A 72,089-nucleotide genomic window follows, 5' to 3' on the forward strand; every position below is an offset into this window, starting at 1 on the left:
ACCAGAACCCTTTTGTTTACCTTTCATGACTTATGGCTGTTGTTGAACGCCAAAAAGTTTGTGTATGCGACTTCCTATGGTGTAACCACGAACTCCCGGGTTCAATTTGGCGATCCAGCTAGTAGTGGTACTAAACGTTGGGGATTCAGTAGGCATCAACCTCTTGGGGATACCAATATCTGTACAAAATTTCATGGCTACCGATCCAAAAGTGGAGAAATCAAGGTCTGGATCAAAAGGGTTGCACTTCAAGTCCAGAGTAAAATGGCAAATATGCCAGACGTGTGGTGGAGTACATCACATTCTGCCCACTTTACACTGCCTGACTGATTGGTTGACCATACTAGCATTTTTTTCGCCCTAACATGATAACAATTACAGTAAATGTATCACGTAACCAAAACTGGGAATGCAGTATGCTGACATGTCTGATTTTGTTTGCCACCTGTTTATACTGACTTTTTCCATTTTGCACCGTATCTGATTACCTGTTTTTACACCGGAACCCTTTTGTTTACCTTCCAAACTGCCTGCATGCACAAGTGACTTTGCAGATGTGGCTATAAACAACTATATAAGTAAGCAGGGAGCACTGACCGGACAGCGCGATCTCAGCTAAAGCAACATTTGCAAACGGGGAAGAAATAATAAGAATTTGGTCTCGTGTTTCCCTCAAACCAAATCATCAGCCCGTTTAGTTTCGAGGTAAGATGGAAGAAGTGAGGCCTGATTGTAGCTTTGGCTTGTTTAGTTCCATGTAGACCCAGAAACTTTGGCTCTGCACTGCAGCGTCCACCTTCCAGCATTTCTTTATTAAACAAAACAGACACTGTACGTCTTAAAAACGACTTACCTAAGCGCTACTTAATTATTCCACTGTACCACAGCATGGGAAAGAAGTCAGCTTTTATAAGACAAAAGCATTGCAAAGCTGCATTGGTCAATGTTTTTTATAGAGAGAATCCACAAATCCCACGCGCCCTCTCAGATTCACCGAGCATCTTCCCACACCGATACTTCTTTAAGCAACAACATAAAGAGACAAATATTTTTCCTTAGAAGTTGCTTGAGGTCAAGTTGACCAAAAATCCATTAACGTGAGTTTGATAAATTTGACCCTTCTCTTAATTGCCATTTAAAATAAAATCAACATGCACACGCTGATTAAAATGAATGAATGAATTTTCAGAAACCCTGTTAAAAGCTACTTAAACCACTGGTTCCCCAATATGGAGGTTGATTCTTCCCCAAGGGGTTGCCAAAGTAAACTGAAGGGTTGGAAGAAGACTAACGGGATAATAATAATATGTTTCTGCAACCTATCCGTGGAAAATTTTGCTTCCTTTTCTTGAAATTATGCAAATGCAAGGAGGAAAACTATAAAATTGTAGATCACTGATAAGGAGCTGCAGACAGATATTGATTTATTGTCATGGTCACGAGCCAAAACGGTTTCAAGCCGCTGACTTAAATCACACATCTTGGATTTTAAGCTGGAGTCAGACAGTAACAAACCTGTCGACCTCATCTCTTTGCTTCACACTTGCTTTATTACTTCGAGGTCTGCCTCAGAAAGATGATACAGGCTGAGTATTGTATGCGTTATGTTGAGGTCTTTCTCCAGAACTTTGCCCCAGGACGGAAAGATGGATTTCAAATAGCTGCTGATGGACTGAACGGCGAAGATTGAACCCGTAACCTCCTGGTTCACAGACGCAGTCCTAACAATGCCGTAAGTCCTCATTTCCATTTCCAGCACCGGCAAATAGGTAAGGTGAGAAAAGGGGCTTTGCCAGCAACATAATTTAAATCCCCTCCAGGCAATAGCTCAGTTCAGCGAGTTCAGCTCTGGACCGGCAGCGTGTTTAACAGAAGACGGGTGGGATGTTCTTGTTGCACCTCAGGAGATATTCCCAGATGACTCATGTCCTTCTCTCACCTTCATATATCCAGCAAAATTTTGCTGAGCAGGCGCGCTCTCCTCTCTGCTTCACCCTGCTCATAAACTTTCACAACATCACACCTGGGAGCTGCTCAGTAAAAACCACAGTCCTCTGCTGTTGACCGCTCAACAGCTCCACTGGCACAGTTGTGGGCTGAGTATTTTGCTCAAGGGTAACTCTGACAGCCACTGTTGAGAGAAGGGTGAATTATGCGTTTTCACTTCCTTTACCCACTTTTCCAGGCAGACTCGGGATTTGAAGTGGTCAAACCCCGCAGACACGAGGCCGCGTGTTCACGTGTGTGCATGTTTCCATGCTGCAGTGGGAGCTTCTATCATGCGTTTTGACAGGATCCGCGGCCGATGCCAGTGATTCATCGATTACTTTGGCAGGTGCTGGGATTGCTGGCGCGTGAAAGCGGCGCTAGAGCTCGTTTTCTAGAAACAATGCGACTTTTCTTCCAAGAAAGTGAGTTTACATCAAGGAATATTGGGTCTTGTGGTGCATGTCTGCTGAACACATCTCAGATATTCAAGAGACGGGAATTTTTACTGCAGGGTAATGTTTAAATGTGTACTGCAAATCAGTAGTACACATTTAAATGATGAAATGTTGGATTTCTCATTTATGTTTGGATACTTTCTTGGATCGGAATAAATACAGATGATTGGACCATCCCGAAGTTGTTAATTTACTTCTAGGCTCCAACTAATCCCTTTGAGGAGGATTTTCATGACTTATGGCTGTTGTTTAATGCCAAAATGTTTGCGTACACGACTAGTACAGTGTTGTAGGCGTTCCTGCTCCAAGATGTCCATCTCTGGCTCTTCATGCTTCATCACCTCTCCACGTCATGACATCAAAGACGGCAATCTTTTAATTTCTCAGGGTTCAACGTGTTCCGTAGTCCCGTCTTTCAGGTCAGGCAGGAATTAAAACAAACAAAACAAAACAAAAAAAACGCCATATTCGACATTTCAAAACAACCGTGTCAAAAGATAAATGTTGTGTAGTCTGATCCCTGCGTATGCTCGGCTGAGAATGGGAGTCAAAGGGCAAGTGACAGCAGCAGCATGATCACAGGGTTATGTAAGGCAGTATGTTGTACCGTCTTCTCTTGACACAGCTCGTTAGCCCAGTGTGTTTTTCCTATTGTAAAAACATGATATTATTGGCATCCGTTACATTTTTCTCAGATGACTGCTACAACCAATACCCGTCACTTTGACAGCCACTTGGAGGTCCATGTTTCAGTTGGAAAAGAACCAGACCGTAGCAGCATTTATTATGAAAAGACTTTAATAGGGTTCAAAAAATGACAGCGTTGGACACTCCACTGTTCCCATGCCCAGAGATGTAATGAGGACCGCGCAATAAAATGTGGAAGACCTTTGCGGAAATTCTCACTAAAAAAATAAAAGAAAATTTAGCCATGTCTTAATGAACATACACAGATGCAAGACATCCTGTTAATGCCTTGAAAGAATTCTTGCTATGTTAACTCCAACATATTTACAAGGTGGTGGACGTGTGCGGTTTACAGATTAAAAGGAATTCACAGCATATACAGAATTCAGGGAATGTGAATGAGCATACTTGTCTCTTGGACTCCATTTGAAATGGAAAAAAAAGGTTTTAGCGAAATATGTTTTAAGCCTGAGGAGGAGTTTAAAAGACACTTTTTAGCCGTTTTCTGGCAGCTTCATCTCTGAATGAACGCATCAAAGGAGTGAAAGTTCCACCAAGGAGGAGATCGTCTCGATTTTTATTGCCATTGGCGGAATTTGTAGACTAAATAATGGTTGTGTAATGGAATCAGTGCTCCCTTAAACATACGAAATAAATGGTGGTGGTCATGTTCAGTCATTCTGGTAATTATCATTGCCTATTCAAGAAAAAAAACAAACCCTCAAAGCTAAGAAACTATTAACTTTGGAAAGACATCGTCTGCGTTGCATCAATCTTGAATTTAAAACCGCTTGTGTGTGTGCGCGTGTGTCTGGTACTCTTTAACATTTTGATACTGGGCAACCATTGACGAGAAACCAGTATTTTTTTTGAAAGACTTTTGGAAATGGATCTCAATATGACGTGAAGACCAAAAGGCGCCTTACATACATGTCACATGAATAACATCACTGCGGAAGTTTTAATAAGAGCATCTGATAGTAATCATGTGGTAGAGCTCCATACATTGTAGACTCTTTGGGAGATCCTGGCTCTTCAAAGCTGACCCAAGGACAGGCCCTTCCCAGAGCCCCGAGGCTCCTCAAGGACCACGTCGTAAAAAGAAACACTTACTCCCTGACATGACTCAAGTTTGGGAGTATTCACATTTATGACAGTTTGTGTTTTCCCTCAAACGTAATGTGCTGTAATCATCTGAAGCAGGTGATTGTCGACATTTTTGACCCATTTATAGCCTATCGAGCCATTGCTACGCTAGTCTGAATCCTCAAATCTTTCTCTTGAACTTACTTGTGTCTTTTCGGTCACTTTAATGCTCTCCCTTGACGAGTAAGTTGCTTCAGGTGCTCCCAGTCACCTGCTGCAGCATGGGGGAAGGGCCACACCTGAAAGCACAGAGAAATTAAGAGCAAAGGCTGCCTTCAAATGGAGCTGTAACCACTGTGTTAACAGGAAAATTACATACAAACATAAGTAGAAATTTTTGGTATGGCCTGAGCTTTTGAGTTGCCACGAGATTGTTGACATTTTCAGAAATGGCGGAAGTCAATAGTATGCTAATACATATCATTTAATCATTTTAATTTTATTAAAATATTTTTGTTCTTCGTAAATTGTACAATATGTCTCAGGAAAATGTTGAAATTCCCAATGGGATTTTTTTTATTACGTTGTCCTTTTGTTAGCATGCTAATCTGTTAGCCTCAGAAGCTTCCAGGCGACAACGGTTCCCTGTGACTACCTTTAGCCCTAGAGATGTAAAATTATGTCCATAAAGGTTAAAATGTGTGACATGACTCACAAAAATGTGTCTGTGGAGGTGAAATCATGTGGCATTATATCTTTTTTTAACAGAAATGGTTAGAAAATGTGTTAAATAGATTGATAAATGACAAATTACATTGAAGTTGCTAGCTTAGAATAAGACTGGACATTGTTTGGTTTTGTCCAAAGGATAATTAAAGAAAATCCATGTATCGGCACCTCTAAAGCTCCTAAGTTGGTGAAATGTATGTATCAAGTAGTAGAAAACTTTTTGGGAAATACTCTTTAATTTAAAGCTAAAAATGCGTGACATGACTCGGAAAATGTGCCTGAAGAGGTGACGTGACATTGAAGTTGCTAGCTTAGCATAAGACTGGAAATTGTTTGGTTTTGTCCAAAGGATAACATGCTTTACCTCGTGTGCTTAATCTATACAAAATCAGTCAATTTAAAATATGTGTTAGTCTTAATACAAAATTAAGCTAGCTATCAAATATGATGTGCGTATTTGAATTTTTACATTTTTGGTCCTGTAGGCTAGCTCAACATGAACTGTAAAATTGGACTGTACACGACCGTAAAATTAGCATTTAGCGTTATTTGCGTCAGCTTAGCAACTGGATAAAATATGCTAGCAGCTAGCCTAGTTCTGTGAAAATTAAATTAAAGAAAATCCACGTATCAGCACCTCTAAAGCTCCTAAGTTGGTGAAATGTATGTACCAAGTAGTATTCTGTGCTTAAGCAAGTAAAGAAAACTTTTTGGGAAATACTCTTTAATTTATGTAAGGGAAACCATGCTAGCTTTTACACGATAGATAAGCTGCTTGAGTCAGGATTACTTTTCCTCAGTACCTCTGCAAAAATCCAAAACCGAAAAGTCTTTCCCCTTTAAATACAAATCACTTTGTCAATCTGCAGCATGCCTTGTTAAAACTCAAACATGCCTGTAAAACTCAAGAGCAACTATTGCATATGGTGCAAAGGCAAGAGAAAACATTCATCCTTATCCTGATCCTGGCAGGGGAAAAACCGGAATGTTTCCTTCCAAATGTGCTCCGTGCTTGTGCTTGACTGAGATGCCTCCTAGTCTCCGTTCAGTCTCATAAAACCTGACCCCTTAGAAGCTGAACTGGATTCTCATACAATAATCTGAACTGTTGCAAAAAAAAAAAAAAATGTACGTGGCTGTGGCAGATATGAACACTGATGAGCCATCTGATGCATGATCGCTGTTCCGCAGCGATTTCACACGAGCGTAAAAGGGAATCAGTGAGCTGTTGCGGGGACATGATGGGAGTCTTACAGGGCCTGTTCTGCTGCTTTGGCTGGGGAACAGCTGGCAGGTTTCAGAGCCGAGCGCTCGGCGGCCTCTTCCTGACCAACATGTGGATGTTAGGAGAAGCCCAGTGTAGGAGAAGCCCAGTTTCCACCCTTAATAAGCCTGAACTCAGTGCTGTTATCTTAAGGAAACCCTCAGGAGCTGTGAGTCGGTCAAACTGCGGATATGACAGGAGTTAGGGGTGTTTTTCTTAGCAAATGGACTACATCAAGACAGAAACAGCTCACCAACATCACTGATGAGCTTTTAATAATTTCCTAAAGGCCATGTGCACTGGCAATATCATCATATTGAGGACATTTGGAGGCGGCAGGAAAGAAGTTAAGCGTTTAGGAACACTTGGAATTAACACCTGCAGCTCCAGCAGATTAAACAACTGATCTCATTTAACATGTTTTCCTTCTAATAAATAATACGACTCGGTTCTTTTTGAGAACTAAAAAAAAAGTAAGAAGAACACGGAGGAGGTGGAGTGCAAACCAAAACAAGCAGGTTGATTTTTCCATTTGATAAGAGCGCAGTGGGAATTTTCCCCCTTGTTTGAATATTTACAGTCCAGTGGCATCCGCATGTTCAGGGGTCAGGTTTTTCCAAAACGCCAGAGTCTCTGTGTGGGAAGGTCATACCTGGGTGAGATGCCTGTCGCAGACTGTACACAGTTACACGGCGCAGTTCGGCTCGGTGGCATGTTCACGCTTTGGCCGGGGCGTTGCATGAAAGCGATAAAAAGAAGAGGTGTTGTTTCAGTGCTGAGGGGAAGGGAATCTGTATGTACTCCGGGTTGCAGTGCTCAAAGCCAAACCATACAACTCATACAGTGTTGCAAGAGTTCAAATGTTCAGGATTCAGAGAGTTGGCTTTTGGAATTTATAAATTGAATCACAGCGCCGAAAAACTAGAGTTCCAGAGCATGAACAGACACACAGTTGTTGGATGTATTATAATGGCCTTTTGGAGGTATTAAAGGTCTCCAGAGGATGTATCAGCCACAACATTAAAACCACTGACAGGAGAAGTGAATAGCATTGATCATCTTGTGACAATGCAATGTTCTGCTGGGAAACTTTTGGACCAGGCATTCGTCTGGATGTTACTTAGACATGTACAACCCTCCTAGACTAGACCTAGACCTATGCGCAGAGGCCCCTCCCCTCAACCTATAGGACCCAAATGCCCCCCACTAACAACATTCTGTTGCCAGACACCACAGGACACCCTCAGAAGGTCCATGTCCATTCTGATGAATGGACAACACCATAAGCTGCAGAAACAAGGCTCAAAAGCCTTAAAGGGTTTGTCGGATGTATTTAGGAGATCACAGGCCTCGAAAACACCTTCAGTGGACCAGCTTTTAGACTGAATGTCATTCCTTCCAGTGGATGTACCTCCCAGCAATCTGCTTTCAAACTCGGTTTCAAAGCAGAAGGCATATGGTCCTGATTTTTAATTCAATAATTCGGCCGTTGATCGAACCCAGAGGCACCGGATATCAGGATGGACGCCTTAACCGCTTCGCCGTTGATCGGCCGTTTGAACTCGAGCACCAGTGTTTGTATTGCCCTGACAGGTTTTACGCTTTCAGTTTGTTTTCTGTCTGTTTCGTGTTATTGAAATGCAAAACTGCGAGGGAACTCGTGAAAACGACCGTCAGTGGGATTTCCTTGTTCAAATAAAGGTGTCAGATCAAATCAGTTCACAGTGGCCGCAAACACGGCCGGGAACATGCCTTCGATCGGCCCGTTTGGACGGTTGAAGGCATATGTAGTCCATGAACTAAGCCAGGACCCAGACAAGAGACACTTGGCAGGAGTGTTCGCCTTCCCTTCAGCTCGTAACGTGCCATGGTGAAGCAGAAGGCGACAGCGCATACGTAATTTGTCAGGGGGGAATGCGTCATGCATATTTGTGAGTTTGAACACTGTCTGCAGCCATGAGAACCTACTGAGTTTTGATCATGTTTCTTCATTAAAATGTAAATAAACAGTCGGCTGGGCTACTGCTTAGGGCTGCCTTGCGGTGGCCAAAAGGTTGCAACTGCTGTCAACTTACTTCCGACTCATTTTTCTTCTTAATGCTCCTACGATTAAACCGTTGACGCCAACAGAAAATCTCATAAAAAAGAATCAAATGACTTAATATAAAAACACAAAACAAATATAATTAAATCAGCCTTTAACTTTAAACTGAATTCATTTATCAAATAAAACTCGAAGGAAAAAGGGGAGTCCAGGACTTTCTTTGTTCACTGCAAACATTCTGACCCAGAAGGAAAAGCCAAGTTAAAGTTTTTCCACTAATATCAAAAGCGTCACTTTTGTTGTTCACTTTTTGCATAAAAAAAAACCCTAATTGAAATAGAAAAAGGATTTCCGTCATGTTTTATGTCCTTCTTTTTTGGTCTACAACCTTGCAGGGCTGCCACATGCAACATGTGCAAAAATGCAAATAACTAACCGGAATAAAGTGAGATGAATGGGCTTCCCTGTCACATAAATATTACCCAGGGGAACTAAAAACAGGCAGTAGTTTGACAGTAAAATAATGCGGGAGGAAGTAAAGGTGAGAAGTGCAGTGGGTGAACCGATGGTCACATGTGCCTCAAACTCTTCCTGACTTATGTAAAGAGGTTTCATAGGAAGGGGAAGGTTTTGATTTTCGCATTTAACCTTGCTTTTAAGAACATTTTAGCGGCATCCTAACATGGGGTGGCGTTTTGGAGAGCCCAAGGTGCTGCACATTGAACCCGTACAGACTGTATATAAATATGAACAATGTGTCCCCACTCCTTGCATTTTCCTGGGATATGGGCAGCACCACCTTGCGAGTTTGGAGCCTGAGGCTGAGAAACTATAAAGAAACTATCCTTGAAAATGTATTTGATGTGAATTTTAGTGTTTCAGTCCCATCCACTAACATGGAGGGGGTGGAGCTTATGACCTATACTGCAGCCAGCCACCGGGGGAGCTGTACTTAGTTTGGCTTTAGCTTCACTTTAGAGGAGGTGTTCCGTTGGCCATTTTTATACAGCCTATGGTCTGAACCTAGTGAGATGATTCCATCTCTGCGAACCTGGCAGCCGAGTGATCGGGCTTGACGTCAAAGAGATGACTTTTGGGAAAAAAACACCCACATAGCTTTAATGTAACTGATCTGTATTGCTTTAATGTTTTTTTTTTCTCCTTAGGAACAAGTAAGCCATGACAATATAATGTAAATGATAAGCGCAAACAAAATCTGAGACCCTTTGTACATCCATAGTGGCACATTCATACAACATACAAATCCCATCTGTACAAGGGGGTCAAAGAATCACTTCTTCTTTTTTTTTTTTTTTTCCACAAGGTAACTCTTGACTTAAAGCCAACAGGTACAAGCAAATTTTTTATTCAGACATAAAAATTTTCTCTCCAAATGACTCCCAAAAAAATCGCCAGTAGTCGATTTAAGTGCGCTGTACCTCTTTGCTTTCAATAAAGCGCCACCGTACATTCCTAAAACTGTTCAAAATTGCAATGACGTGACGAGGAAACAAGAGTTTTAAAAAATATACATATATATGTCAGGAAATAAATAAGAATAAATAAATCGCTGACTTTCGAGGGGGCCTAGAAGACACCTTTGGCAGTCTGACAAAGCTGCAGCTGTAGGGCTTTAGCATCGCGGTGAGACACGTCGGACTTTATTTACCTCCAGCACTGACACCCATATGAAACTGATGTCACTCCTCTTTTGGTATTGTGAATATAAGTGCTTTGTTTGCACACTTTCCATTGGGGCTCGGCGGGCCTGTTCTCTCTTGAACAGACGCACCAGTAAAAACATTTGCTGCCTTCCGTATAAAGAGCCCCTTGGTTACCGTACAAACCGTGTGTCCTGCTAAAGCCGAGCGAGGTGATCAAACGTGAAACGTAAAAATGAATATGACATGAAAATAAAAACAAAAATAAAAAAATAAAGCAACATGCGGCCACTTAGCACAGATGTACACACGTGTGAATCTTTGGCAAAATTATAGTTGGAACTGTCATGGATGCATACAGCTGTTTTCGTATTGCATTTTTTATAATTTTTTTTTGTTTTGTTTTGTTTTTTTGAGGTTCTGAACTTTTTAACGTGCTTCCCTTTTTTTTTTTTTTTTTCTAAAATCTTCCTTTTACCTTAAAATCTACCGGCTACGATGCGATTCAGCGGCGGGAAAAAACCACAAAAAAAACAAAAACCGCTTTCTCTCCATGCAACAAGTCTATTGCGATCATGCCCGCCTCGTTCCGAGAGAATGCAAAAAAAAAAAATGAAAAAAAGGCCAAAAAACAAACATATACATGTACAAAGTAATGTACACCATATATTCAAACACATTTCAAAATCGTCAGACTTTGAAATCATTAGCCAAAATAAGTATATATTTTTTTTCTCACCCCTTTAGGTAATCTTCTTTATCTAGACTGTACAATATATGTATATATGAGTTAATCATGAGGGACCAAAGCAACAAAAATAAATACTTTTTCGCTATGTCACCTTTCAAAGTAGTATATCTATGTACATTTATATCAATATCAATTTTCCTTAGCTTATTGTGAATGGTTGAGCGTGTGTTCAACAAGCAGGCATTGCGCACAGTGTGGAAACTTCTCGTGTTTTTCTTTTTCTTCCTTTTGCCCTAAAAGGTATCTAAATGCAAATTTGGACAACACTGTGGAACACAAAAAAAAAAAAAAAACTAAACAAAACAAAGACCGAACTGTCCTTGGTACAGTGAAAGGTAACCCTGGCTCAAATGGACCAAAATGAAACAAAAAAAAAAGAAAAGAAAAAGGTAAAAACATAGCATCTCACCATCATGTGACTACTTCAACAATGGGGTGTCTACTTCTTTTTAGGACTCTTGACAAGAGTACAAAAATGTTTGTCTATTTCATGCAGTCTCTGACAAGTCGTACAACCTCGGTGAACTTGTCTAAAGGTTTCTTTTTTTTTTTAGCACACAGCATAGAATGTTTTCAGTGATGTTTGAATGTAGGCTATGAGGGAGGGAGGGTGCATTTTTTTTTTTTTTTTGGAACAACAACATGCATAAAGAACAGTGCATAGGTCCAGGTCATCATTGGGCCAGTCCCTGGTGATATCCAGTGTGTTTCAGTGGCAGCGTCTATCAACAGATCCACTACTGCAAGCAGTTGGCGATGGGCGAGTCTGTGTATGCGAGTCCAAGCCTGAATGAGTTGCGCCATCTTGTGGACAAACAGTCGTCCTCTCTCTCTCTCTCTCTCTATCTATCTATCTTTCTCTTTGCCATGCTATCAAGGCCTTGTTAATTTCTGTAATCCAAGAGTTTTTTTTTTGAGAGGGATCAGGCTTGGACCGGAGGCTGAGGTGATGCAAGTGTGGCTGCACTGACACAAAGTGCGGTGACTTTAGCGTGGCGTTATTTCTTTTTTTCTTATTATTTTTTTAATCTGGTCTGCTATGCGCAGTTTAGATCAGTCGTTGTTTCACTGCAGAGCCCTTTCCAACACACAGCAGACCCAGAAAATGACCACTCTAAAGGATTTCACAATGACTTTTGTGGAAGGTAGAAGAACCAAGCTTTAAAGATCAAGCTAACATGCATAATGTCTTCAGACACTGTTTTGCTAAAAGCCATCAAGGCCAACTTTTTTCCTGAAGACGAGTTCAAGAAGAAACCAGATTTCTTTTCTTTTTTTTTTTTTGTTCAACACTTCATCTTTTGAAAAGAGGAAATTATAATGGCTTAATAGCTACATCATTCTTGCACTTGTATTGCAACTACCTTTGGTAAATCAATCAACGAAAACAACAGAAAACCCTGAAACGTACAAGTCCTTACATGTTCCCCGACTGAACTTAGCATTGTTCCTTTAGTCTATTAGCTAGCAATTCCTCCTAACACAGGTTACCCTGTGAATAAATCTTCTCTCTCTGATGGCCTCCGTGTTTGCCACGTGCACAGCTCCACACCACACTTCCTCTATCTTCACTCTGGATCCACACCTTCAAATAGACGCTACTCCAAAAAAGACCAAGACAAACCAGCAAGGCAGAGAGGAAAAGGGGGAAACGGAAACAAACCGAGAGGAAACAGGAGGAAAAAAAAGGGACACCATCGAGTCCTGGCGAAAAAAGACACCGACGACGAAGGAAAATAGCAAAATGGCCACCGCCATTTGGACGTCGAGGGGCTTCATCGCTTCATCGTCTTGGAGACGAAGCTGACGATGGCGGAGGCCGGCTGGTCTGGGTCCAGCTCGGCGAACAGGTGGCTGACGTTGTCTGTTGTGCTTCCTTGTTTCCTCGCGACGAATCCAAACAGCCTGGTAAGAAGTAAGAAAAATACTCTGCATTTAATCTGGAAAGGCTAGCAACCGCATGTTCTTGCAGCAGCAGCACTTATTCATCAACATTTAAGAATGACAACTTACCTTACAGATCCGCCTCCTTCTTTGCCCCATCTAAGGAAAGAAAGCATTTTTTTTTTTTTAATATTTGAAATGAAATACATAAGAGTATTTTCTGCTGAGATTTTGAAACAAGAAAAAGATTTCTTACTTTCTGTCCTGGGGATCAGTGTCACAGTAGGTTACCGTGTTGATGGGATAATGTCGTCTAAAGAAAATTCTGCAGCGACATAAATAAATAACAAGTTAATTTAGTGTGGCATACATGTCTGTGTATAATATTTACTGCATAGAATTGTTGCCAACAATGCTGCTTTTTGGCATTGGTGTATTTTTTTATTCTACCACCAGGGGGCGTCAAAATCCATTATTGTGCAGAATATACTGTAGTCAGTAGGTGTTACCTGTACTAATCTTCCAAGCATTTTTTGATATTTCAAGTTTGCTTTTGATACAAGGAACAAAAACTGGAGAAACATCGGTTATTAGATTTTTATTTTTAAATCCAAAAAAATAGATAATCGAAAAAAATATCCTTCTGTAGTCTAAAACTAAAAAAAGAGACAATTAATATTAGATTTCATTTTCTTTCTACTAACGTTACAAGTCAAAACAAAACAGACGGACGTATATTTCTTCAGTAAAACCAGACTTTCTTCTGGACATTGCACCGCTCTTACAGGCATGGATCATTGCGGCAGCCCGGGCCATGTTCAGTGCAACATTTTCCGATGTCTCTTGCAAAAAACCTTGTGCTTCTCCATATTCAGAAGACCAACAAGCCAAACTTGACATACCAAAAATGATACAGGTCACTGGTTTACTAATTCACTAATTGCAATTTTGAGATTTGGCACTATTTAGCCTCCATATCTGCCAAAAATGCCCATTACAGTAGGTTAATTTGAAACAAATGTCAGTTGGTAACTGAAGCAAGAAATTATATATTTAATTAGATAATACCTTCATAGCATAATCAATCATACTTATACTAAAAATACTAAAATAATTGTCTTAATTTAAGGAATCAGCTAGAGAATTTAGCATCTTTTGTGTAAATATTTCTGTACTGATAGCCAGCTCTCCAAAAGTCATTTTACAGCTAATTGTGCATGTGCTCACTCACTTCCTCTGACTGTCGGTGAGCGTGATGCCCTGCGTGGACACTTTAAAGTGGACGGTGGTGGCAGCGGGCAGAGGGTTGGTTGCCAGAGTCTGACTAATTGCCTTGGCAATGGCCTGAGGCCCCGTGAGAGACTCCATGTCCACGGAGTTGATGTAGAGAACATTGCACGCTAGAAGTGAACAAAACAGAGCCTTCATTAAATAAGAACAGTCAGCGGGAAAAGAGCGGCGCGCATGCAATTTGGTGTAGGCCAATGGATGTTGCAGTGATAAGGATTTAAAAAGTAATGATTTGTTTTTCATGCACTGCACACTTGAGTACTATAAAAATATCCGGAATTCTCCTGTAGTCACTTGCAAGGCATTTTGCATGCATTTAGTGCAAATAGGAATGATAGCCACTCTATTAAGGCCATTTTTTTAGTGAGAGCAGGTCATATTCGGTTTTAGTGCATGATGCAGTGCAAACCAGTATTTACCATGTGCTTCCTCAGGAACCTTTTGAACTGTAAGGTAAGGGTGAGAGCATGTGAGAAAATGTTTGTGAAGGCAACCTAATACTTAAAATTTATGATAGATCTGTTTAAACTTCATGTAGTCAGTGCTTTATTACTGTTCATGCCTTTAAGGAACTTGCTCTTATTGTCTGTTTCTTCATCTTCCGAGGAAAGAGTTCTTATTTCCTCATGGGGTGGAGCTCAAATAAGCAGACATGGGATTTATGGCTCTTTGAAGGGAGCTGGATCTTGTGGAGCCGTTCCTTTCAAAGAGCTGTTTAAAAGATTGGCTCATGTGGATATTTATTTATTTTTGGGGTAACTTGGGGTAACCTGGGGGTAACTTGCTTTATCTTCTCAGTAAGCACTGTGATAGGGTAGGATTTGGATCAGAATCATTCAAATTCAAACTAATTCCAATACACATTCTCTTGGAGGGATATCTGATTCTATATCTACAGTAAATATTCTAGATGCTTCATTTTATCGTGTGAGAAATTCGGTAAACACCTTTGCGCTGACCGGGAATTGAATGCGGGTGTATGCTCAAAATAAAGTACGACTTGCAACTGCGATTCGTCAATAGAGCTGGTCAAAAGATTCGATTCGTTTGCAAATGTCACAACTCTACAAATAAGTTCATAAGTTAAATTCTAGTCATGCTTACCTGCTCCCTGTTTAAGAAGTTCTACGACTGCATCAGTGGGCGTGGCGAGTTCAAGCGCCTCTTCATTAGGGTCTAACAGATATCAGATATTTATGTCAGAAAACTGTTTTGCAACAAAGATTTCAAGCAACAATTATTCACTTAAATTGCTATTGATATCTACTGTGCTGTAGATGGAAAAAAGTAAGTGCTTGGGGATAAAATATCGGAGGTTGGAGCTGACCTTTGGTGGGGATCATCAGCTTGCAGGGCAGAGCCAGTGGAGTCATTGAGTGTTGGTAGACCAGAGCAGACAGGCAACCTGCAAACAACCTCTGTGTTAAACTGTTCTGATATCAAATGGAATCCTTGCCTAAGAGTCAAACTCACCGAAGTAGGGTTCATTGGGGCAACCCTTCAGACGCACTCCTTTGGCACTTGTCTCAATCAGGAAGTGCCTCACCAGCTCATTAGTCATGTCAGCAACTAGAAAAAGAAAAAAAAGTGTGCCAATCCAAGCAAGATTGTGATAGCTTAAGAATTTTTTAACAGCATGTTAGGAACTTTTACCTTTTTTGTTCTGCTGTACAGTCGGAGGGGGGCAGGCTACCTTCATGGCCAGGCCGTAGGCTCCGCGGAAAGAATGGCTGTCCCTTATGATGAACGCGCCAGGCTCCCTGTCCTTCAACAGGTTGATGGCTGCAAGGAGGAAAAGGAGGATAAGAATGACTGGGAAAGGTGAGGCAGCAATAAATCCTTAGCTGTGGGTTGCTTATAGTATCCCACCTTGCTCTCTGGAGATGTCTGGCTTATACCAGAACTTAGACGTGTCCTGGACAAACTTGACATTCATCTTAATGTCAGGATAACTGTCTGTATGGAGGAAAACAGACATGCCCAGTTATTTTTGTTGAAGATCTCAATTTTGGGCTAAGAAAAACCTTTTTGCATCTCACCATATATGGACTTGGAGATGTCTGGGAGTGTGTGCGTGCCAGACAGGTTTGGCGTGCTCCCACCGCTGACAGGGACCAGGTTCCTGTTGTCCGTCCGCTCCGCATCCCCGCTGGACATGTGTCTCTTCTCAGGCAGCTGCGGGGAGACAGGGAAGGCGGGCGTGGATGGCGGCTGGGTGCTCCCCTGGCGGGAGGCGGCGCCCAGTTCGTCGGGCGTGCTGTGGCCACTCGTCCCCACGCGCCGCCCCATCAGAGGGCTAGGGGGCACACCGGCGCCTGCCGTTTTAGGGTTTCTGCCAATGAGAGGACTGGAGGGGATGCACGGAGGAGGGTGTCGGCCCAGCGAAGGGCTGGCTTGACCCAGGCGTCTTTGGAGGGCAGGGCTTGGTGGTGTGTTGGTGGCCACTGTGCGGTGAAGGGTGTTGGGGCTGCCGGGGACGGTGTGTACGCCCATGATGTTGACCTGTGAGCCTTCTGGGGACACAGGTCTGTGCAGGGCCCCATCTGAAGCACCAACCCTCCTTCTAAAAACAAAAAGCAAGCAGTATTATGTATACATGTGTATGTTTGCTCTTTTTGTATTGCAAAAACATCTAAGTATCTGCCTCTGAAAGGCATTCATGCCGTCTCACCATGCCATTGACTTTTTTGATTTTAAAAAACAAAAAATCAGCTAGAAAAGTAGAATATGGTTACCCACCCATCAGCACTGTAGATGGGACTGCTGGAGGACAGAGGAGCATTGAAGTGTTGTGCCTTTGAGTCGCCAAAACCGCGATTATCTGAGGAACACAGAGCGTCAAGACGCACACAAACACACAGTCATACCCGTTTTAGTGTGTCACACGACAGGACAGATTGGGATGCAGTTATCAGGCCACCAGAAATTATGACAGAAGCAAGAAATGTTTTGATGATCTTAATATAAGACGTATTACAACAAATATTAACTATTAGTGTTAAATCTCAAAAAGGTCAGATGACTTTGCTGGTGTTTGGTGCAGAGACGACACGTTGCCAAAGACCTTACCTTCATCCCCGTCATTAGAATCAGAGTCTGACAGCGAGAAAAGAGGGACAGCAAGGGTAGAAGGATAGGAGGAGATGTGTGGAAGAGGGGGAGGAGGAGACAAGGGAGACACACTTGAGCGCAAAGCAAGAACTGGAGAGGTGTTAGCATTGAATGGAAGGACTTCCAGGAGCAGGGACAGATTTGAGCACTAGGGGGCAGCAGAGGCTAACAATATTACAATCAGCTACAGAGTGACAATGCAGGGACGCTGTGCACTGACAGGGAGAATTACAAATATTCCGAATAAAGCTGAAGATTTCCGATGTTACACTGACCTGATCCACCGTGCTGGTGAGGCTTCAGTCCCAACGCCGACAGGGGGGTCTTGGCCAAACCTGGAGGAGTGCGAGCTGCAGAGAAGAAAAACAAGAGATAGAGAGAAAAAAAAGAGATTTAAAGGGTATGGCAGAACAATGACCACAATGAGATGAACATGTAAGCCATGCAAGGATATACAATGACCGATGCATGTACAGTAGTACGACGTTACATGGAAATGAACTGGATTAATAAAGCTCTTCTTGAAGGTAGTCAATTAGTACTTAAGGGTGTCTGTTTTCGGTTTGTACCTGATACTTGATAGATGTACATATACTACAAATTTGCTCATTTATTGATTAAAGTAAAGAAAAACTAAAAATGCAAGGTCACAAACATAATATCTTAGAAATGAGAAGCCATACTGATGTTAGATATGCCATATATTATCCGCCAATGCTGGCCCGGCATATGGTGATTTGAATTTCATTTTACTATTTTAAAGAACACAACACAGAAAAAGCTTCTCGGGCTAATTTACAAATGGTGTCGTAACATAGTTTGTATAGCAGAGGCTGCTCCAACGCCATTGCTTTACAATATAAACAACACTGCAGCACATGCAGCAGACTACATATCACAGGCTCCCAATGAAATGCACTGTTAGGAGGTTTACGAAAGGTATAGTATATTCAGTATAAATGAAGAATTGGGTAATAACTTGATGTTGGGTGTCTTTTTTTGGGCCCAAAAATTCCAGTATCAGTCGAGCTTCTGGACTAAAGCTCTAATGATCTATTTTTTAGCACTTTTTTGTGGTAATTGAAGTCAAATTACTGGAATTTGACTCTAAACATTATGGTAATGGATTGAGAACGAACCACAACACAAGTATGTAGTCATGAAAGCATGCAGCTAACCAGTTATAATAGAGTCTAGGTTAGACTGTGCCTTGGGTATGAAGATGGGGGTTGTATTAATGTGGCCCGGTGAGGTGGTGGATAATCACCCAGAGAGAGAGTCATTCCCAAAAATGAAATGCCAGCAAATATCTGTATTTAATCTGGTCAATGGCGCGTACTGAAATAGTTTTATTGTTTCCAATTTATTTTCGAGGGCATCCGTCATTTTTGGAATTGAACTCTTCAAGTCTCACCGAAAGAATCCGGATAGAAAGCATGACAGGGATTCAGGCCAAATGGCGACTTAAGGTGGCGCAGAGAGGTTGGTCAAAAAATAAATTTTAAAAAATGACTGTTTGTGCCACAGAACAGCTTCTTACGACATGTGTTTAGGACTGACTGCAGGAGAGCTGCTGCTGAACGGGCCGAACTGTGCTGTATTTGAAGCTAATAGCAATGTCTCAAAGGGCAAGTGATAGATTTGATTGGATATGTACAGTGTGCGGGCTCAACTTTTCCTGAATGTGAGAAAAAAATTGTGAGCCAACAGATAAGAGGCTACAGACAGTACAGCAGTCATGAATAACGCATAAAGATATAGTCCATTGTGCTCCAACATGACTTAGCTATAATCCGCATTTCTATACATTTGATTAAAAAACAATGGAAGATAAACCAAAATAAATAATCATTTTCCTTCTTTAAATGTCTTCTCTAAACTCGTTTTGCATTTGAGGAAAGACGCCTTCCCATCTCGCACCAAAAGATGATTTGCACACACCTCCTCACTGCATTTGCTTCCTTAAGTTTTTCCTTAAGCAAATTATACTCGTTGAGAGCGTTGTGACACCTTGTGATAGCAGGCTTTTGTCGATGAATGTTTAATGTTGGGAGGCTGAAGTAATGGCTCATTGTTTGGATTTTTTTTTTTTACTTATCCACATTAAAATATGTGCCTTACATTAGAAACAGTTTTTTGGGGCTCAGTGAGGGTAAAATGTTTTAGAGATTTTATTAAAATTACAATGCCTTTTTGTGCACAATTCAAATCCCGAACGAAGACAGTTGCCTTATTTATGTGTTATTTTTGCGGGAAGTAGGGTTTTTCTGTACATATGTGCAGTTTTTGCTCAAACTAATACTTCTATACTAAAAGCCTAACTTTGCATGTCTCATTTTGTTTGATCAGATGATACAAAACTGAAAGACAATTAATGAAGGTGTGGTCCAGTGGATGTAAGGGCCCGCCTGATGCAAATACTTTCAGAAAAACAAAAGGTCAAACTCAGACATGTTTATCCTTCAAAAACGCTTCGGATCTTTGCTGTTCAGCAGGCAGAGGTCTTTGACGCAATGATGGATCAAACCTTCACCTTCGTGCTGCTCTTGCTGAGCTCGTCTGGAACCTACGGCAAGTACGTTTACGTTTCAAGGCTTGCGCCGAGGTCTGATGCTCAGATATCCTGTCAGCGGGATTTCACAGAGCTGGCTCCCATCAATAATAAATTCGACATCAACAGAGTTCAGCAGCTCAACATCAAACCAAATCTCTTTATCTGGATAGGACTGGAAAGGAATTCCACAGACATAGACGAGTGGTTGTGGTCAGGAGGTGGGAAGGTGTCCACGTTTTTCTGGGCTAAAACTGAACCCAACAGCCCACAGGAAATCTATGGATTTATGAAGAACTACAAATGGTACGATGCTCATGCACAGCATATTGGCCACTTCTTATGCTACAACGTGATTGTGGTGAGGGAGGCAAAGACTTGGGAAGAAGCCTTGGAGCACTGCAGACTGCACCACCGCGACCTGGCCAGCGTGGCGTCCGAGACGGAGCAGCTTCTGATCCAGAGAGAGTTGGAGAAATACGATAATGCAACACAAGTCTGGACTGGTTTGCATTTCTTTCCTGGGGGCTGGCTGTGGGTGGACAGGCAACCTCTGGAGTACGAGGCCTGGGGTCAAGGGGGGAGGCCAGAGTGTCCGCGAGTCAATCTGGAGTGTGCAACCTTTAGGGTGATGGAAGGGAGTAACAGCAGTGCAAGCATTGGGCTATCACAAGTAAATGCCTATATTGGGTTGAATGGAGGGATTGATGGGAACAGGAGTGTGTGGGAGGCTCACGACTGTGAGGAGAGACTCCCTTTTATTTGCTACTAAGCCACTTTACTGAGTTACTTTACTGAGCTACTTCAGAAATTACTCTGAATTATTTTGGTTAACATTTATTGGTTTATCATATCATTTATTCAGTTTAAACTTTGTGACAATTATTTTAGTCTTTGACGTGTGTTTGCTTGCTTTCTCATTTAATTATTTTCAAAGCTTTGTCAAAATAAAACGCCAACGCCATTGCTTTACAATATAAACCACACTGCAGCACATGCAGCAGACTACATATCACAGGCTCACAATCAAATGCACTGTTAGGAAGTTTACAAAAGGTATAGTATATTCAGTATAAATGAAGAATTGGGTAATAACTTGATGTTGGGTGTCTTTTTTTGGGCCCGAAAATTCCAGTATCAGTCGAGCTTCTGGACTAAAGCTCTAATGATCTATTTTTCAGCTCCTTTTTGTTGTAATTGAAGTCAAATTACTGGAATTTGACTCTAAACATTATGGTAATGGATTGAGAACAAACCACAACACAAGCATGTAGTCATGAAAGCATGCAGCTAACCAGTTATAATAGAGTCTAGGTTAGACTGTGCCTTGGGTATGAAGATGGGGGTTGTATTAATGTGGCCCGGTGAGGTGGTGGATAATCACCCAGAGAGAGAGTCATTCCCAAAAATGAAATGCCAGCAAATATCTGTATTTAATCTGGTCAATGGCGCGTACTGAAATAGTTTTATTGTTTCCAATTTATTTTCGAGGGCATCCGTCATTTTTGGAATTGAACTCTTCAAGTCTCACCGAAAGAACCCTTATAGAAAGCATGACAGGGATTCAGGCCAAATGGCGACTTAAGGTGGGGCAGAGAGGTTGGTCAAAAAATAAATTTTAAAAAATGACTGTTTGTGCCACAGAACAGCTTCTTACGACATGTGTTTAGGACTGACTGCAGGAGAGCTGCTGCTGAACGGGCCGAACTGTGCTGTATTTGAAGCTAATAGCAATGTCTCAAAGGGCGAGTGATAGATTTGATTGGATATGTACAGTGTGCGGGCTCAACTTTTCCTGAATGTGAGAAAAAAATTGTGAGCCAACAGATAAGAGGCTACAGACAGTACAGCAGTCACGAATCAGGCATAAAGATATATTCCATTGTGCTCCAACATGACTTAGCTATAATCCGCATTTCTATACATTTGATTAAAAAACAATGGAAGATAAACCAAAATAAATAATCATTTTCCTTCTTTAAATGTCTTCTCTAAACTCGTTTTGCAGCTAAGGAGCTATGGCGATTTGAGGAAAGACACCTTCCATCTCGCACCAAAAGATGATTTGCACACGCGTGCTCACCGCATTTGCTTACTGCGAAGCAGACCATAACTGAAAATTTTCCTTAAGCAAATTGAGTACTCGTTGAGAGCGCTGTGACACCTTGTGATAGCAGGCTTTTGTCTATGAATGTTTAACGTTGGGAGGCTGAAGTAATGGCGCATTGTTTGGATTTTTTTTTACTTATCCACATTAAAATATGTGCCTTACATTAGAAACAGGTTTTTGGGGCTCAGTGAGGGTAACATGTTTTAGAGATTTTGTTAAAATTATGATGCCTTTTTGTGCACAATTCAAATCCCGAACTAAGACAGTTGCCTTATTTATGTGTTATTTTTGCGGGAAGTCGTGTTTTTCTGTACATATGTGGAGTTTTTGCTCAAACTAATACTTCTGTACTAAAAGCCTAACTTTGCATGTCTCATTTTGTTTGATCAGATGATACAAAACTGAAAGACAATTACTGAAGGTGTGGTCCAGTGGATGTAAGGGCCCGCCTGATGCAAATACTTTCAGAAAAACAAAAGGTCAAACTCAGACATGTTTATCCTTCAAAACGCTTCGGATCTTTGCTGTTCAGCAGGCAGAGGTCTTTGACGCAACGATGGATCAAACCTTCACCTTCGTGCTGCTCTTGCTGAGCTCGTCTGGAACCTACGGCAAGTACGTTTACGTTTCAAGGTTTGCGCCGAGGTCTGATGCTCAGATATCCTGTCAGCGGGATTTCACAGAGCTGGCTCCCATCAATAATAAATTCGACATCAACAGAGTTCGGCAGCTCCGCATCAACTCAAGTCTCTTTACCTGGATAGGACTGGAAAGGAATCCCATAGACATAAACAAGTGGTTGTGGTCAGGAGGTGGGAAGGTGTCCACGTTTTTCTGGGCTAAAACTGAACCCAACAGCCCACAGGAAATCTATGGATTAATGAAGAACTACACGTGGTACGATGCCCCTGCACAGCATAGTGGTCCCTTCTTATGCTACAACGTGATTGTGGTGAGGGAGGCAAAGACTTGGGAAGAAGCCTTGGAGCACTGCAGACTGCACCACCGCGACCTGGCCAGCGTGGCGTCCGAGACGGAGCAGCTTCTGATCCAGAGGGAGTTGGAGAAATATGATAATGCAACACAAGTCTGGACTGGTTTGCATTTCTTCCCTGGGGGCTGGCTGTGGGTGGACAGGCAACCTCTGGAGTACGAGGCCTGGGGTCAAGGGGGGAGGCCAGAGTGTCCGCGAGTCAATCTGGAGTGTGCAACCTTTAGGGTGACGGAAGGGAGTGACAGCAGTGCAAGCATTGGGCTATCACAAGTAAATGCCTATATTGGGTTGAATGGAGGGATTGATAGGAACAGGAGTGTGTGGGAGGCTCACGACTGTGAGGAGAGACTCCCTTTTATTTGCTACTAAGTTACTTTACTGAGTTACTTTACTTTACTGAGCTACTTTTTTTCTGTGGTTCCTTTTAATTATGTTTTTATGACTAATGGTCTAATGTGTTTTCTGTATTATTTGTTTTAATCCTTGTTATCCCCTGTACAGCACTTTGGTCAGTTTATGCTGTGTTTAAATGTGCTTTATAAATTAAATTTACTTACTTACTTACTTACTTACTTTAGAAATTACTCTGAATTTGGTTAACATTTATTGGTTTATTATATAATTTATTCAATTTAAACTTTGTGACAATTATTTTAATCTTTGACGTGTGTTTGCTTGCTTTCTCATTTAATCATTTTCAAAGTTTCGTCAAAATAAAATAAATACATTTAACTGAACTGAATGAAACGCGAGTAGCATTTTATTTTATTCGCACTAATATATCCATGTATAAATGTATATATTGTTTAAACAGGTCTTTCAGATCAATACATTTCAAAGTTTCTAGAGCGCCCCTGTCTGCAGGCAGAGTGAACCTACACATGTTGAAGTAAGGAGTCTGTGGTGACACGGGGAAGCCGGGGGTCGGGGGGGAATTCTCACCACCGCTTCCAAAGGTGGGACTGTTAGAATAACCGTCCGCTTCGTCGTCCTCGAACGCCTCCCGGTAGCTGTGCATGGGACCCTGGGAGGGGAGAGGTCCACAATTAATAAGCGGTGTCTCCTTTATTAAACTGAGTACAACTGCAGGATGACAAAATGTCGTCAAAAGTTCCTTCGTTCAGCAAATAAGTGAAAAATGTACCGAGGTCATACTATGAGGTCATGCTTGATTCATCTGATAATAGCATGTTCTCCATTTGAAAAGGAAATTAGCTTTTTGACTATGCTCCACTTCATACTGTGAAGGATTCAGACAAGATTTGTAATGTAAAGTTAAACTAGTCCTGTTCGAGACAGACAGTGGCTGTTCGAGCTTTTATGTAAATTAGCTGATGATGCAAATGCAGAGTATGTAGGTCTGTAGAGTGTCTCTAGTTGTCAAAGGCTCATGGTTTGACCATAAAAGTAAATAACCGCACCTCTCTTGGTCTTCCTCCCGGGTTGAGCGCCAGATTGTTTGCAAAGTCTGGCGATGAGGCCGAGGTGTTCTCGTGCCCACTCTGGTACTGGCCCTCACTCGTGGTCCGACGCCTGCCCGACTCCTGCGTCACTTCTGGGGTCATCCCTCTGGAGCGAACTCCTGAAACCCCCCAAACATATTCATTGTGTGGAGCAGTCAACCCAGCACACTTTAAAAGCATCAGAAACACCACTAAAGGGAGCACCAATAACTCGGATAGAAAGCTAATAACCTCAGTGCCTTCATCAAGAGAGCCAAACCAAACAGAGAGAGGAGAGTAAGAGAGAGAAAGATGTTTAATGTGCATTTAAGGTGGCTGCAGGGAATAAAAAGCAGTGGATGGATTAGAAATAAGAACTCATGAGAAGTCATGAAGAAAGCAAACCATAAGTGATCTCAAATAAAATGATTGGAAAGCAGAGAAAGATTCTACAAATGCAAGAAAAAAATCATAAAGTGAGAAATTAAAAGCGAGGGAAAGTGGACAAACCAGAGAAGGAATAGGAGCGATGGCGATCAGATTGTTGTGGTGTCATGCTTTCACTGATGCCCCGAATACGAGCGTTGTACTCTGTTCCCGGGGTAGGGGATGTCAGTTGGTGGAAGGGAGGCAGCAGGTGGAGGAGGAGGAAGTGTGGAGAGGAGGGTGAGAGAGGTGCAGAGGAAGAAGCAATGGTGGGAAGAGTTTTCCATACAGCGGAGAGATGGATTGAACAGAAAAAGGAAAAGAAATATCAGAACAGAAATGAATTTAATGAGAGTATTTCATAAAAATGAATGTATGGTCAGCTTGACCTGCGACAACTTAAAAAAAACAAACAAAAAACAATGTTACATCTATGTTCCACAGGGAGGCACCTGGGAGCTTCCAGATCATTTCACATGAAGGTATATCATGAATGCAGACAATGCATGGAAGCTACAGCCTTCGAATGCTTGGCTATTCTTACGGTCAGTCCCTTCTCCACTCTCACCAGCTCTGCCTTATTTCAGCTGCAGGGCTAATTTTACAGACACGGGTCATTCCTCTGGTACGGCACCCCATGATGAATATGTAACGGAAACTGCTGAAAGACACACTGCTCACGTTCTGCTTGGTGCTTAAGAGTCTTCAAGCTGAACCTGAAACATCACTAAGTTCAGACCTGCTGCCAGCTGCATGCATTTTAGATCCATACCCCTTATTTATGCTACATGTGCTATTTTAGAGTCTCCATTTGTATTCCTTAATTTCAGGCAGCTGCTCTAACGCCTCGTGTTCTTGAGCAAAACGGCAAACCACAAAATGCTCCACAAAGCCAGGCTGTACATGACACCTCTACCATGTCTGAATTCCCATTCAAGAACAACTGCAGAGAGTATAGATGATTGACTGTAAATTGACTAAAATATACAAACCGCAAAACCAAAGCAAGCCAAAAGCCGGCATGGCCCTCCAAAGCATGTTAAAAAGTATGTTAAAGCAACCTTCTGCAAGGACATACACTTTCTAATCAGATACACCTTAAATTAAGGTGTATAAGACTCTGGGTCCCTCCTTCATTCATTCACTAACTTCCGTCAATGTCTCAAAGCCTTACCGGCAATACGGTGAGCCACCAGGCCTTCCAAGTTCAGCGTCTCTTCCTCTGCATCTTGTTCCCTGGGCAAAGATGAAGAAGATGTGTCCTTGGGTTGAGGGGTGAAAGCAGGAAGGGGAGAAGAAGATGCACTGTAACCAGGGTATGGAGACCCCTGCAGGTCTGGGGAGGGTGAAACCCAAGTGCCTGGGTACGAGTTCATAGGCTTCTGAGGTGCCTGCTGGTTGAAATTAGATGGTGAATCAGTGGCATAATGGTGGGGTGTTTGCCGTGAGTGGAGGTAGGGCTCGGGGGTGTGTGTCGGGGTAGTGTTTTGGTGTTGGTAGGCGGCGTTAGGCCTCTGGGGAGAATATACCGGAGACTCTATAACTGGGCTCTGGTTGGGCAATGTTGACACTCTCCCAGCTGATTGTAGGGGCTGATGAAAGGTGTTCCCGACTGGGCCAGAGTTGTTGTAGCCGTGGATGGCAGAGTCCCCTTGGTATGAGGGCCTGGCAAGGGTCTGGGAGAAGGGGACTTGGGAGGAATTGAGGCTGTTCTCCCCAGGGGGAGCACTATGGGACTTGGACATGTGGGAGTTGATTGGGTCCAGATCGAGCATTAACATATTTAGTGCCTCAATGGACTGCTCAATGTCCCGCTGTGAGGCTGAGGTGGGAAAGTGGGGCAGGCTATGTGTTGACTGAAGAGGAGGACCAAATGGATCATCTGGGAGGCTATATTGGTGCCAAGTATTGAGACCTCTTTGAACAGCCTCCCGACTACTGGTGCTCCTCTCGGGGGCCCTGGGCATCATTTTAGGGTTGGTCTCAGGGCTGCTGGCGGTTGGGTTCCCAAAGGACTGTGAATGGTACATTCCTCCTCCATTTTGGTAGTTGTTGTATCCCGCCTGAGGCGACGTTGAGTCAGACCTCTCCTGCATCGCTGTAGGAGTTCGTACTCCATGGACAGGCATCTCGTTAAGCTTATCCCCAAGAGCGCTTCTCTCAAGGTATGGCCCGTCGTTCTGGCCACTGACAGGTGTCTGTGATTGATAGTAGAGATCTGCTGGTGTAGCCTGGCCCTCAAGGGATGATATTGTGCCCAAGCTGTCCACACTGTTGCCCTCTTGGCTATTTGGCAACTCGTCGTCGAGAATATCTGTCTCGCGCTCCTCTGTTGAAGGAGCGCCAACGAGCCTGGTGTGACCTCCGTTGACATGCACCTGTGCCGGGACCAGGTGTCTGACTCCTCCCCCTGGACTTGTTGATGTGGACAGGTAGGCTTGCCGTTGAGTTGGTGCCTCAAGCCCACTCAGAAGCTGATCGAGCTCTCTTTTCTCCTGTGGGCTGAGTGGTGGGTGGGTTGCTGTTGGGTTGTTGTGGCTCACAGCACTCTGCACGGACTGGCTGTGCTCATCAGTACGATCAGTCTTGATAGATGCGGTAGAGTTGCCAGAGTCACTGCTCACAGAAAGGGTATGGTCTACAGCTGGGAGGGAGGTGTGGCATGTCACAGGAAGAGTCTGCTCAGTGGTTTGAAGGGGGTGGCTGGCGTGTTGCAATGGGTTCTCTGCATCGGTTAAGGGGTTTTCATGGACTGGGAGACCGTTGATGGTGACAACTCCCTCCAGGGAGTCTTTCTTGCGAACCCGTGCATATAGACTTCCATCAAGTGGACCTTGGGTGTGAACAACATCTGAAAGAGACAAAGATATATATACTACATTATTCAACTACTTCTATGTTTTCCATGCAATTCCAAGTACATACAGAATCAAAACACAGAACAAAATTACATAGAGTTGTCTTTTTTGTTTTATTAAGTGATGATTCAAAAATGAATCACCTTGTCTTTATGCATTAATTGGTTTCATAATTGTTCACTGGCTCCAATCATCAAGTCACTTTGCGTGGGACAGTATCACTCACAACACAAGCACAGTAACCCCGCCTCTGCACCCGACTCTTTTGACCCTGAGGTTCAGCATGCAGCCCAACCACCAGCAACACAACCCCTTCAGCTCTATTAATAGCCAATTTGCAGGTCTAAAGCCCCTGTCACGTTGCGTCAGTGCAGGCCCACGTGGTCTGACGTGAATCAGGGCGGGTCCTGCCCAACACACTGAAACAGCTGGTCTGCCTGGGCCAAATAGAAGAGCAGCAGTGCCAGTTTCAAAGCCCAGAGCTGGACTAGGAGAGGGCGAGCTGTCTTCTTCAGTTTGATTTCTGGCTGCTGAATCATGCCAGCAAAGTCAAAGCGATTGCACACATGATGCACAAAGCTATAAATTAATACTGAAACGTATAATATACGCGTTTAAAAAAGGCGTACCCGCTAATTTTTATTATGTATTCTCTGGCGTATTTAACTTATGGCAACTTGGACAGGGCGAGTTTTCATCAGAATTCAACTAAATTCCTTTGGCCTGGCTACACATCAGATGAAAGGATGGAGAGAAAAAAGTCACCATCTGCTAATGGTATCAGAAATGTGCAAAAACTCATTTGACATTTCATGGACACACATAGCACAGTACAATTTCCAGTAACAGTAGCTATTTCAGTAGCAACGTCAACATTTTTAAAACTACAATATTAAGTTAAAACACGATTCTTGTGGCGCACAAACATATTTACTGTAGGAAATATATGTTAACTACAATTGTAGGTCAGAGCAACATTTCAGAGCAACAAGCTCCATAAAACCCAACAATCACTTGTGCACCAGCTCATTCTGTAGTAACACTGAGAAGAAGGCAATATTGCACCAGCGCTGGCTTCCCATACCTAGTATACATCCACAAAGTGATACACATATACATGACTGTGGCTGGCTCGTATGCGGGCTGTTCCAAATTGAGCGGCCCCTTGGGACAGATGGTGGATCACTCGGACCACAGCTATTTCCAAACCCATGTCAACAACAACTCACAGGCACAGTAGCGACAAGAATGAGGGGACAGACGGGGAAGCCGTAAACACAGTTTGTTCCTGTGGTTGTTTTGAATGTTGAGACAATTATACTCCCAGTGCTTAGAAGTCCGTTTAATTTGGAGTTAATCCAAAACTTGTGTAAATCACTTGAGTTAAAGACAAAATCATAATGAGAAATCCAATATTTCTCAAAATTCCTACATAGTATGAAACTAGAAACATCCTCCTTACCCGTAGGTCACTCTTCTGAATTTTTACTTCCAAAAAAAAAAAAAAAACTTGACAGGATGAAATATTTCCTCTTGTTCACCCAATTAGGTTGAGATCAGAAAGTCACCACATTTAACATCCACAGTCCTTCAGAAGCTTCTCAGTCACTGAACTTTCTGCCTCTGGGCTCCCTCTCTCTCACTCTCCCTGTCCTCTCTGATTCATGTCTTCCCATCACCCACCATGTGCTCCACTGGAGCGAGGTGGGGCTGTACCACCGAAGCTGCCGAAAGGGGTGAGCTGGCACTCTGGGATCCTCTCTGAGTGTTCCCGGCAGCCGGGGAGGGACTCCACCACCGTCACCACCTCCACCCTGCTGCCTGGGAAGGGACGTCGTTTCAGATAAACTTCCGCGCCATCTGTCTGCCCAAGGACTGCAGCACCCCCGCCTGGTGATGTCATCAGAGGGGATCCCTTCACTGTGTGTCACCCTCACTGAGTCCTGAGTATTGGCAGAGTTCTCATTGCACAGCATAAGTCCTTAATAAATGGGATTTCATTACTTTTATGCACCCATGTATGTATTTTGTGAAGACTTTTTAGAGAACTGTAATCTCCATTGATACAGCATGACAGGATGACTTTTAGCAATGCACTGCACAAACTACTCAGCTTTGCCATAGTGACACTTTTTCCAGCTGCTGGTTAACCCCATCCTGTGGTATAATCAGTCCAAATCCAAAGCAACAACCTTTACGTAACAGCGTATTACAGTATTACGAGAATACATCTTGATTTAGTGTCTCACTTGGTCCTTGTTCTTGAGAGATAATGTCTTCATCAGTGGTATAGAAGTGGCCAGAGTTTGGTATAACCTTCATGACTCAGAAAAGGACGTGACAAACGATGAAGCATGTGACAATTTCTTCCGTCACCACACTGAGACCTTTACAGTCATCCCAGGTTTGTGGCATGCGCCAAAACTGGAAGACAAGCCTGCACTTGCAATCATCTTCACACACACATATTCTGTAGCATGAAACTGATGAGGGTTGAAAGAGTTTAACCTGCAACTGTCAAACCATGGGATAAGCGAGGAGTCTGCTAACAGCCGGCCTCCCGGAGTGCCCTTGAGCAAGACGCTAAATTTCTGTCAGCTTCAGATGGCCTATTTCTGTTAATCCTGGATTTCCAGCACTGCAAGCCAAGGGGTGTCATTTCACCTGCCACAGAGTATCTTCTAACCAATAAATCACAAAAAAGAAATTAAGAAAATCCACTAGAACATGTCATTTCCCTCCAACTCCCCAGTTTTTTATGTTTAGCTAAGGCTTGTGAAAGTTGGCAGCCAAAAAGCACCCGCAAAAATGAATTGCTGGGACCTTGACAAAGAAAAGTGTATAAAAAGTGTATTATAAATCTGCTGTTTTGGCAGCCAAGTGTGAATTCTGAGATGTCAGGGCCTCCTTGAATACATTATACAATGGAAAGAATAGTGTAATCAACAGTAAGAGTGTGTTCTTTGACACAAACCAATGTTTCAGTGCATGAATAAAGGAATTACAGCATTGTCCTTCATTTGACTTTGCACTTGACAATGACCAAAAATATATGATGTCCCAGCATGGTGCCGACTGCACAGCAGCATCAGAGTCAGATCTGATCCAGCCTGGTATTAAATCCAAACACCTTGTTTATGAATGACACAAACAAGCAAGCTCGCCTTCTGAATAGAGCAAATAGCTTTCCTCTGGTGTCAATAAATAGTTGCGGCAGACCTCGAATTAGACCGGTTGAGTCACCAACACTTGGCTAACGCAAATAGACAACGTCTCGTTTCCTGCGACGGTAACATGACAATCATTCCACTTCCAAGTGCAAAGCTACGTTTCCCCCACTACTCTTTTAAACATTAAGTAAAATCCAGATTCAAGAAGTGTTTGAACGTAAAGTAAAAAGAAAAAAAACTTTTGTGTCTCGTCAAAGTCACACACACAAACCCACACCTGTGAATGCTTTATATTCTCTCGTGTGACGGGTGCTTTCCTTTCTTGTTAAACTGCCAGAAGCATTGCTCATACAATGTTGCACCCACAGCACCTGCCTTTTGGCTGTGTTCTCTTAAGTGTTCACTCGAGCGCCTCACTGCTACAGCGCAGCCTTGGAGGCAATTAAAAAGCCATTTAAACACCTGTGGCCAATGGTTTGTTATAAATAGACAATGTGCTACAACCACTGTTATCGCTGTATCAAATGGACCAGCTGGGGCGTGGATTATTTGCACAGTTATTACATCTGAGATTAACCGAAAGGGTGATTGAGGCGGCCATTTGTCAACATATACACACAAAGCAGTTAGAGCAAAACTGGTTTATCATTTGATAGAATCAAAAATAATAAATGAATCATTAGTTTATTGGTCTCATTTGATCAAATATACCATGTCAAAGCAATAGACTTTATTTCAGTTCAGTACTTTGTTCTCACTTTACTTACTCACATATTGTATTAAGCTGATTGTCTGTTTCTTGGCTTAGGTCCTTCACTACTAAAATACTTCAAGATGCTTTTGGTGGTGAAGGGATTCCTGAGTGTCCTCATGTAGGGAAACTTGGATTCTATTTGCATATTAATATACTGTTACATACGAGGTAGGGGTAAAGTGCCTGAATTTTTTTTTTATTCCTTTTTTTCCCAGTTTGTTATCCAGGTGCTAACAGCTCAACTGGGCTCTGCCTGTGCAGTCTGGTCATGACATTCATTGGTTCAGCCAATCATTGTTCACATCTCTCATGAGACCTTGTGGATTTAGATTCTTTTTTGGTTGACACCAAAAAAATAAATTTTTATGCAGATGATATTATATTCTATGTCGTTTTCTATTTACATCCAATCTGTAGGTATACAAATCAGGTAGAACCTGGCTAAATATCTTTTAGCCTATGCAACAGATACTGAAAGTTCCTGAAATGATTGCAGAATCATCCACGGCTATATTTAAAAAGGTATTTGGGTGGATTTTTCCTTTGAGCTCTCGTTAAAAGTTTACAGAGGCATTTAAGGTTGGAAATTTTAAGATGGACTTGACACCATTACAGGGAACACGGTGACCCTATAAAAAGGGCCAAACCCATTTTTATAAATGACACCTTTTAGACGCAAGGATAAATGAAACCATGTGGTGGATCTCTCACGCACACAGGGAAAAATAGTGTGCAGTGGTAATTTTATTTAGTAGTAGTTTTTATGAAATGATGTGAGATTTCATGCACATACCGCAAAGAGACACACACATCTACAGTGTGACTAAGGGTTATTCAGAGTTGTAAGGTGGAAGTTAGGGGCTTTGGGTTAGAAGGCGACCACGTGAGGAAAACCAAAAAGAGAAATTAGGCAGGGTGACAAAGATGAAAAGAACAAGCACTGAGCATTTGTTCTCCAAAGGTCATTAAAAATGAAGCAAAACTGGTAAAACACTGTTGAATTTTAGGGCAGGGTAGTGATGGTAAGCAGGCGCATCGTTACACGGAACCATATGAAAAGTGGTCCTTGGAAACTATTAGGAAAACGGGCAGGCACTTTCCAAGAAATACTTGCCGTTCGCATGACAGTTCTTGCCCTATTTACACAAAAAAAATTTGGATTTACAAGACGATCGTGTGGGATCTCACAAATTGGACAAAATCCAACTGCTTTGCGTGCTAATGAGGGAAGTAACTGCAAAAACAATATCTAAAAATGACGCAGATGCAGATTAATCAAAAGACACATTCTTGGTTCAAGAATATCTTTAAAACCATTAATACACTTCTTAATGGGGATTTCCTCGGTCGCTGACTTTTGATTTAACAATGGCGTGACACTTCTATCTTCTACCCAACAGTGTTTTTCCATTTTAACAGGAGTTTTCAGGTCAGGTGTTTGAGTGCACCTGATGCCGCTCGTTCATCAAGGGAAGGAGAGCATAAATATTGGGAGAAAAGCCGGCATCAAGCACTATATCCCCGCATCTGTCTGTTGCCGTCACTTTGTCATTTTGGGCTCTTTATAAATCATTGGCTTCAGTTTGGTACAGCGTCCTAGGTTTTTTTAAGACTTTCATCACGCTGCACGAATTCTTCGTCCAGTTACACACCGACATGCAGAGGCAGGCCCGCACATGCACAAACATCTTCACGCGCACGGGTGATGTCAGCGAGCCATTGAGCCATCTCGTAGCAGGATGTGACATTCACCTTCACAGCTTTCATACCACCGTGACGACGGCCAGTCTGCATGCCAGCGGAGGGTGACTGGGTTTGACTGACAACTCCCTCACTTGTCTTAAAGAGCCTTTTAATCCATGGTGTGGTCTCAAAAGTAGTAGCAGCAGTACTTATTTTTCTGAATCAAGGACAATACTCTAGCTTGAGATCAGCATTTTATTCAAAAAGGTGCAAAAGTATTAGCTGTCACTTAACTTTCAATCTCTTTGCAGCAGAGTGTGAGAGAGAGGGAGACGCCTCATAAGGGATGGTGTGACAGCCCATCAGTGAAAAAGGTGTCATGGTTGGCGTATCAGTGACTGGCACAAGGAAAACTGTCGCGGTTTTATATTTGCCATGTCTGCCACTCGGTCTATCTATCACTGTCCAGCTGTCACAGTTTGAGGTGGCGTGACGTGACTGTATCAGTGTCTGTCTCCGAGATTGCTTTCAGGGTGATGTCATCCATCGGCCTGTCATCTGAGCGACCGTCATAAAAGGCTATCTGTCTGACTGTCTGTCTATTTGTCTGCCAACCACGTCTGATTCATGTCGAGGGAAGGATTGACAGATCAGGCTGCAGATTGGGATTTTTCGCTGGGCTGAAAGCCATGTATGGGCGAAAGAACCGTTGACTGTAGGAAAAATGGATGGCGAGTCTCCTCTTCCTATCATTGGACACGCTGATGCTAGTAACAAGGGGATACGGGCATTGCCATCTTGGTAGTCTGGAGCCAGAGCCTGTGTTGTACTGTCCGGTTGACAATGGCAACTGTCAATCATGATGTAACATCCTGTTTTTATAGCGTCAAATAACTAAAACAAACTTCTTAGAAACTTTTCAGAAAAATGGACACCTTAACATACATCAGCATTATATTAACCACTTAAATTGACAGCAATCGTCCTGGAAAAAGGTGGAGGCGGAGCTTATGACCTATACTGCAGCCAGCCACCAGGGGGAGCTTCACATGGCTGTCATGGCATCCACTATTTTTTTTTACAGTCTATGGACCTAAAAACGTTGGCATGAACCGGAAAGAACGACGACGTATGAAGAAGAAAAAGCCAAATACAGTCGCTGCATATTAAAATGTGGTTCTGCTCCACTGCAAAGCAGTTCAGTTGGTCTTTTCTATTTTCTGGAGCAAAGCTAGAGGGCAAACAACGTAAATCCGAACAAGAGTACGCCTATGATTCCCAAATCTCTCTCCATTTTCACTAATCTGCTTCTCTTAAATGTAGAAGGTTACTTTAATTACTTTCACTCTAGCCATATCTTAGTTTGCTATCAGTTATCAACTTCTGCATGACAACAAGAGGACTGAGAGGATCATTTTAGGTCATAGCTGACTTTCTGTACATCTGTCCACCCATCTGTCTTTCACTTATGAGGATTAGTAGCTGTCATTACAGCGCCTCCAGTCTACCTAGATGTCTGACATGCTCGGGCCTTTGAAAGCTTTACCTTTCAGAGACAGAGAGACGATTCAGCACAAGTGCAAAAGAGGTGCGGATGCAGAACTCTGGCCAGTCAAAAATGTAAAAAAATCTTTCCAAAAAAGTAGAAAGGAAGCTGTGGTAATTAGAGCAATAAGATCCAAACTGGAAAAGCGGAAGTCTGAGTGACAGACAGACACTAGGAAAAGTCATATGGAAACATCTAGGCAGACGGTAGGAGAAAGGAGGCATTAAGAGATGAGGGATGAACTCAGCGGGGTCTCCACTGCTTGGATTTGAACCTGCTGCTGCAGCTCACCATGCTGTCAGCATGAGGACTAACAGGATGCATTATGTGCTCATGCAAAACGCAAACAGGCTGCTTTTAAAATACTTGACTGTGCTCCAGAAAAGTGCGATTTTGATGACCATATTTGATGTGTTACTGTCTCATTAGCCGGACTGTATCTAAGGAGTAGGCGTTTCACATAATTCACACCTCAAGTTGTCGTTTTCTTTAAGGATATCTCGGATTTTGTATCACACCGCTACAAAAACTGTTCAAATTCTGTATCCAGTACACTTTTTAAAATAAACCCTCCGTGCACACACAGTCCAAGCCTTAGTGGAGCGCATGAAGCTACCAACCAAGGCCCCTAATAGTTCTGGTGTACCCAAATTGCAGCCCGCTCATAAAATGTTCCACACACAAATTGCTCGCCTACGTGACTCACTTTATACCATATAGGTGCCAAACACACAGGATGCGACGGCGTTGACATGGAAACGCAACAAACAGACAAACAGACTCTCGTCTCTGCTGACTAAACGGACAGAGAGCTGGGCTCATTTTGTCCGGACAAAGGTGTGACGTTTAAAGAAAAAAAATCCAAGCAACCGTTCATCCGTCAGACAAGTAACACAAATTTTGCAGTTTTCGCTTTCACAGACAACCTCAAACGACAATTCAAACTTGATAAAGGGAATTCAAAGGACTCATACTCACAAGTCAGTGCCGCTCAGTTTCTCGCATCATCCGTTAAACTCTCCAAATATAAGCAATCTCAGACTTTCTCTGTTTCCCTCAGCCTCTCTGCGCCTGTCCCTCTCTCTATCTATCTGTGCCTCTGAGTCCGTCTCTATCCAGCTATTCCAGACATGTTTCAGGGCTCGGCCCCGGCCAAATATGGGAGGAAGGCGGTAAACAAGAAAGACAGCCCTACTGTACACCACACACACACACACAGACAAGGACACGCTCACATTCTCTAACTGCAAGACGCTGCTTTGAACGTTTTTTTGGGATATTCCTGCAAGGAATATAATATTTAAAGACACAGCATTCTTTAAATATTACCAAATTAAAAGCTCCTGTTTTGGAATATTTAAATTTAATCATCATCTGCTATTGGGCTTCGTATATTTCGTCAAAATTGTCCAATATTAGCGTTTTTCCACATTTATTTCGCCAAATGGTGTCAATTTATTTTACAAGGGGAAATAAAAAAGTTGGAAGTGATATTTCTATTATGTTTGCACACAATCTGTCACAGTGATGGGAGAATTTAGGACGTAAAGCAACCTCTAAGGCCTGCAAAAACCAGACTGTGGGATCAGACTAATATCTGGAATTTTATATATTTTTGAAAGAGGCACTTCTCTCGTGGCAGTACAGAAACTATATGACCCGGACGGTGGCCTTCTGACTGGTCTGACCTCCGGATCGACAGCTGCCTCCAGACCACAGGGCTATTAGTGGAGCAACGGCAAGCCGACAAACACAAGGTGCACTGCACACACACACACACACCACACACTCCCACATACCACATAAAAAACTGCAAAAGACCACCACGTAACGACATACACGAATGTACAGACCTACGCATGCCCACGTACTGCAAAAAAACACGGTATAACACCAACACAAACAGCTGCACAAACACAAAAGAAATTCACCCGCCACACTCGCCCACGAATACCTACTGTTAAAGAAAGCTAAGGACGCCTCTCCTCACGTTCCCCACGAGCGTGTGCATCAGTATGAAATACACTCTAAGCTTCCTAATCCCGCGGACCCTTTTAAGACACCCATCTTTCGTTGAGTCCTCTCAACTGGATTTCCAAGGTCAGCGGACTCCGTTAAAAATGGCGTCAGGAAGAGTTAGCCGAGCCCCCAGATGCATTCAGACATCAACGCCTGAGGATGAAACATTGGTTTAACACCCAGACAAATAAACAAGTCTGGATTCTTTTAAATGATACCTGCTGAGTGAGTAATGTCCACTGAGCTGCAGCATGTAAAAATAGGCCATTCTGTCATGGAGATTATCAGTGTTATTCACTGGCATTGGTGTGTGTGGTATGTTTGTAGTTTACACCTGATTAACATTCTTCTCTTTTACCCAGTGGTTGCTAACTTTTTCGACGACCGCTCAGTTCATTGGTGCGTCTTCTAGTCTGCTCAACCAAACCTTTTACAAATACCGCCACAGCATTCTCCTCAACTTCCAGATTCTCGTGTCCAAGTGAAAGAGCGAAGGCTGCAATTAGAGGAAATGAACAAACCGGGCCGCGAGGCTTTTTTCTGCTGAGAGCTGCGAACGCTGCCGGCCATTCAATTAGGATCAAACTTGCAATCCTGGCGATTCCCACTGACCTTCTTGCAGCACAGCAATTACCGCAACGGGTCTCTGGGGGGAGGGGTGTGTTCATAAAAATGAAATGGATCTTTTGCAAAGCCGTAAAAAAAAAAAAAAAAAAAGAAAAATTACGTATATAAAAGCGGATGCAGCACCGAGAAGGCTGCCAAGTCCTGACTCAACTCGGAGCATATTCTCCTCTCAGTGCAAGTTTCTTTGATTAACGGTGATAATCATGAGTCTCATCATCACTGAGGGGATCCATGGGACTCTGCGAGACTGTTGGCTATCCTAAGTGGCCACTTAACATTTAAAATAAACTCCAGGATATAGATTAATGTTATCAATTTGTATGTTTCAGTGTGCTCCAAAAATCTAACTTCCCATCAACTTTTAGATCCAGACTTTTCATTAATCATTTGTATTCAAGACATACACTATATTGCCAAAAGTATTCACTCACCCATGCAAATAATTGAATTCAGGTATTCCCATCACTTCCATGGCTACAGGTGTATAAAATCAAGCACCTCGGCATCCAGACTGCTTCTACAAACAGCCACAAACTGGCAGGCCATGTAAAATAACAGAGTGGGGTCAGCGGATGCTGAGGCACATAGTGCGTAGTGGTCACCAACTTTCTGCAGAGTCAATCGCTACAGACCTCCAAACTTCATGTGGCCTTCAGATTAGCTCAAGAACAGTGCATAGAGAGCTTCATGGAATGGGTTTCCATGGCGGAGCAGCTGCACCAAAGCCATATCTCACCAAGTTCAATGCAAAGCGTTGGATGCAGTGGTGCAGAGCATGCCGCCATTGGACTTTAGAGCAGTGGAGACGTGTTCTCTGGAGTGACGAATCATGCTTCTCCATCTGACAATCTGATGGACGAATCTGGGTTTGGCGGTTGCCAGGAGAACAGTACTTGTCTGACATCTGCCAAGTGTGAAGTTTGGTGGAGGGGGGATTATGGTGTGGGGTTGTTTTTCAGGAGCCAGGCTTGGCCCCTTAGTTCCAGTGAAAAGAACTCTGAATGCTTCAGCACACCAAGAGATTTTGGACAATTCCATGCTCCCAACTTTGTGGGAACAGTTTGGAGCTGGCCCCTTCCTGTTCCACCATGCCTGTGCACCAGTGCACAAAGCAGGGTCCATAAAGACATGGATGATCAACCCGACTGAACACCTTTGGGGTGACTGTGAGCCAGGCCTTCTCTTCCAACATGAGTGTCAAAAATTCCCATAAACCCACTCCTAAACCTTGTGGAAAGCCTTCCCAGCAGAGTTGAAGCTGTTATAGCTTCAACGTCGTCACAAGACATCACATTAAACCTTATGGATTAAGAATGGGAGGTCACTTGAGTTCATATGCGTGTAAAGGAAGATGAGTGAATACTTTTGGCAATATAGTGTATGTATAGGCAGACAATGGCATCTGCGTAAAAGCAAGGCAAAAACAAAGTCAGAGATAGGAGAGAAAAATGTTAAGACCAACATGACATGGTAAATGACCCCTATATTACTACAACCACACCAGTTGTGTTGCATTAACTTGCATGACTTAATTTATTTCATGTATATATATATATATATATATATATATTCAATATTTTGTATAATTTATCTGAATTTTTTTGAACTCCTGGCATAGAAGCAAAGGCTAGGAGCAGATGAAAGTGGGCTTGGGCACTTGCTGGGAGTTGCTGCTGTTGGTGTTTCGGGTTACAACCCCTCACCAGGGAGGGGGCAGCCAGTAGCATGGCGACTGACGCCCCCCTATTTCTGCAGCTGCTATTTAAAGGCCTAATTGACAGGCTGTCGTCGGAGGAGGAGCGCGGGGGCCCGGGAGGCTTCACAGGCGGAGGTGAAGAGCAGAAAGACGCAGACGTTTTGAGAACTTGGTGAAACTACAGCATGTGCAATGTTCTGCAACTACATATAAAGTATTTAGGAGACGAGCTGGGTGCAAAACACATGCATTTCTTATTGAGGTGATGCACGCTGCAGAACTTCATCCAAAACTAGAACAAACACCATAAAGTAGCTGCACCATTGCACTGGGTGACTGATTACTTCAACGTGTTCACTGTACTATAGTTACAATTATATCAGTTAAAGGTAAAACTAAATGTGTTCCTTTGTTTTGCACAAGTAAAACAATTTAAAATGTTAAATCACCAACAGCAGCGTTTGCAGATAAGACAGAAAAAAAAAAGTCTGGAGGTCTCTATCAGTAACTGTGGATGAGTGGAGACAACCTGTTTTATGATTAAAATCTTTGCCTGTGTACGCGTGGACGTACCGTGCTCGCCATCTACGCCGTCCTCACAACGGTGGATGAAGTTCTCGTACGAGTCCCAGCGGATCAGGGGGTCCTGGGTGTTGTAGTCCACGGAAACGCTCGGCCCGTTCTCCAGGTGGCCCAGGCCTGTGGGACGTGAGGCATCACGTATAATTATACGGGTCCTCAAACAGAGCATAATAACACACACAAAAAAATAGGAATTCTACTATAAAACTGACTGTTGAGGAAATCCCAGTGTCAAATAAATTACCTTTTATTTTTTCTGGCGCATATGAGAAAACAAACTCCACCTTCCCGTACTCTGGGAACCTCTCATCTGTAGAGAGACACAAAAACAGTGGGCACCAAACGCAACAAATTGTTAGAGCATCTCATATTCAGGAAAATTTATGAGTTAGTTTGGAGAATTAAATCAGGGGAAAATCCATAATGTGTAAAAAGTCGATAATGGAAACACTTAAAGAAACTCAGCAGATGAATTTTTAATAAACCTTTAATATTTCTAAGTGAATGCTGAGCTGCCTTCACCACCAGAGGACTCTGTTTTCTATGAAATTGTGGGGAAGTGTCCTCTTGAAGAGGAAACCAAAAATCCAAGCATAGATATAAAAGAACACCTTTAATTTGCTATTGTGTTTGCAATGTGTTTAAATGTATCTTGAAACTCTTTTGGATGCCGCAACTCTTGACTCATAAAATCGCAAACTCCCATTCAGCATTCTGTAAAAACACAACCGCCAAGAGAGCAGTTACCTTTGAAGGTCTCGTCCAGCTCGCTCTTCCCGAAAACCACCCCTAGGTCGTGGATGGCGCAAGTGTGGAACTGCACCCTGAACATCACGTCCCTGGTGGAGTTTCTGAACCTCTTGTGGTAACACTTCAACTGCGATGAGCAGGAAAGGGAGAAAGAGTCAGGAAGTGTTTCTGCATTCTGGTGTTTAATCTAGTTTAAAGCAGAAAGCTGAACGCTACGGCTCAAAGCTCACCAAGATGTCTCCCTTCAGAAGCAGTCCAGGTTCAATGGTGATACAGATACTGGTGTTGCTATCTCCTTGGACATTGCTGCGTTGTATAAAAAAAAGAATCTTTAAAAATTCAATCATGCCATACCTCATAGGAACTATTTTTTCCCCTGGATTCAATCACAAAGCACACTGAACTGGAATAAAAGTTTCCATACTATATTCCCGATGTATAGACTGGCTGCATTGCCTGGTAGATCTTCAGGAAAGGACGGCAGCCTGCGAAAGGGGCGTAAACAAGGAACGCGTTCAAGATAACCACATCTCAACACCAGCTTCTTTCTGTGCATTGCAGCAGAGGCGGGCACTCACCTCCTTTGGCTTCAAAGTTGGGTATGCCGTGCATGATGACATGATGCAGGAACAGAGGCTTGTTGTTGATTTTAATGTGGCCGGACAGGAGGCCGTTGAAATAGCGCACATACCTTTCGGACAAAGGAAAGTAAGTCCAAGTCGTAGAAAACAACTGTTTTATATGTGATGTGGCTTGAACAGTTTATTGTTTTCCAGTAGAAAATTATGCAAGAGATCATAGACGTCATCAGCAAACAATGTTTCTAAAGATTTAATTATTTGTGCTTTTTCTGTTGTTGTCTTTTTGCGGTTTGCGGTCTAGTTTAGGTGCAACCAAGGACCTTCGTTTCATGTCTAATAATCATCATCATATTTATATATATCCAACCCTATTTATCATTCAACAAACTGTTTGTCAAAGGTCCTTTTTACCAAATGGCTCTACTAGAATAAAGGTCAGAGGACGCCCATAATCATTAACAAACGTCCTCCGGAAAACATGAATATCTTCACCAACTCCGAAACTCCAAACTCCGAAATCAGTCTCAGAACACCTATTCCACTTGGATCGTTATATCATAGTTATCCCAAAGCTATGAACCGCCAATTCTCACTGACTAAAAGCTTCATTGTTTGTGTTTCACCTTTACCACCTGTAACCTCCAACAGCACAGCCAGAACCGGACTCCACTCCCGCTGTAAAACAGCCTTTACGCGCTACGGGAAATGTCAGAGTGAATTGGTGTGTACAGAGGCCAGTTGGGGGTCTGGTGAGTTAGTGTGGTCTGGTTGTTAATGATGATAATGATGATGTTACCGAACATGACCTTGACCACGGGGTTTGCCACATGCAGACCCCCCCACCCCCACCCTCCCTTGCTCTGCTGTCAGTGGCCAGATGGTTTAGCCTCTGTGAAATTCAATTAGACTGAGCTGGGACGCCGCGTTAGCAGCGCTCAGAGGAGGAAAGGCTTGTAGCTGCAGGACATGTAAGCATGTCTTTTATCAAGCTATCCAAGGGTTTAGATAGGGAGGTGCTAGAAGACAGCACTTTCAAAAGCATCATCAGTTGGACATTTCAAATTGATCATGATTATTGTAAGGGGGTAAATTCTTGTTTGAATTATATAAAGGATTAAAGGTATGCATATTTAAGAGTGCGGCTGCTTTGTGTTACAATTGGGTCCAGTCACAGGTCACCATTTGTTTGCCATCACCTCTCTGGGATTAGTCAGGTTACGCAGTTACGCAGAGACCCACACCACCAAGATGGCGATGGCGACGGCCTGAGCCGCTACGCTGAGCTTCAAAACAGCTCTTCAGGAAACCTATGCAAGGCATCACGTAGAGTTCACACAACTTCATATACCGTCGCTAGTTCACACCGCGACCATGCAAGGCGCAAGCTCATGATTGGGAGCAACTCTGGGTTTATAGCCTTGCCAAAGGACACTTCGGCATGTGCTTTGCTTTTTGCAATTTTTTGCAAGCACCAATTTTTGCTCCACAAATCAAACCAACACCTCAATCCGTCCCCGTGCCAACCCTCTCAGCTAGCATGCTGCCATGTCTCAAGAAACATGATAATCGTTTATTGGCAACAACATGCTGCTCACGACGCTTTTAATCAAACCTTTTGCAAGCTTTCGTGGCCGCAGCGCACTTAGCTCATCGCCTACTCTTGATGTTAATGTCACACATTCCAGACCATAATACTGGGAGACTCCAGGGGCAGAGATAATTATATCCGAAGCAGGAAATAGCAGCAGGGCAGAGGGCAAGCCTATAGACCTGTTAGAGAATGGCTGGCTTCCTAATTCACTGGCTGAAATGAAGTGGTGTTAAGTCCCCTGATGTTTCCTGTGTTCCTCAGTTTATTCCCTGTAACCTTTTAGCTGCTCATCCTTTCTCAGAGGTTTGGATCAAGACTCCTCTCTCCTCAGGTGACGAAGGGAGACTGTAAGGGGTCAGGCCGTTAAGCAGTTGACTGTCTAATAATGCACAGTGAGGTAATAATACAGTAGATTTATGACTTACAGGGCGATGTCTGACCGGACAGTCCTAGAGTGAACTGCATTCAGAATAATACATCCCTTAAATACCTTTTAAACCATTCCTGATTGGGTTAACCCTCTCTGGCGTTTGCTGTTTCCTTCTATATTCACGCAAAGGACATTATCTCAAAACACTCGCTGCAAGAACGACAGGAATGAAGCAGCATCCCTAGAGATGGCAGTGGAATCCCTCAGACGGACAAGATAGATCGCTTCACTCTGCGCCGTGACATTTACTCACAATTATCCCAATTAAAACTAAATTGGCGATTAAGACATGGGAAAAAAAGAGAGAGCATTTCCTCGGAATGTTTCTAAAAATGAACAGGGTTAGAGATGCAGTTGGGCCACACACGCCTTTCACATGTCAACGGAGAATGCATGGGGCGTTGTGGTTGACAGTGTTCTTTGGTTGGATCGCCTAACTTCCGTAAAAATATGTGCAGCAGTCAATGGCAAGAGAAATGTTTAAATCATAATGAATCATAAATGTTTAAAAGATACATTTAAAACTAAGACTGAAGTTTGTAGTAAAAAGAATGGCAGCTTTTTATACCTTTTTCTTTTGTTTTGGAAGTACAAGGTGAAATGTGGCTATGTGGCGGCCATGTCAGTTTTGGTTTTCTTCAACTTTCTTGCTGTTGACTACCGTACTCCGAATACCAAGATTCCATTATATTGTGCAGGTACAAGTGTCATCAATTGAGTGATATACCACTCCCAGAAGTGAGAAACAGGAAGTGAGGTAATAACGAACCTTCTCTGTGAAGGCTGACCCACAGGAAGTGCTTTGTCCTCGTAGAAGCGCCTCATTGCAAATCTGTCCAATGCCTGATCGGCGCTGCGTGACACAAACGTATACAGTTATTCTCACAATATCAGACAGCATTTATTTTACAGATTGCTAAATATCATCAACAACTGCCTTCATTTTGTAAAGATTTCTCCCATGTATAAGATTTGGAAATACCGGCTGTAAATCCTCCTGGATCTTTCCCATCTATCAACATCTGGTTGCATTAAAGAACAGTGACATTTTCAGAGCGTTTTCTACGCTCACAGCCAGAAAAATAAGCTGGCCAGGACCAAGTGTTTAGCCACAGTAATCACATCAGTGTTTAATTTTCAAGGTTGCTCAAGTCCCAGACTTTGAGGCTTTACAACTTTGATGGATTGTTGCTCCCGTCCTTAGAAAACCTTGTGCGGAGGGGATTTGGAGGATCAGAGTACTCATAGCACCCTTTTTCAACACTGACAGCCAACACTGCTGATTAGACCGTAGCACTGAATTTCATTGTTGGATATGCGTGCAGATTGTAAAAATGTTCGATACCTTGCAGATATGTTGCTGTAGTGCATGTATGCAGCCACCACCACCCCTGTTCGGCCTCGGTTTCCCTATTTAACAAAGAGAATTTGATCCTTAGCATAAATATAAAGAACATTTGACTTTGGTTTTAGCTATGTGCTAATCCTTTACCTTGTTGTGTAGAACCACCACGTTGCGAGGGTCTCCATTGAGCCACGTGTCGATGGCCTTGCACATGCTGCAGATCTTGTCCAGCGCCGGTGCATGGTGGTCTGGCCAACCGAACTCCAGAACCTGAAGACGATTAGTCAGAGCAAAAGGAGGTTTTATTTCGTGCGGTGGTGGTTTCGTTCCCCTCAAGCGTAAGGTCATGTAACGGATATGCCTTCTGGTTCCCAAAAATAATAATGATACAACTGGCTGAGGTGTTACCTTGTGGTTTAACTTTGTTAAGTCATTCTTCTGCTCGCTCAGGTTGAGTATCTGAAATCACAAAGACGGCTTGTATAAATATCTAAACGCACAAACGGGTTGAAATGTTCCAGATTCAGCGGCGGTTCTTTCTCACCAGATAGTGTTCGCCGTGTTTGGACCGCAGCATCGTCGCCACCTCCTTGAGGTTGGCGACATAGCTGCGCTCCTCGGCACCGGCGGGGAAGGAGACAGAGATGATCCTCTCTGTGATGTAGACCAGGTCCACCTCATAGCTCTCCTCCATGGCCGGGACCACGCTCTGACTCCTGAAAATGCAAAGGGGGGGCAGATGGCTTTGTCTAATGCTTTTCCCAGACATTTCTCGACCACACGACCACATCTACCCGGTTCTTCTCGAACATGATGCTGATTGGAAAGGAAAGGGTGTGCACTACCTGAAAAAACATGGAACCACTGGGAATGTATTTTTCTCCAATTTTCAAGGTTCTCAAATCAGACCAGAGATTTATTCAGTTATTAATTGTTTTGAACCTGACGGAATTAACGGTTTCAAATCAATACAAAAGTGTCTCGGAGTATCTGAGCTTGCAACTTTGTGGAACAACAAAGTTTTAGTCTTGGTAAAATCAACAAAAGCCAATCCAGTCCACAAATTGACGATTCTGCAACCTCTCAAGAGGTTTACTGAAGTAGCATAGACATTTAGATTTAATAACACCCAACTGCAGAAAGAATGCTTTGACCCTTTACCCTACTAAACACAAAACAGTTGCCCAACCATTACCTCATAGCCATCAGTTTGGTTCACTCCAATCTACAGTCAAATTTTTTGTGATTATCGTCTCTGCAAGAGCCGTTGTCAGTCTCTTATTTTCAAAGCTGCTGTGAGAACATTTCTGGAATGCTCCCGATTTCTCTCGGGGACTAACGGCAAAGTTCTTCGCAAACATCCACTCGATCAAACGTTAACTCCTGCAGCTCACGCTTATATTTCTTGGAGAGGAAAAGATTTACAACCATTCCCAGAGTGTTGACACGACCCCTGCTGATATTACGCAACCAATATCGCCGGCCAAGCAGCGATCGGGTTTGTCGGCCGGTGGATGTACAGTAAAGCTCCACATGAGTGTGGAATGAGCCTTCCTAGAAAAATCCCAGCAATCAAAAAGAAAAACTAACTTTGCTCCATGAAAAATCATTATTTATTCCATATGTGCCTTTTGTAATGAAATAATCGTGGACATCTGTGCATGACACAGATGTCTTACCTAGTTGTCTTACCTCGACTGCTTACGCCTTATCTCCACGCTCTTGCAGGACCTCGTAGATCCCTGGTGGACACACAAACACACACAAATCATTCACAAGCAAGTGATAAAGGTATGAAATTACAGTCTTGACATGACCTGTTGGGAAAAAGTCAGGTCACAGAAGCAAAATTGCAGAAAACAAGTAGAGATAGAGGAAATGTAAAAGGAGAAACGGGACCAGGAAGAAGAATAGGAAAGAAAAATCACAACCCTAGCATGTTCCAGGAGAAAACCCTCCTGACACAGCTTAATTATCCTGTCCTGTATCTAGTTATTTACAGGGGAAAGAGTGAAAGTCAAGTTGTTTCACTGTGACAGCCCTACAGAGGGAAAGTGTTACTAAATACTGTCGAGGAATTTCTGCATAATAGATGCTTTAGTTGGCGCTTCTTCTAGCTGTTTCTCTCAGCCTAGGGGAGAGCGTGTCTGTATGAGTCAGCTGCCGTCAGAGTTGGAGCCATCCAAAACGACGGCAGAATTTACCCCCACCCTCCGCGACAGACTTTACTTCCTCGCCACAATAAAGGGAGAGCATTCGGCTTTACTGGTCAAGCTGTGAAACAGTGATGTTGGCAAGAAGGGGCTCTACGGCGCAAGGTTAAACACACACCCATGATGAAGCTAATCCCACCCCCGCCCCAAGAGCCAAAATAGGAAGCATAATTCTCAGCGATCTGACAGGAACCAGATGCTACGCGGACAACGGAGGATGGTGTTTGCAAAATGAAACAGCCTGTTCACATGAGGCTTTCAAGGGGCTGGTACACTGGTACATTTCACATCACAGTCACGATCTGTTGGCTTGTAGCAACAAAGTCAAATAGCTTATAAAGTGCATGAGAACAGCCAGTCCAGTTCCATGGGAGTTTGGGAAATTTAACTAAAAGTGATTTGTGTCCTTGGACAGGAATTATTGTGACATAGAGCATGACTTAAATAAAGTACTCTATCAACTGGCAGTAACCTTTTGTGCATGCACCATGCATATTTAATACTTTGAAAATATTTTACCTCAAATCATGATATTTGAACCTAACCTAAACAAGTGTTTTTGATGCCTGAGGAAAGACGTTTTTTCTTGCATTGGACCCAACCCAAGTCTTTTGTCAGCTTTTCTATGATGGATTAAATAAACTAATACAATATTATTAGAATTTCATTAACTATCAAGATGAGGTGCAAGCACAAAAATATAGCCACTTGAAATCAATGCATCTATGAACATCCATGCCCATTAACAAAAATCAGTAGATTAAATTATTCACAAACTGCCATGAGGCTGTTATAAAACGGTTGTTTACATTTAAAAGATGATTTTGCGTATTCTCTCAACCACAGACCTCCACCATATGAAAACACAACAATAAACCACTGACGTGTTATGTTTTGACATTTCCGTAAAATGTGTTTCCAATAAGAACATTTTAGCATAATCATAGCCTAGTTATCTGGGAGTTGCCTACCTTGCTGAACAGGTACCCAGCGCTCCACCTCCAGGAGGAACGCAGGTGGGCAAAGTGCCTTCGGATGGAGCTGGCCAGAGGCATGGCTACCAACAGGAATCCCCTCTGTTCTAAGATAAAACTAAACTGACTCCCCAAAATTGGGATCCACTCTCATTGTTTTGAAATGTCAGAGCATCCTCCGGGCGATCAAAGCGAAATCTTTTAGTCTCATCCGCTTGATAGGAGAAGACAGTCTGTGCCGTTTGTGCCAAACCCGATCAGCTGTTATGTAATACATCATGATGCATCTTCCCTTTCTTCTTTCCTTCTCAACTGCCTTCTCCCCACTTTCTCCTGCGTTCTCTCTCCCTCTCCCTCCCGCCCACTTTGTGTTCTCTGGAACTACTCCTCCCTCTCTGTCATTATCTCTCATTATTTCTGACTCTTCCCCCCTCCTGCTACTCTTGTCTCCCTTTTTCCCACGTGCTTGTACCGTATGTATGAATGTGTACAGCATGTATTGTCTGCTGCACACATTTGACCTTAATTATCTTTAAGGTTCTGGTCTGCTTCCAGAAAAGAGACCTTTTCTATGTCTCTGTCAACATTATTTTTGATTTACAGTGTCTGGACCATTCATGCAAGTATCCACTCCACCCTTCCGTGAGCCAAAAACTGATTACAAAATCCCCATACTGCACTTGGATGACCCTAAGTAGGCCCCGCACTGACCCAATTATGGTCAGAATGGGGCATTCTGACTCAAAACCACCGTGGATGAATCCTGAATGGACTAACCAAATAAACATTCCATACTGTCCACACACATATATGGGAAAGCACATATGATGATGATGAGTCCTGGAGGAGGAGGACGCCACGGTAACTCAATAAGAAAATGAATGATGTTCTTTGAAATGGGGCCAGAATGTATATGTTTTAACCAGCAAGCGTAACACAATTGACGTGAAACATGTAATAAAAGCAACCTGATATGATGGGATATCACGAGGAATGCTTTGATAAGAGGTCAAAGACCACAACAGAGGTTTTTTCTGGTTTACGAAAGACGTGAATCAGGATTGCAACCTCATGTAAGGACACAGAGGCTCAAACACCAATATGTCACTGTCAAATAGTTTGTGACAATTTTCTTTCATTACGGTAAAAGAAAGCATAGTCAACACAATTAGTAGCCTCTGTCATAGATTTTTTTTATTTATTTTTAAAAATCAGAATGTGTGTGTTATTGATGGAGGGACATTAAAGAACTATTCAACATAAAAAAAAGTTTCAGTTTTACACATTTAATCCTCATAAACCTAAAAAGTGACGATTACAGAAGAAGATTAAAAGAAGATTACAACGTGTGTTATTGGACTTGAAAAGCGGTTGTTAGCCGTGATACATAACTGTTGAAATACTAAGCTAATTTCAACCAAAGTCACCAAAACATCCATGAAAACATCTCAAAGCACTCCAGCAAAATTAATTTCTTTTGTATTTATGCTTTAATGCTCACAACTTTGCCAAAACCTACAAATACCTGTGACTAAATCGTTTGTAGCCAGCACGGTTAGCTTTTTAGTTTTGTTGCATCGACCTGTGTTTTCTGGTTTTCTAGCTGACTGCTAACAAATGCAAGGAGCTAGCTAAAATATGCTAGCGACAAACTGAAGCGGTGCATTGTGGGAGCATTTGAAACATACTTATGGAGCTTTGAGCTTATGAGCTTTAGCAAGCTAGCAAGCAAACTAAAAATGTATGAACAAATTAAATGATTAAAAACAAACAATGAATTAGGTATTGATGGAGTGGTGTTAAAGAAGTATTCAACAAAAACAACAAAAACCTTTGAGTATGACTCTCAAGGTGGTTTAATGTGTCTCCCAGCTTGTTTTTTTGTGCTTAACAAGCTGTAGTCAGCCGCTGCTGAACCATTAAGTCAATTTCACAAGAAAGGTGACTAAATCATCCATAAAAACTTCTTTAAATTACTTTAAATCCATTCTTATGCTCACAGTTCTACAAATAAATAACAACTGTTATATTATATGTGACTTAATACACATTTGTGTTTGTAGCTAGCACAGTTAGTTATTTAGCTTTGCTACATGAACCTACTGTATGTTTTCTTAGGTTGGCTGCTAGCTAAAGTAAGCTAATGGCAAACCAATGTAGTGTGTGTTTTGGGAACATTTGAAACATACTTCTGGAAATGGTAGAGGTACTTTAACTTGGCTGCACAAGCTACCTAGCATACTAAAAACCTTTCAGGAGTGACCAGTATCAGTTGGAATCATTCAGTATTTGTTTATCAGACTCTGTCTTCTGCCTGTTTTCTGTAGAAATGTGCAGAATGTGAATTAATCTTCCAACAAGCTCGTGTACACATGCCAATCTGTGTTTATAATCTGACTCTGAGTCACCGCTTTCCTTCTGCTGCCGATGTAAACATTCGGGCGATGTCTGGCGCTAACACCAACTCACCACCGTGACTCATATGAAAACATTGATGCAAAGCATTAGCGCTGCTTTAATCTTTTGAATAAATGTTGCCTCTGGTTTCATGAAAAGGAAAAATAGCCACCTGTAACCCATGAAAAAACTGAAACAGGCGAACAAATTTTGCCTTTTTTGACGGCTCAGATAAACTGCTTCTGACATCAACAGCGGTTCTCTGGAATATCGCCTTCTTGGATACCCAACTCAACCTTCATGGATTAGCAATGTCAAACAAAACATCTCGAGCCAGGCCTTGGCATCGATTTCTGGCACAGACGAGACACAATTTGCAACAACCTGGCAGCAACAGATGCCACTGCTGCTTTTGTAATTTTGTAAGGTATGCAACAAATACTTCTTTACGCTGGCACAGAGCAGACATTGATATTTGTTTTTTGGTATCCAATGCATTAACATGTTAGATTCAATAAACAGATTTACAAATGACACTCCTTAAGCATGTGTAAACTGTGTGCTCTGATTGGTTATGCATTGCTGCCACCTTCTGTGGTTTGCGGGAGTTGTGCACTTTTTGTGCAAAAAGTCAGTTTTGCAAGCTTTTTCTTTGCATGTATTGCTAGATATCACTCATTCTGTACAGTTCACACACTTGTTTCCGTCTTAAACGAGTCATGTCGAATGTCTCAGTATTGCATCTTGTGGGGGTTTCCTCAGCAAACAATGCTATAAAGCTGCAGCAACAACAACAACACAGCTAACTTACCATTATCTGTGACACAAAGCTATTAATAGCAAGGGATAATTAGAGAATGATGTTGTTCTTTAGGATCTGTAAAAGTATGTGGACGCCCAATATTACACCCATGCATGGACACTTCATTCTAAAACGATGGCCATTAATTACCTCAAAATAGTCTCCACTAGTCTGTGAAGAGTTTTATGAAATCCAGTAGCCATGAGAGCTTTAGCAAGTTCTACCACGGATGATGGGTGGCAAAATTTGACTTCCAGAGGTGTTAGTTGTGCATGCAGGTCAATTTCGTCCACACCAAAATGAGAAAACCATTTCACTACAGACATCAGAACAGACAACAGAAAAGTGCACTCCTCCAACAGTCCAACAATTCTCTAAAATACTCCTATACCACATCAAAATCATGAGCAACGTCAAGAAAGAGCACAAAAGTATGTAAACAGAAGCATACTTTTTGCCCCCTTATGTACTTGACTGTTATTCCAGCACCTTGTTGCAATAACAATAGCAGCATTTATGAATGAACAGCTTTTTTAAAGCATGTCTTCCTGGCATTAGCAGAAGAGGTGTTACTTACCGGAGTATCTACATGCTTTAATGGCAGCTGAGGAGTGGGAGGCTGGAGAGAGAAGCGAGACAGCGGGTTAGACATTGTTTCTTTCACAGTGAGGAAGAAACAACATGGTGAGGAAAAAAAAGAATGAGAGAGAGAGAGAGAGTGTGGTGAGGATATTCCTTTGTAGACACAATCACTCTGTGCAGCATACTGAGTGCTGCTGAGGGTCATGAGATAAATACTAAACGCCTTCACGGTAATACTCGATACCACAAGCAGCCTGTCTTTTAAATTCTGCATGTGTGTTGCTGAAAGAAGCAAAGATGGAGACGGAAAGCAAAAGATAGTAACGTAGATGGAGTCCGAGTTGGACAGTGATCCATGTGTTGAGGAAAATCTCTCAGCTGACTTAAGTGCAGCGTCTTAGGCTGATGTTCTGGCTCTGTAAACAAATGTGGGGGACTGTTTAACAAGCTGCAGCGGAGATTTAAAAAGGCCGCAGCCCAAAGTAAATAAGTGAAAAGTAGTTACTGTAGCTGGGAATGTGCCTAATTTGGTCATATCTCTTCACATGCTAAAAAAAAATAATCAGGAGACGGATCAAACTGGTATTACTATGGTTTTATCTAATGAGCCAACATTTGCTGAGCATGCATTCTTTATGAGAGTGAATAAAAACTCCAATTTTCAAGCTCGTTAAAAAGAAAATGACTCAAGCGTTGGTGTCGCAGTGCATAAATCACATTTTCTCCTCCAAGACGGCAAAACCCTTGAAGAAGAGGGATTAATCACTTTGACTGTATCAGTATCTTTCCCCTTCCACGGAGGTTAGCATTCAAGCAGCGTTTTAAAAGTTAAATGGTCTTGGTCTTGGTCTTTTTTCCGGAATCAGTTTTCAAAGAATCGTCTCTTTTGGCTCAGCTCCTTTAGAAGAGCCGGCTCTTATGGCTCCCAGATGGCTCTTCATTTAGTTTCACTCTGAGCTTTCAATTTTATCCTAATTTAGTGATGATGAATGGTTTGTGTGTTGTGTGTTGGTGAGCACTACCACTACACTCACTGTCTTTGGAGTGTCTGCCCCCCCTCCTTCCCTCCTTTCATTTTTAACACAATGGTATCATCCTAGTCTGCCCTTGTGTGGGATTGGCTGCATGAGTTGCCCATCAAAATAAGGTCCCACCCCCTGTCTGCATGCATTCTCAGGAGCGGCTGAAGCTTTGGCTCCCCCCGACGGGAATCGGCTCTTCTCATTCACTACAAAGAATCGGCTCTTAGATCAGATTAGACGGCTCGTTCGCTAACGACACATCACTACCGGTTTTAATAAGATCTGGATGCTTTTGTGTAAATCTGGAAAAACAAGCTATGAAGATTTAGAGCATGTCCGTGTTATGATGCAAAACTGTCCACAAAGAAGTGAAACTTAAGAGAGAATATGTGGGGTGGACGGTGAGTTTAGAAAACAAAGATGTCATGTTTTTATGACGTATATGCACACGTGTGAGCATGCAGGTAATTTCTGCAGACACATTTCTGCTACTCATTTTACGGAGATGAAAAGTCAAGAAATAAGAGACATCGAAGGAGAAGACTGCTATAATGTTGACATGGATGCAAACAATGAAGGATTTTTTAAAAAACCTGCTTTGCAATAATCTTATGATTACGCATTCAGAACATTTCTCAGATCCCAGTTCATACTGCGGCCTCAGGAGCTCAACGTTCAGCAAAACACATGGAAAAAGAAGATAGAGCAGACTGCAGGTGTAATGTTTCCAGAGGGGGACACTAAAAAATGACTGACATGGCTGGGACACACTTCTAGTTTCCATGGTGACTCATCGAGTTGACAATTTGCAGTTTGTTTCCTGATTTTGTTTTGTATTTTTGCAGTTGCAATGCATTCAGCTCCTATTGGAGTTATGAGCAGTGGCGAGCCTAGATTCTTTGGGGCCCCGGGCAAAGACGTACCTGTGCCCCAACAAACGAAATCTGATATAGGGTAGATACAAGGGGGGGCAAGAGCAGTGGTTGTGGAGAATATTGCACGAAATTCATAGTTTTAATTGACTCATGGTTGTAGCCATCTGTGGGTCCCAGTATTGGTTTATGAGAAAAAAGCAATGAAGATAAACAGGAATTACTGGAGAAAAATATGTTCTAACCCCTTGGCTATGGCTATGGCTATGGTGTTGCCAAAGGAAACAGTCCCAGTGCCTGTCAAGCACTCCTAAGGCCATGTTTTTTGTTTATGACCTCAAAGAAATAGTCTAATCACCATGATCACCGTCTCTACCAGCATCGCCATTGAGGTCTTATCACCTCCACAGCAGAAAACAGGACACAGTTTGACATTGTTTCAGTGGTTCGGACAGGAATTTCCCTGGCAAGGCAGGAAGCGCTTATGGTTATAGCCTCTGACCTTTAACCTCTACTGGCTTGCACAGTTTCAGGAATTAGGTTATGAATGGGGGTTTCAGAGGTCAACAAGTTCTTTAAATGTGAAACCTGGCGTACTCACCGGCTCATTGTTGGTAGTCGTTTGACATGATGTGGTGACCTGTAATGGAAGAAACAGAGAAACCATGAAGGAAGAAGAGCATTAAGATCAGTTGAAAAAATAAAATGAAATAGGAGAAACTCAACAAAATGACTGAGGGACATAAACTAGAAGCGTCCTCTGTTCTCTGAAGTACTTCAGGGCTGGTTTTAAAACACTACTGTAAGGACTGCATTTATTTTAGTACAAACTGGGAGGGAGAGACATCTCTGAATGTTTCCCCCTGAATGCCTAAATGCCCTCAACAGTACAGAAATAACCCCTCCCTTTTACTGCTTCTATGTGTGGGAAACATCCATTCGAGGAAAAATCCCATTTAAATTCAGAGACAGAACGCTTCCTGTAAATGTAAAAAATTGAAATGCAAAGTGCACTGAGGACGGACTGTGATGTGATCTCCTAAACCATGTCCAGAGCCACAGATCAGATGCAAATGTGTCCTAAATACAACAACAACCCGATCAGAAGTTGTACGAGACTGTTCCAAACCAGCGAGCTGGCGGCTAGCTAGGCAGCGAGCTGGCAGCTAGCTAGGTAGCTAGCATGACGGCAAGCTAGCAGCAAGCGAGGCAGCGAGCAGCATTAGCTGCACACCTAACATGAAGCAGCCTTCAACTATGGATGTTCACCAGAATCACTTTCAGTTTGGTGCAACGTTTACAAGTATACAAGCAAAACCTGGCAATTTGTACAGCAGCTAAGCACCATATGTAGCAGTGGCTAAGGAAATGGTGGAGAATGGCTACAACCAATAGGGGCTCCAATGTCAACAACAACAACTAAATTGCAATACAGAAAAGCCAAGGAAAACAACAAGAAAAGTTTGTTTTGTTAGTTTTTGAGACCCATGCAAACAAAACAATCAGATCTCAATTGGATTTCAGTGTAGACTCAGTCAGGTTAACTTCATATCTAGTAACAACCTGGATAGGAGGTGCATTTCAAGGTGGGATATGAGGCGGGAATGGGATCATTTCATGATCAGACTGTACAATCATTTTTATAATACTATTGCTCATCATTAAATCCCTTCAAATAACTCACTGTAATGTTTACTTTGCTGCAGATTTAGTCTAGTGTGGAAAATAGTTTAGGCATAAAGCCGAGACAGAAGGGGTAGTCACTGTTTGGGAAGCACTCTTAGGGAATTTATGCAGCGTTGTTGTGTTGTTTTTGTGTGTTTACGCTGTAATCTTTATTTTAGTCTAAGTTGTGGGATTGATATTGTTTGAAATGACACCACTTGACTCCCCTCACCCAAACCCCAACTGTGCCGATGTCACATATATCCAAAACCCAATGTGTCTTATTTTGTGTAACCAATCTATCTCTTATTGCATTCCTGATAAAACGGGCTTCCAAGCACTTTTGGCACGCCCTACGTCAGCAAACTGCACAAAATTAACCAGACTATTAATTCCTACTTCTCTGTTTCAAAAGCTAATTTAACTGTAACAGAAACTAGCCAGTTTAGCTGTGGTTACCTTCTCAAACTGCATCTTTTCCCTGCTTTGCGCTGCTTCTTTCTTCAGTAAACAAATGGGTCTTGGTTGCACCCTATGCTAGCAGTTGCCAGACTTCCTAAGCAACAGTATCACTTGTATGCTAATTATACTATCACCTCAAAATTAGAGCCGTGTTGATTTCCTGATGTTGCAATGCTACGTGTAGCATCCTTAAATAGTTTGCTCATAGTATCTGTGACAGGCAAGTGCGGCTCCTAATAGTCTGCAATACCCTGTGCGCCATCACGAATCATAAACAGGCCCTCTCTGGCCGGCTCCATGACTGCCGTCTGATTGTGTTTACCCTCCAGATAAACACGCACGTGGGACGGATGCATACGTATGCTAAATAAGTGCGTCCCAACGTGCTGATGTTTACGTGCGGCCTGATTGAGGGGCGCGCTATCAGCAGGCAACAGGCGCGGGAAGGGAAGGAAGCCGCTGTAATTAGTTTGCCGTGGGAAAACAAAAGGCTCATTGACTTTGTAATGCTATCGTCGGGCATATCAGAACACAGTAGCTGGATAACATCGAGGTAGAACAGATCCCCCCGCCCAGTGCATGCTGATATACAAGTGCAGGCACTGGTCCACAAGTCAGCACTGATGGATTATGTGGAAATCATGCCTTTTTTATACGGATTGCTATGCCGTGTTCCAGCACCTTGACGTGCGCACACTTGACGATCCAAAATTAAGGAAATGTGCATTTTAATTCAGCACAAGCACCAGGATGCTAGCTGATATTTACAGCTTGAGTAAAGTCAGATCGAGCTCCAATACTCTATACACAGGGATTAGATTAAAAATGTTGATGCTGCATGTTGCAAGAACGAGGATTTGGATGCAAAGCCTTATGCACAAATTAAAGTATCAAAAGATACACTTAAGTAGATGATTCTCTGCTCTGAATAAGGGTCATACATCAATTTAAGACGACGCTAAAGGAGGGATTTAAGTTATCTTTAAATTAGCAAGAGGTTTCTAGAGAATAACGAGAGACGAAGTTCCCAGCCTTCCAGTCAGCAGCCCATGCTTGCTCTTTACCGTCCCTACGATACCTGGGGCTGCCGCTGACATTCATATATCAGCGTTGGCAGTCCCACCGGCCCCCAGGGCCTTGTTGCAACAGCATCTGCTTTTATTTACAGCTGACAGGAGGTGCTGTTCTGTGCGCCGTGCTGTAGCAGACACCTGCAAAACGACTCTCTCAAGTATTGATCTGGGGGTCAGAAGGGTATGATGTGGACTCCGAGTCTCTGCGCTTGCTTTAAGATTGCATCCAGAAATTATCTTTCAAGCAACCGTGCAAGTTAAAATTCTCACCATGCAACAAACCGAGAGAGCTACAACCATTTCATCCATGTATGGGTGGTGGAGCTGGACTATCCGCTCAGGCGCATAAAAGTGCAGGAATCTCTGCCCTGCCGCGCTGCCAGACTACCACCTGAACTCCATCTGTCAGTTTGCGCAGCTCCGTCGGCACCATCTCAAAAGCTGTAAAATCATCCATCTCAGCTATTTATTTACTTTTTTTTATGCTTGTCTGATCATTTTCCAGTCTCGATCTGTGCGTCTGTTCTTTGGCATTATATGGCGTGGTGATAAAATTCCTTCCAAGAAAAGATCTGAAGTGATGATTCATGCTGATTCGTGCTATCTTGGATTTGTTGTCCCCGAAAGTCCAATTTCGATCGCTTTGTAACCTAAAAATGGTCCCAAAGTGACTTGTGTTTTATGTGGAATCATGACAAAATCAAGCTACAAAGCCTGTTCATTGACCTCTGCATGATTCTTTGCGATTGCTATGAAGTGACCGACTGAGAAAACTCAACGATGGGAGAGTCAAAAGCGGGAGCTTATAATCTCAAGTCACGAGGGGCGTCTGGGAAGCCACTGAATTAGAACAAGGAGTCAACCGAGCCCACGGGAGGAGGGGCGGTGCCTCTGCAATCTCAACCCAGCAGAGAGGCCTCATTACGGCGCGTACGTGGTGCGAGTTAAGGCGAGCTGTTGTCGAAGGTTATATGTCTCAGGTGAGGCTTCCCAACGCTTTCTTGACGATCTTCCTCCTCAAAGTGACTGCAGATCATCGAGAACTTTTGGGAAAAGTGTTGCTCAGATACTAGAGGGGAGCAAATATCAAAGCTTAACTCTGAAGTCTGGTCCGCTGAGCTGGATTGCTGCATAATGAGCAAGAACGCAGCGGGATAGCAATGAATTTTTAATTTTACTTCTATTCACAAGCTTCAAACTGGATAGAACGAGCAGCCTCTGATAAGGGAGGAAGACTAGCCTGCTCTTTAGCTGTGCAAAGATCACTCGGATCTTAGTTCATGAGCTTCACCCTAACTGATGGGAGAAAGCATGCGTTTGCCACTGTGCATAAATCATCCCATTGGCTCCAGTAAATAAGCCTGCCATTGGTCCGACCGCACTCAAAATTCCTCAAGCACTCCTCCTGCCCACACAAGAGCCACTGCCGCACTGATGGCAGCCTGCCTGAGAAAGTAAATTCTTCACTTTCCAAACGGGGGCCAAATAAGGACCGAAGCTCAAAGAGCCCCTTTGGAGGGATTTAAACATCGCCTGGGTTTCTGTTTTACTTGGAGGGCTAATAAATCCACCGACTGCTATGACAGCGGAGACCGTGTTCCTTCCCTGATTTGACATTTCTGACATAATGTCGAGCGTGTAACGCGCCGTGTTCGACTGGGTGGCAGCGTGTGGTTGGCAGCGTCGAGTCCAATGGCTAAATAATATCTGCGTTTAAAGTCACATAAAGGCAAAATAAATGAGTGCTGGCAAGAAAACGTTTCACCACCAAATCATTTATAGAAGAGTGATTGCATCAATCTCATGATTTAGAAATCCTGGAGTCGGTTCTGTAAACATGTTGACGGATATCTAAATCTGGAACGTGACTTTTGAGCTTGGGTTGAGCTACGCCGTTTCAAAAGAAATGGGATGGAAAATACACAGAAAGTCTAAATAGTTGTTTTTGCAATGTGAAACACGCTGTCAACAAGCTGCTCCCACTGCCGTCCATCAACACCCAATAGCTTAACCCAAACAGGGTCCTCCCACAGCTTCAAAACCGGCCGGCTGGTTGAACGAATGTCCAGTCTGTGACTCATTTTGTCACCAAGACGGCCTACAAGTAACAAGTTATCACTCTTTCCATGAAGAATCTGCTGTCCGAATCTTGCGGACGACATAAGATTGGGATATACTTTTTCACACGAGAACAAAATCACTACCACATGGCTCGCGCGCCATAAATAAGCAGGAAAAAATCGTCCGACAAGCACGAGCTTTCGCCTCTGGCCTAAACGGTTCAGACAAAGCTAACCACAACATGCAGGGGGGTTTTACAATGAGATTCATCCCGGCAGATTGCAGTCTAATTTCAACCGATTTGGATCTCGTGTCCAACAAAGGACATTACTTCACCTCGAAACCATCTCGAAGAACGCCAAGGACCATGCATCACTAAAGGGGAGGCAGCTACTCCATCACGGCCGAGCCACAGCGAGCGGTGAGCGGGGTATGGCTTGGCCGCCCCCGCCAAGTTCGAACCCGAGCTACGGCCGACGAATACCCTATTAAAACAAGGAAATGATGAGGATCAGATGTGCGGTTGCGGCTCGCTTTGGACACAGGTTGAAAACCTCCCAAATAAAGCCCGCCTCGGAGTTTTACGCAAGAGAGGGGGGCATGGAACCCGCATATCACAAATGTTAGGTCATTTAATAATAACTTTAGTAGCAGCAGACGTTTGGCACTGGTTTAAAACCAAAGCTCACCTGATCTTTGAGATCTCGTGGAGGAAAAACTGCAATAAACACATCAAAAGAAACCGGATTTCTTCTTCTAAAAGGGAGCATGTTTTTTTACTGGATGGAGCTAATGGTGGACGGTGCTGATGGGCCTGTTCCGGACAGTGTTCGCCTATCAGTTCCTGCTTAATTAGGGGGAGGCTTGCCACTAATGGCACAACGAGGCGACAATAAACAACCCAAGGCCGAGCCAAAATCAACGGTATACAAAAAAATACAGGCTTACTAGAGGATAAGAATTCCACTTAGCTGCAATTGAGGAAACCTCAGTTTATGCTTCTGTCTGTAGTTTTCTTAAAGAGCTCGTTTTGTGCGACATTTCCTTCTAATCTAAACGTGCCTATTGACAGAAATAAGTCAGCGGGGTAGGCCCGAGTCTCTATGAACCCGGCCTCTCGTGCGGTTGCATGTTTAAATGCCATCCGTCCCGTTTGCTTGTGCTTTTACAACACTTCCCTAAAATGCACTGCAGCTTTCACATTTCTTTGCTCTTCCCGAGAAATCTTCAAAATAAACATCTGTGCAAATATGCGAGAGGAATTCCTATTTGGCAGTCGGAGACGCGTCGTGCTTCAGCGGGTTTTTTTTTTTCTTTCCCCGAGGTTGCCACTTCTCCGACCTGTCAAAAGATGAGCCGTCCTCGGGGAGGCTGGGCACGCCATTAAAGCGCGGGGGGGAGACGGGCCGAGGGGGGGACGAATGGCGCAAGACGGATAGATCTAGAGGGAAAGCAGCATCGCTCTCGGAGAACATCTTTACATGAAACAAGAGAGACGGGGGTTAGGGGAATCAGGAGGAAAACAAGTGACATGCCAGGGCGTCAGGTTCAATGTTTTACGTAATGTCTTTGACTAAAATTCCGAAAAGAACAATTTTGCCGCCGCTGTAAAATCGCATTCCTCTCTGTTGTTTTAGCTCTTTTTAGTGGGAGACGGGGGCGTAAAAAAGCCAAGCGACCTCTTGACCACTCATGTTTAACTGCCATCCTTGTGTTGGCTCGGGGTCAGAGGTGAACGATTGCCATCATCGGTCTACTGCCACCCTGCTCTGCTCTCTCTCTCTCTCTCTCTCTCTCTCTCTCTCTCCCAAAAGCAGATGCAGGTTTACGCCGAGAGAGAAAACACGTGTTCGCCTGCTGCGCTGACCAGTTGCTTTCTATCCCGACTCTGCGGCCGCAAATCATCCCGCTCGGTCGGGTCATGAAAGGCTCCCCGAGCCTCGAACTCTGTCCCGTTCACATGGGGAGCGGCTTTCCCACGAGTGCATCCAAAAAACAAGCAGGCTGAAAATGCCCCAAAAAAATAAAAATATCCCTCTTTTCTTGTGGCCCGTTTGATTTTAAAAACCCTCAAGCTCGTTTCTCCTTCTGAAGACCTATTTTGACTTTTTCATTGAAATTCAGAAACCTCATTCAGCCTGTTTGCAGCTAAAATAAAAACAAGGGAACACATTGCAAATAAAAACCCCGCTGCATTTGAGAATCTGCTCTTACCTGCACGCCGGTGCCACTTTTTCTCACGCTCTCTCTTCTCTCCCCCTCTGCCTTGTTTCTACCTCTGCATTCTCCCTGCCTTCAGACATTACAACCAACCCCCCCACCACCCCCCTTCTAGGAGAGAAAGAGGGCAAGAGAGGGAGCACCAAATACAGACACTTTCCTCCTCCTCCTCCTCCTCCTCCTCCTCCTCCTCCCTCCGCCCCCTCTCTCGCTTCAAAACAACAGCAGTAATCCCGAACGCGTGCCAGAGAGCTACCGAATTCTGTGTATATATGTGCGCATGTGGATGTCTGTGCAGCCTCTGGTCTGAACCAGGATACTCTCTTTTTATACCGCTGGCTCCGGTCCCTCTTGTCAACTGCCAAGAAATTTTTGAAACACGCTATATAAGGCCAAGAAAGTGGCTTGGGGCTCCTTATGATTCCGGTACCCAAAACGAGAGAGAGAGCAAAAGCCGTCTGGGGGCAGACAGTAACTGTATCCCTCTGTATCCCTCCCTCTGCTAAACCAACTCTGTCTATTCCTCTCTCTCTCTCTCTGTGTCTCTCTATTTTCCCCCCTCCCTCCTTTCCCTCGTAGCCCTCTCTGTAGCTGTTGACACACGCTTGACAGAGAGACGGCGATGAAGAATATCTTTTCTGTTCTTGTTTCGACACCGCATGAAAGCCGTGTTTTGCTACGGCCTCCTTGGCTCCTCGTTGTTTTGGGGGTCTCAGACTTCGCTGAAGTATTATCTAAAATGTGAGCTTGTGGAATTCACGAACAAAGCAAAAAATTATGACAAATGCGGACACATTTCTTGCCATTTTTTCATCGTTTTCTCAAAGGAAACCTTGACAGACACAAAAATGCATGTACTGACTCATATTTGGGGTCATTTAGACCCCAAAGAGGTCAAACATTTGTGTTAAAACTCTTCAGAACAAACTTGTGAAAATGCACAAAAAGAGACTTTTTGATTGTTGTTCATGCACTTTTATGCACACCTAACCCCTCTCACAGTTTTATACCTGAAGTTTTTAAATAAATTAATCTTCCACAGCACAAATCTGCAGTCAACACCCCCAGGAGCACTCTTTTCTAAATTATTCGTAGGAAAATATTTGCCCGCGTCCCGCTGGGCTTTCGAGCTCCCGGGGTGAACTTAGCTCTTGACCTCCAGACGAGCCTCCTGCTAAATTGGGCCATCAGTCATCTGCTAACACCCGGTTATTAGGCCGTTCCCGTACCATTTGTCTGCCAACGCTATCTCCCGACTACGGCGCGGCATCTTGCGCCGCCGAAGGGTGTTGCCATGGAGACGCGCCGTGACGGCTCTTTGATGTGACGTGTTTGCGCCGGGGAAACAGGCTCGCCTCTGTGAGGGGGGCTGCCGAGGAATGAGGAGGCTTGGCTCGGGCGTCTCGTCGTTTTTCTCTCCCCCTCCCGTTCTACCTTTTTCACATTTCATGCCTGGATGGTTGCTCTCTTTTCCGTGCCAACATTCTTGAACGCTCCTCGTCCTTGCTCCTTTGTACGTCTTACTGTGTTTTTGGTCCGAGATAAAAAACCTTAGAAGGAAAAATCTTGTACAACACCACTGAAAGGGGCTAAATTTGAAAAAAAGTGTATTTGAAGTAACCTGTTCGTTTCGTTAAGCGAGAAAAAGGTCTTTACGGACATATCCAGAATGCTTATTTGGCCTCTAAGCCTGTAAGTGGGCGGCTGAGACAGGTATTTGACAGCTGAGCTCGCAGGGCAACAAGATAAAACTTAAACAAACTTGCGTAGGCAACATGGGGCAACCCTTTTGCTTAAGGGTAAGATGCCAACCATGAACACTACCCATACCTGGAAGGGACCAATGGTGTGCCTCTATTTGTTATCTATTGTGGTCTAATAAAGACATAAAATGTCTCAAACAACACTACATTAAGACCAAGTGGAGACAATGTTATCTTAGGAACAAGGACAGTTAGCGTGAACTGCAACTCTGGACGTTTGCAGTTATATTGTCAAGCTGTTGTCTTGACTCTGTAACTGGCTATCCAGCAGTGTTTGTTGGATGCCTCAGGAAACAAATTAGCTAGAAAGCTAGCTAATTTGTTAGCTAGAAAGCTAGCTAATTTGTGGTGTCCAGCTGTTAAGTAAAACTACCAGATTGTAACACTGATGTTACAACTTCCTACAAACTTTGTAGATGTATGCAAAGAAAGTCAAAAGCTAGGCAATCAGCTAGAAAGCTAGCTAATTTGTGAGCTAGAATTCTAGCTAATTTGTGGTGTCCAGCTGTTAAGTAAAACTACCAGACTGTGACACTGATGTTACAACTTCCCACAAACTTTGTAGATGTATGCAAAGAAAGTCAAAAGCTAGCTAATCAGCTAGAAAGCTAGCTAATTTGTCATCTAGAAAGCTAGCTAATTTGTCATCTAGAAAGCTAGCTAATTTGTGGTGTCCAGCTGTTAAGTAAAACCACCAGATTGTGACACTGATGTTACAACTTCCTACAAACTTTGTAGATGTATGCAAAGAAAGTCAAAAGCTAGCTAATCAGCTAGAAAGCTAGCTAATTTGTCATCTAGAAAGCTAGCTAATTTGTGGTGTCCAGCTGTTAAGTAAAACTACCAGATTGTGACACTGATGTTACAACTTCCTACAAACGTTGTAGATGTGTGCAAAGAAAGTCAAAAGTTGACAGAGAATTCAAAAACTTTTCACCAAAAATTGGCCAGCAGAGTGCTTTTTGTTTTTAAGCTTATTCTGTATACGCTAAACACGCCCCCAAGTGCAATATGAGTCATCGACATTTTAAAATGGCTTTACTGATGATGAAAAATCTAATTTGACAAACACACACATGCTGCGTTACATAAATAGCCCCAAGTTTTACAGTACGTGATAAAAACGGTGCTCCAACTGTTCGTCTTGCAGCATTAAAGAGCTTCTGGCTTGCATTTTATGGAGCGTGTCATTTGCTGGAGGTCTAATTAAAGGCCTCTCCCGGTTTTCACACATCCCCACATGTTAGGATGTGGATTAAAATGTTAGGATGCTGGGATTAGAGACCTCAAAAACTTTGACCTGGAAATTCTGCACTGGGTGAGGCCCCAGCTTAGCTTAAGTCAGGCTTAGCTGAAATAGGAATGTGCACGAATGTACTTTGAGACAAAACGACGTGCTTTAAAATCAGTTTGTTACAGATAAAAGTAATGGGAGTTTTCTGATATCAGTGAAACATATGACAGGGCACCCTTCCTCTTCCACATTGGTGCTTGTGTTATGTAAGGATTGACAAGGATTTCAGGCCACTAGAGATCCATCTGATTCTCCTCACAGCAACATTATCCCTTGGATTTTCTTTCACATGACAAAAGGAACTATTAGATGGTCTAAAAATAGAAATAAGGCATGTGGCTGGATCGCCAAGATCTGCTCAGCAGCTCGAAGTACGAGGATGCGCTTTGAAAACCTGAGGCAGAATTTCAGTGTGTTTTTAAATCGCCTCGTTTTATTCTTGGACTGCGACTGTGAGTCACTTCCCAGTCATCCTGTTTCACTGCTTGCTGCTGCACCAAAATCTGTGAACATCTACGACTCCAGGAAGTGGAAGCACCCTGATTACGAGAGCGCTTTGTTCGACTTCGGTTGATAGCAGCGAGTAAACATGTTGTGCAATGTTGGGCTGCAGTGTGGTAGCTGTCAAATCCAGAGAAAAAGCTGCGTTAAACATCAGCAATTCCCAATGTGGTCCTGGTCTTGCATGCTGACCTTTACAGATATAATTAGAACAGAATAAATCTGGTCGGGCAGCATTGTCATACTCCCAACTCACTATATCCTTTACTTTCCCTAGATACCCTAGGATCACTGTAAAACATTTCTTGACTTTTGGTGCCATCAACTCAAAGAACCACATCGATTGTTGGTTTGCAACATGTTTTTAATCTCAAACTGCAACTTGAAACATCCCCACAAGAAAACACAGAAATATATGATATGCTCTGTCAAATTTTCCCGAGCTTGCACCCATCTATCTCGCATCGGTACTCCAAGGTTCTTTCCCCAAACAAATTTGTCTTGCGGCCGAGGTGGAATTGCAGCATGCTGCATATGTCGCAAAGGACCGCATGAATCTACTAAAACAAACATGTAAACAGCGTTTCGTAAAACGAGGCCAGGTCAAGACCGAGCATTGTTGTCAACATGAGAAAACTTCTTCTTGTACGCTCGCTTGCCTCGTCCAACCCCTTCCCATCATTCCTCCCTACCCCTACCTTTCCCTGCCAAACCTCGCCTGTGTCTTCCAACCCGCCGGCCAGTCGAAACAGCGCAAACCGCTGCGACGGCATTCCAGGAGGCTCCTCCAAGACATGGCAGGGATAAATCATACGGAGCAATGAGGGCTTGTTTCCATGGAGGGTTGAGAGAGAACACGGAGCTTAGGGACGCCGTGCTATCGAGTAAACACAAGAAGACAAACATGCATGTGCATATGTAGACTAATAGTATGGTAGAGGGTGGATCTGTTTGCATATTTCTTTTGTATTGGTGCCAATTGAACCCTGAACCTAACCAGTGGGAGGGTTTTGATCTACATGGGAAAGGAATTACGGTTGGCTGAGCTTCCACTTTTGTCACATTGGTTTGGATATTCACAAATTCTGCTCTGATAACTGGATATAGCATAAGACCGAGCAGCTTAATAGCCTGATATCTCTTCTTGCCAATACTGGTGGAGACCAAGTTATAGTTGCGAACATTTTTAAAGGTACAGCACAAAAATGAAGAGTGCTGAATGAGGTGAAAGTATCTGCGCACCTGTTTCCACAGCAAACTCCCACAAACAGGAATATGGAGAGGGAGGTTTGTTTGCAATAACACCAGAATTTCGCGTCATCGCTCCCCAGACAAGAAGCAACTGGAGAGTAAGGTATGAGAAGCCAACATAAGGAGACTCCTGTCTAAAACCGAGAGCCTCTGTCTCCAACACCATGAGGTGACATGGGTGTCCGGCCTGATTTCGGTCACTATCCGAGTCACTGTTTCGACAAGCAGGTCACCCAAGTCTGTTTCCTTCATCGTGAGGGATTAGGAATTCAGTGACAGACACCCACACAGAGATATCTGTGGTCGAACAGAAACCTATCAACTGCTCTTCATCGTCATCTTTCCAGACGTTTATGCTGACATTTTCATAAGCTTTAATAGTTCAGGATTGAACTGGTTGCAGGCTAATCGTTCGCCCGGGAACAAGATTATAGGGTCGTTGGCTAAATATCTTGAGGTCCAATAAATTAAATGAACATCGTACTGAATTTATGTTTCAGAAACACTCTTTCCACCTCTTTTGCTCAGAGCTAACTGGTCAAAACATTCATGTCCAGAAAGTCTAGTTAAGCAAACTATCAAGCAGCTGTATTAGCATGCCGATATACAGAGTTATAAATGGACCGCTTTCCATTTAACAGGTGATGTCTCACGGGTTGACAATATTCCAATACAGAAAACCAGTTCAGCTGGTTTGATCCCTTGTCATGCTAGCCGTCGTTAGCAATACCAGTTGATAATAACGCATTGGGCAATGGGCATAGCTAAATTTACTTACTTCTACTGTTTTTTTTTTTTTTTTTTTTTTTTGCCTTTTAAATTGTAAATCAAATAAACTTAGAATTATTTACTTTTCATTTTAGACTAAAAGCAAATTTAGCCGTTTCTCGTAATACCAGAGGTCACCAACAGACGTCAGTAAAGGCCAATAAATCAGGCCAATAAAGGTTTTTAACTCCAGAAAAGTACGCATATTACAGTCAACAGTTAAAGATGGACTCTTAAATACTAGGGATGCCTTTATAATCCATGCAAAACTCCTACTAATTTTGATGTAAATTTGTCTGATTACTGATTTTTTTTTTTTTCCCAGTTTGAAACTAAATGAATCATTATGTACTCATCACATCACAACCCTGACCTCATTAACTATGTTCAATTACCTCTGCCCATTTCAAATCCCAATAAAAACACTTAATTTTATGTACACACGTGTCAAAAATATAAGCAAACTCAAGTCATTATGTTATGGTGTGTACTTTGCAGACACTTTAAGTAACCTGTATATAGTCTCGGAGCATATGTTACGCATTTACCTTCATCACACCCTCATTAAAATCAGTATAGGCTCCATTAAAATGCCATAAAAACTCAAGAGATGCTGCATAAAAGCCAGAGCGTAAAAACATTCAGACAACTTGCTTTTAACGTCCTGCATGGCATAAAAATGGAAGTTGCGGCGTCTTGAAATAATAAACACATAAAACGAAATTGGTGCGGCAGTTATCTCCGTGTCTGGCGAGCTGCAGACCGCTGGCAACCACCTCCATTGTGTTTCATGACAAATTTATTGCCCCGGGTCAATGTGGAGCCCTCTTAAGAAAGCCTCGCCGTCTGCCTAAATCCACACTAATGTTTGCACAAAGACTTTACTTTTGCGCACTTTTTACGGCCCGAAACAATAAGCGTGACACTACCATACTGTGTCCTGTTTATTTTTATTCAAGGGCCATTTCGCTGCATGAAGCCAACGTAAATGTTTGGCTCCAAGTAAACCAATTTTGGGATTAGCACATTAGGAAAGATGGATTGGGAAAGTCATGCCAAAACTATCTTTTAACCAGTTTTACCATTCTCAGATGGTCAATTATCGGTCCCTTCTCTTCCGACACAAACACCTCGCGCTCCCAAAACATGTCCAATGTCTGTCACCGCCAGAATGAATGACTCACGCCACTATCCTGATTATTCCCCGCCAATGGCCGCCGCAAATGGCTTTGCCTGGTTTTCGGGGTATTTGGCAGATTTCTCCTCGGATGTTTTTGTGAACACACGGCTTTTGTTCCTGTAGTAATATTTGGGTAGACGGATGGCTTCGGGGATGTTTTTTGGGGGGGAAGAGGAGAGGAGGTATGAATTAGGGCAGGCTGGAGAGGAACGGAGAGATGTTTCAACATTTCTCCCCACCAGTCGCAACTAAAACCACTAAGAATAGCCTTGTTACGCTATTCCCTTCAACCCTTTCCCTCGTCATTCATTCCTCCTTTCCTTCCTTTTCATTTGTTCTACCCCGTGCGTCCTTCTCCTTTCCACTGCAGATCGGGATCAAATGCGGTGACTATGAAGGGGTAAAAATGGGCTATCTGTCATCCAGAGTGGGGAGTCTGAGACAATCCACGGCATGGGTTCATTTCCTCTCATGTTCTGTTTCCAGAACAATATATGCAACATAAACTGTATTGCTGTTGGCACCCATTGAATAAAACCACTAAAATGTTTGTTAGGCAAGTTCGCAGCTTGTTTCTGACCTTCTTGGTACAAAGTAGACTGTATCCGAAGAGGATTAAAGCTCAATACTTGTTGCTAGGTGCTAACACCCAAAAATGTCTGGCTCCTATAGACTTCCATTCTCATGAAATGCTCAACTAATTGAACAATAAGTTTTTTTCAGGCTAAATTCACTTACTGGTCTGCAGTGATTGACAAGCCCCTCACTCAGCCCCAGCTCCTCCACAGCCTCTTGCTTATGTCCAAAACTGGTCACTTATGGCTCCAAACAAAACCAAGATTGGGCACCCAAACGCCAAATTCAAGCTTCAAAACGGCCCACAAACCAGCGGGTGACTGGTTCCATGTTTTATTTACATTTACATGTAAACTCGATCAGCCACAACATTAAAACCACTGACAGGAGAAGTAAATAGCATTGACCATCCTGTGACAAAGCAATGTTCTGCTGGGAAACTTTTGGACCAGGCCTTACTGTGGATGTTACCACCCACCAAGACCAGACCAGGCACCCCCACCCCATAGCAATGACACTCCTTGATGGCAGCAGTCATCCCCAGCAGGATGCAGCCTGACACAGGCACACAGACAAAAATGCTTCAGGAACAACTCAAAAAACATCCGTGGGATGATCCACAGAAGCCCCCCTCACCTCACAACATTCTTTTGTCAGAACTGTTTTGGAGGCACAAGGGAGACCTCCACAACATTAGAAAGGGGGTCATAATATTATGCGTGATCGGTGTATATGAAGTTTAAAAGAAAGCTCAATAAGGATTACTGGTTCACTCATGATTGGGTAAATATGGGTCAGTAAATTTCCTCATCTCTTCCACTTTGCCACACTGTCAACAATCACTTCATTCACAATACCCATGACACCGCTCTTATCCTATGATCTATTCACCTGCCACATCTGAGTTGATCAATCCTCTGTGCTATAAGTTCACTGTAAATCTGCCACTCTGCTTTAAGGTCATCCACTCCACCTCCACCTCCTCTGCCCTGGGAGTCTACATCAGAGGTCTCCATCAGCTACACACGAACTTCATCGGCTGCTCCACCACCACCACCACCAGGGTCTAGACCGGTCCCGTCCCTATCTACCTTCACCGTCTGAGGCTCTATGATACCATCTATCTTTGGAGTGTAACCGTCGCTCCTTATTCTCTCACAATTGAAATACATATGCTCAGAAAATGCTTGTTTCAGGCACCATTGAGATGACGATGCATTTCAATAAATGCTTTTTAGTAGCAAAGCTGTGAAGGTGCACGTGCATGCATTTGACACTGGTGCAAAAAGTCATTTAAATGGCTTACCTTTACTTCACATTTCTTATGGCAGGACAGCCGGCATGCTGGAATAAAAGACTCAGCATTAATTGTTGTGGTGATTATTATTATTATTATTATTATTACTACTACAAGAGTGGAATTCATTAGCAATTCAACTGTAAAAATACACTAAAATCAGGTCATAAAAGAAAGCTCTAAGGAAAAAGTGTGCAAGGGACTCATAATGGCAGTTTTTGCTGCTGAATGGAATGAATAGGAAACATATTGTAGTGCTGCCCCCAAGTGGTCACATAAAGAATAACACCATCCAATAATTTGGCTGTACATTAGTGTTTTGCTTTATTTAAAACCTTCAAATAGATGTTAAAACTGTACAACCTGGCCCAATTTACTACACAAAGCCGGTAGAATAGGTTAAACTATGAAAGGGAAGACAAGTTAAAAATGAAAAACAGGATTTTTCAGGTACGACCCTTGACCTTCCACACCTGCCGTCTACCTAGGTGGTCCACAGGTGCTGCGTAAATGCGCCTCTGATGCAGTGAGCGCGAGAAAGAGCGTGGTATGGGTGATGAGAAATAGCCTGGGTGGTCTTCAAGATGCCGTTAGAAAAACAGCCTCTGGTTTATTCATGTAAACTCACTTAATGGTGATAAATGGATTGCTAGGAAGTAGCGTGTGTGAAGTGTTGATTGGTAATTATTTGTAGACGGTAACTGTAAAGAGAAGATATGTCTGACCAATCAGAGCAGCAGCTGTCCAAACTAGTGTAATAGTGTTCATTTAACTCAATAGGAGTTAGCCTCAGATGAATTCAGGAAGCGCTAATCACACTGGAGTATCTGTAGAGTATTTGTCTAATGTTGTAATGTCTACATCAGAGCTCCCAGACGTGCGATACTCGAGCTTCAAAGTTCCTCCCTGGCTTTGAAACTAGTTGACCGAGTCAAGGTCCACTTGCTGGCTTTCAACCCCCGGCCCTGGATGGAGTTTCTCCGCCTGTCATCACAAGAAGATCCTCGCGCAGAGACGACCTATTGTCGCACGACTGAAGTTCCCTACTTCGGTCGTGCGATGACAAGTCGAGGGAACTGCTTAAGGCCGCGTGGTGCGGATGAAAGTTAAGATCCTGCAGAGCAGTCTGTTGGAAATAAATTTCCGTTTCTGTCGCCTGAACTGCGTGAGGCAGCAGGGAATCGTTATCGGCTCCACCTACCCACACCAGGTTCAAGTCTGCACCAAGTCACATGTCTTCTCTTCTATTTTTATGTCCTAATTGCATGTTTAAATCGTTTAAACATTATCAGCTCATCAGTCACATGTAGAGCACCCTGCGCAAAACACAAATGAAAGATATGCATCTGGAAGAGCGCACAGCACATTGTCTTATTGTCTTATCTCTTGGCCACAAGCCCCTCAGCAATGTGGCCTTTACATGGGGCGCCTAGCAACGCTTCCTGCTAAAGGACAGCGAGGATGCTTGGAGAAATATGTGACCATTTATTTTCTTTAATTATTTTAAACCTCCAGTACGAGTCTTTTCAAAGAGTCGTATCTTTTGGCTCTGCTCCCTTAGAAGAGCCGGCTCTTACGGCTCCCAAATGGCTCTTTATTTAATTTGACTCAGAGGCTTCTATTTTATCCTTATTTAGCAATTGTGAATGGTTTGTGTCCAGTTTGTTGACTTAAAAGCATGCATGAACACACCACAGTTGGAAAAAACGACTTCCCAACGCTTGAATGAGAATCAGAGGAGCTCGTGAATGTGCTCTAATTCACCGCTCTGCGTCCTCTTTCCTTTATTTTCCTCTATCTATCTCCCAATCCCCTCTATACCCCATTTTCTCTCTCTTCTGCCTGACTCTGCACCCCCCGCCCCCTCATCACTCTTTCCCCTCTTATCTAGGCTAATGCAGCAGCAGCAGCAGCAGCAGCAGCCATGCTAATTTTAACACCAAATCCTCAGCCAAAGCCCTACACGAGCCCGCTCTCCTACTGCTGGGCTTCTGTGTTTGTCATCTCTGCCTCGGCTACAGTTGCTGCGTTTGTACCGTAGAACAAAAAGAGGAAGCGGGGGTGTGTGGGGGGGGGCAAGTGTGTGAAGAGGGATGGAGAAAATGCGGGGCTGTATGCTCTGTACAGTATACAGGGAGATGGTTGCACAGCCTGTAAAACGGACAAAGGGGCAAAATACTGTTCCAAAAACTAGATGAGTCCCATTTTTGGTAATTGTTTATACCAAAATGTTCAGAATTTCACATTAAAACCCATGTTGAAAAGGTTTGGAACAGGGTCATTTTTTTTCTAGAATTTGACCCAACCCCAGTTGATGAGTGTCTTCTTGACTTTCTGCTGGAATAATCCTCCTTCCCGCCAGCCACCATGAGCTGTAATCAACATATCTACGAATGAATCCCTCCCTCAGACAGTCCAGGAATTTAACCCGGCCCCCTCGTCTGGCCACAAATCACTCGGCCAAATCTCCCAGACACTCACCTTTGCAGATGAGGCCCTCCTTGGTGATGGCCTGCTTGCATATGTCACAACTCTTGGCCTTCTTGAAGGGCTTCAGCTTGAAGGTGTGCGTGTGGACGCCCTCCAGCTCGTCGGGCTGAGGGAGAAAGAGGAAGGAAGAGAGATCAGGAGAGCTGAACTGGTGCCAGCGGCTTACACGGCCAATGGAAACACATTTGATATTCGGCGCCGACATATTCGTCTGCGACTGGGTTTGATCTCCTCTGTCTTTTTGACATTTGGTTTCAGTACACTGCTTGACTTTTGACTTTTTTTCTCTTTCTTTGGCAGAGCTAAAAAAAACAAAGTAGTACCCGAAGTTATGGAGAGATTACTTTCTTATAAACATTTCCTTGCTTTATTCTGTGTCAAATTGATGTGGAACAGCTGCTCAAGAGTGAAGCAAAAACTAGTAGAGCTCCCCCTGGTGGCAAGCTGCAGTATAGGTCATAAGCTCCACCCCCTCCATGTTAGTAGATGGGACATGCGCTGAACCAAAACACAAAATACG

At 43.1% G+C, this 72,089-nt stretch overlaps 1 protein-coding gene across 2 annotated transcripts; it reads right to left on the minus strand.

Moving 5' to 3' along the window:
* Positions 1 to 9,384: 9,384 nt before the first annotated feature.
* Positions 9,385 to 53,770, minus strand: tns1a (tensin 1a). Of its 2 annotated transcripts, XM_084574423.1 has the most exons (30): positions 53,570 to 53,770; positions 51,070 to 51,111; positions 45,799 to 45,848; positions 44,651 to 44,822; positions 44,515 to 44,565; positions 44,254 to 44,376; positions 44,107 to 44,171; positions 43,531 to 43,614; positions 40,738 to 40,850; positions 40,584 to 40,644; positions 40,390 to 40,465; positions 40,157 to 40,286; positions 39,654 to 39,719; positions 39,401 to 39,526; positions 25,649 to 27,325; positions 24,028 to 24,188; positions 23,486 to 23,630; positions 17,227 to 17,301; positions 16,580 to 16,661; positions 15,880 to 16,403; positions 15,710 to 15,796; positions 15,494 to 15,622; positions 15,314 to 15,409; positions 15,168 to 15,245; positions 14,945 to 15,016; positions 14,260 to 14,286; positions 13,782 to 13,950; positions 12,807 to 12,875; positions 12,680 to 12,709; positions 9,385 to 12,571 (listed from the first exon to the last, which is right to left on the minus strand). In XM_084574423.1, the coding sequence occupies exons 1-30, from the start codon at positions 53,633 to 53,635 to the stop codon at positions 12,442 to 12,444; spliced, it is 4,776 nt and encodes a 1,591-aa protein (XP_084430549.1). In that variant the 5' UTR covers positions 53,636 to 53,770; the 3' UTR covers positions 9,385 to 12,441. The 2 variants fall into 2 exon arrangements, with proteins under 2 accessions (XP_084430549.1, XP_084430548.1); XM_084574422.1 differs by lacking the exon at positions 53,570 to 53,770 and having other exon boundaries at positions 51,070 to 51,513.
* Positions 53,771 to 72,089: the final 18,319 nt, after the last annotated feature.

Source organism: Chelon labrosus, assembly GCF_963514085.1.
Source record: "Chelon labrosus genome assembly, chromosome: 24".
NCBI lineage: Eukaryota > Metazoa > Chordata > Actinopteri > Mugiliformes > Mugilidae > Chelon > Chelon labrosus.

Coding starts and splice junctions, on each gene's coding strand:
- tns1a (XM_084574422.1), bottom strand. CDS start 51,348: ATGCAGAATTTAAAAGACAGGCTGCTTGTGGTATCGAGTATTACCGTG. Junction 44,377..44,514: donor TAACAAAGTTAAACCACAAG/GTAACACCTCAG, acceptor AATCGTCTTCAG/GTTCTGGAGTTCGGTTGGCC. Junction 15,410..15,493: donor TGTACAGCAGAACAAAAAAG/GTAAAAGTTCCT, acceptor TTCTTTTTCTAG/TTGCTGACATGACTAATGAG.